The 66,873-nt window shown below is 43.4% G+C and overlaps 1 protein-coding gene and 3 non-coding genes across 4 annotated transcripts; all 4 read right to left on the bottom strand.

Moving 5' to 3' along the window:
- Positions 1–7,030: 7,030 nt before the first annotated feature.
- Positions 7,031–7,162, bottom strand: LOC126002506 (small nucleolar RNA SNORA61). Its single transcript, XR_007493197.1, has one exon. It is a non-coding gene; the product is annotated as a small nucleolar RNA SNORA61 (small nucleolar RNA).
- Positions 7,163–26,175: 19,013 nt separating this feature from the next.
- Positions 26,176–56,191, bottom strand: PSMA6 (proteasome 20S subunit alpha 6). Its single transcript, XM_049766827.1, has 7 exons — positions 56,003–56,191; positions 44,819–44,913; positions 39,563–39,644; positions 38,208–38,363; positions 33,728–33,906; positions 30,024–30,118; positions 26,176–26,403 (listed from the first exon to the last, which is right to left on the bottom strand). The coding sequence occupies exons 1-7, from the start codon at positions 56,076–56,078 to the stop codon at positions 26,346–26,348; spliced, it is 741 nt and encodes a 246-aa protein (XP_049622784.1). The 5' UTR covers positions 56,079–56,191; the 3' UTR covers positions 26,176–26,345.
- On the bottom strand, positions 28,103–28,285 carry LOC126002458 (small nucleolar RNA SNORA23). Its single transcript, XR_007493157.1, has one exon. It is a non-coding gene; the product is annotated as a small nucleolar RNA SNORA23 (small nucleolar RNA).
- On the bottom strand, positions 36,725–36,831 carry LOC126003010 (U6 spliceosomal RNA). Its single transcript, XR_007493557.1, has one exon. It is a non-coding gene; the product is annotated as a U6 spliceosomal RNA (small nuclear RNA).
- Positions 56,192–66,873: the final 10,682 nt, after the last annotated feature.

Consider the following 66,873-nt stretch of genomic DNA (forward strand, 5'->3'; position numbering starts at 1 on the left):
TTTTTTTATCCTTTTTATCTCCAATGACGGTGGAATGGATGCTCAATCTACAACAAGCTTTAAAGTGGAGACCAGTTGCACTAGCATTCTGGGGGTAACGGAGGGAGATATGGGATACATGCTGGGAAAAGGGGTGATGGGAGGACAGCACTGGTGGTGGGAATGCCCCTCATTCATTGTCATTATATACCATAAATGATGCAGTGAAAGATTTGTAATGCACTTTGGTCACAATAAAAATTAAAAAAAAAAGAAATAATCAGGATCCTGAAAAAAGAATAAAATTACGTGTTATTGCAAAAAAAATAACTTTTTTTAAGAAAAAAAGATTATTTTGTATACATTGAAATCTTGAACAAAAAAGGGGGGATTTGAAGAGGGAGAAGAAAGAAAAATGGAAGGAAGTGAGGGAGGCAAGTAAAAGAAGGGAAGGAGGAGAAAAGGAATGGAAGGGAAGAAAAAGGAAAGAAAGAGAGGCGGGAGAAAAACATGAGGCCATGGTCAATCCCCTCCACTGAAAAAAAAGACCAAATTAAAAAGAAAAGACACAATAAAGGGCTATGGCTCAAGGACAAATACAGCCTTTCTTGGTAAAGGGAGTATGTTGTCCCGTTGGCAAAGGGACTATTTACAAAGAGAGAAGTCACTGAAAACCTGCTTGGCCTTACAGTGAAGCCAGGGGAGGGAGTTTATCCAGATTCCTAGCACCTCTTTCTTCTTTATGATCTCTCAGTCTCTGGGAGAGAGGTGGTGGGAGAGAGGCCACCTGCACTGTGGCCTTCACAGTCATTACTCCTGGCCTGGGGCCCTCAGGCATGGAGATTCCTAACTCAGGGTGACCAATGTGGCCCTAGGGGCCACTGTGGAGATGAAAATTTAATTGGTGTTCAGCAAGCACATTGTGACTATTGTTTTTTATTTATTTTTTGTCATTTAATTCTTTAATTGTAGTTATAAAAAGAGGCAATAAAATTACCAAAATAATTAGGAAAAAAAATTAGCAAGTTTTGAAAGATTTAAAATAGGAGGACACTTTACAAAAGTTGTGGGACATCAAATTCTTAACTAGAAGTAGAAATGTAACATTACAGAGTATCTTGTATAATATAAGACAGATGGAGCTGGAGAGATAGCATAGTGGTAGGGTATTCGCCTTGCATGCGGCCAAACCAGGACGGTTTGATTCCCGGCATCCCATATGGTCCGCCAGCCTACCAGGGGTGATTTCTGAGTGCAGAGCCAGGAGTGACCCCTGAGCACTGCCAAGCATAGTCCAAAACCCAAAAAATTAATAAATAAATAAAGTTTAAAAATAAATAAGTAAAATATAAGGCAGAAACACAAAAGGGTTTGTGACAACTGATTTTTAGATTCATTCTCCTCTGCTATGTAAACCCTGGTTTCCCAGACTTCTACAAAGACAGTATGTGGTAATCAGTCTCTGCAGAGAGTTGAGATACACATGGGGTGAACATAAGACCAGTCACACACAATGGCCCTGATATGTCCCATGTCTTTGCTGCTCAGGAGGAGTGGGAATGCTGGGTCTTGGGAACAGGGAACAACGCACTACTAATGACTCACCCCACTCACCCACCCTGCAGTACACAATGCAAAAGAGAACATCACAATCGGGAATAGTTCTACTTACAGTATTGCTCTGAGTTTACCGGATCACTTACCACCTCTATAGAAAGTTGATTGTAATCTAAAGTATGGTCTATATGGAATCAACTGAATATGTCAGGTCTGGGAGACAGTTCAAATCTGGATCTTGCGATGAGGAAGACCCAAGTTTGATCCTGGCACTAGAGTCCTTTCAGCACAGCAACAAGGGGCTTATCTCCCCCCAATGGAAGTGTCACAAGTGTCAAAACTATTCATTTTGAAAGGCAAATTTATGGAAGATTATAGGAAACCTTATAAAAAATGTAAAGTCTCCCAGTAAAATTAATGTGTTTAATACATATATTTAAATACATATATTATATGTATTTAATCTATAATAAATACATATATTATATGTATTTAACCTATAATAAATATATAAATATATTTATATATTTATAAATAAATAATATTTATTTATAAATAAATAAATATATAAAATCTATAATAAATATATAAATACATATAAATAAATAAATACATATATTATATGTATTTAATCTATAATAAATATATAAATAGTATATAAGATAACATATTTATATTACTTATATTATTTTATATTTATTTTATATATTAAATATATAAATTATATTAAATTCTAATTTTTATTTATATATTATTAAATTGTATATTTATATGTTAAATATATTTTTATTTATTTTATTTATATTATTAAATCAAATAATATATATTATATAATAATATGTTGTGTTATATATAAATTAATACATTTATATTAAAATAAATAATAAATATAGACATATTTATTTTATATATATGGCCAGAAAGATAGTACAGATGTTAATTGCAGCAACAGACCCTAGTTTGAATCCCTGGCATTTTACTTGTCAAGCACCGCCAGGGGTCATTCCTGAGTACAGAGCTAGGAATAGCCACTGAGCACTGCTAATTTGTGGCTTAAAACTCTCCCTCCATCATAAAAACAAAAAATTTATACCCATGACATAATAGGCAGACATAATTAAGAAATAAACTAAAGAGGTAATTCTAGTGATTAACTCTACAATACAGGGATGTAGCTCAGTTCTTAAGTGTGTGAAGCCCTGGGTTCAAATCTAGACACACCATACATACCCACAAAAGTGATGAAAGTATAAAAGAATAATATATTTTCTTAGAATCAGGCATGTTGTTTAAATAATAGAATAAATATCCTCTAAAGATACCCATGACATTTTTCAAAGAAGTGGATCAAACACTCCTGAAATTCATTTGGAACAATAAAGACCCATGAATAGCTAAAGCAATCCTTGGGAAAAGGAATATGGGAGGTATTACTTTCCCCAATTTTAAACTGTATTACAAAGAAATAGTTATCAAAACAGCATGTTATGGAATAAAGACAGATCCTCAGATCAATGGAATAGACTTGAGTATTCAAAGAAAATTTCCCAGACATACAATCAACTAATCTTTGACAAAGGGACAAGAAAGCCAAAATGGAGCAAGGAAAGCCTCTTCAACAAATAGTGTTGGCACAACTGGTTAGCCACTTGCAAAAAAGCGAACTCAGATCCCTATCTAACACCAAGCACAAAGATCAAATCCAAATGGATTAAAGACCTAGATATCAGGACTGAAACCATAAGGTATATAGAACAACACATAGGAAAAACACTATATGACACTGAGACTAAAGACATCTTCAAGGAGGAAACAGTACTCTCCAGACAAGTGGAAACAGAGATAAACAAATGGACTATATTAAGCTGAGAAGCTTCTGCACCTCAAAGGAAATAGTGCCTAAGATACATAAGCCACCCACAGAATGGGAGAAGCTATTCACCCAATACTCATCAAACAAGGGTCTAATATCTAAGATATACTTAATAAGAAAAAAAAACATATAACCCTATCAAAAATTGGGGAGAAGAAATGAACAGACACTTCCTCAAAGAAGAAATACAAATGGCCAAAAGACACATAAAAAAATGCTCCACATCACTAATCATCAGGGAGATGCAAATCAAAACAACAATGAGGTACCATTTCAGACCACAGAGACTGGCACACATCACAAAGAACAAAAGTAATCAGTGATGGCGGGAATGTGGAGAGAAAGGAACTCTTATTCACTGTTGGTGGGAATGCTGTGTAGTCCAGCCTTTATGGAAAACAATAGGGAGATTCCTCAAAAAACTGGAAATTAAACTCCCATATGAGCCAGCTATATCACTCCTAGGGATATACCCTAGGAACACAAAAATACAATTCGAAAATCCCTTCTTCACACTGATATTCATTGCAGTGCTATTTACAATAGCCAGACTCTGGAAACAGCCAAGATGCCCTTCAACAGATGAATGGCTAAAAAAACCTGTGGTCCATGTACACAATGGAATATTATGCAGCTGTCAGAAGAGATGAAGTCATGAAATTTTTCTATATGTGGATGTACATGGAATCTAGTATGTTAAGTGAAGAGAGAGAGAGAGAAACACAGAATAGTCTCACTCATCTCTGGGTTTTAAGAAAAATTAAAGACATTACTGTGGGGCCGGAGAGATAGCATGGAGGTAAGGCATTTGCCTGTCATGCAGGAGGTCATCGGTTCGAATCCCGGTGCCCCATATGGTCCCCCGTGCCTGCCAGGAGCAATTTCTGAGCCTGGAGCCAGGAATAACCCCTGAGCACTGCCGAGTGTGACCCCCCCCAAAAAAAAAAAACAAAAAACAAAACAACAACAACAAAAAACGACATTACTGTAATAAGGCCCAGAGATAATAGAGTTAAGGACTGGAAGGGCTGGAAGGACCGGCTCACAATTTGAAGCTCACCACAAAGAGTAGTGAACTCTGTTAGGGTAATAACTACACTAACAACTAACATGACAATGTTAAAGAATGAGAGAAGTAGAATAATGCCTGTCGTGAATACATGCAGGGGTGTGGGAGGAGGGGGCATTAGTGGTGGAAATGTTGCACTGGTGATGGGGGGGGGTGTCCTGTTTATAACTGAAACCCAACTACAAACATGCTTGTAATTATGGTGCTTAAATAAAGATTTATGTTAAAAAATAAAATAATAGAGTAAATACACTGCATGTGCAAAGACCCAGGCCCCATCCCAGCACCACATTCACACATACCCTGGCACTGCCAGACCCGGCCCCACAACAACAAAAAACTATTTTTTAATATTAAAATGCTTTATTTAAGCACTGTGATTACAAAAGTGTTAATTGTTGGGTTTCATTCATACAATGTACACCATCCTTCACCAGTGCACCCTTCCCATCACCAATTTTCTTCCACCTCCACCTCCTACCTAGACGCCACCTTGCTCTGGCGCAGGCAATTTGCTTCTCTCTCTCATTCTCTCTCTTTATCTCTCTCTTTCCTTTTTTAATAACTTTTATTGTGACCAAAGTGAATTACAAATCTTTCACAAAAAACTAAATTTTTAAATAAAATTATAATTATATAATATTTTGTTTAGTGTTTATAATGTTATATGTTTATATGTAAATATATATTTATATAAATAAAGCTTTCTCTTAATGTATAGGGTGATTGTTATTGTCTCTGGGGGACAATAAGTACTCAGAATTGGGGCCAGCATGTGTAAGGCAAGCATTCTAAATACTTTACTAGCTCTCTAACACCTAATATTTTTTTTCCTGATTGTCATTATAACACCGTTACCAAATTGTTCATAATACAGTTATTTCAGGCATCAAATGTTCAAACAGCAGTCCTACCACCAGTGTAACCTTCCTTTCACCAATGTCCCCAATCTCCCACCAGCCACCATAGCTTGCATCCATGTAGGCACAAACAAATATACTTCATATTTTGTTACAACACAAAAGCAAATGGAGTTACCAAAACTTAAAGGTCAATTTGGAATGATTGTGTTATCTCTACATGGTGTTACTAAAGTCAATGTCTAAGGAGTTATTGGGCTGTGGTTGCAAATAGTTGAGCCTTTATGGTACTATTTAGGCTCACTAAGGTGAGTAATAAGCCTAAACTTCCCATAGTATTTCCTGTGATATTACTGGGCTAACACTACTATAAAATATTGAGGTGTTGCATGGCAACACTGTCCAGAAATTTTGGTGGCTTTTTAGATGGTGGCTTGTTTAACCTTTAATAAGGTGAAATATTAGAGCTGGGTCATTTCTGTTGGAGGATGTAGGGTATGGTGTTTGGTTGCTGCAGTTCATGCAGAAAGGAGAATCCCTCCCCTCTTTCTGAGAATGCCACAAAGGTATCATCTGGGACTGGCCTCACTGGCAAACTGGCAAGTATTGGTGGTCATTATTTTCTTTTTTCCCCTTATATCTTTTAAATTATGCTTTGAAGTTTTAAAATATATCATTTGACAAGTCTATCAACATTAAAATGTTTTGGCTTTTGGCCAGGCCCAGTTCTGGTTCTGTGCTCAGGCCTCATTCCTGGCAGTGCTCAAATGATCATATATGGTGCCAGGGATTGATTTCAGATCATCCACATGCAAAACCAATGCCTTACTTGCTGTACTATGTCTCTGGCCCTAAAATAATTTTTTTATCAATATGTATTTCAAGTCCCAGGGATGTATCTCAGTGGTCCAGCAGCTGGTCAGCAAGCAACAGGCCATGAGTGATCCTTGACATCTTAGCCCAATACACATCAAGTGCAATCCCAGAGACATCCCATTGGTGGTCCCTTGCACCACCAGGACAGATGTGTGTGCTCTGCAGGTACATAACATAGTATGTGTGAGATTTCAACCAGCCATGTGCTCGCCTGCCACAACAGCAAAGAAAGAGTAATCTTTTTTTTTTTTTTTTTTTTTTTTTTTTTGTGGTTTTTGGGTCACACCCGGCAGTGCTCAGGGGTTACTCCTGGCTCCATGCTCAGAAAGTGCTCCTGGCAGGCACGGGGGACCATATGGGACGCTGGGATTCGAACCGATGACCTCTTGCATGAAAGGCAAACGCCTTACCTCCATGCTATCTCTCCAGCCCCAGAAAGAGTAATCTTTTTAAAAATATTTAAAATGGGGAGCAACAGTATAGCAGTTATGGCATCTGCCTTGCACACTGCTGACCCAGATTAGTTCCTCTAATCCCAAATGGTCCCCTGAACACGGCTAGGAATCATCCTTGAGCATAAAGCCAGGAGTAATTCCTGAGCCCAACTGGCTATTGCAGCAAAAAGCTAAAAAAAATGTTTTAATATAAAAGTCTGAAGATACACATTAGCAATTGTCAGGGCATATGTTGAGGATAAACTCGTTTTCCTCCATCAAAGAAAAGGTATTTTATATCACTGTTAGACTCTCTTCAAAGTAAAATAAATGAATGAATGAATTCAGTGGTGAATGAAAGATTTGTTTTGGTTTCTCCACCCCTTATTTGAATCTAGCCCATGTATTCCATAGTAGGCTATGTGTCCTATAAGGCTAGCTTCAGCTTTACTAGCCTTTATTTTATGACCACCAAAACCAGTGTTTAGGTTGATGGGAAAGGGATCAGATAGGGGCCAGAGAGATAGCACAGCGCTAAGGTATTTGCCTTGAATGCAGAAGGATGGTGGTTCGAATCCCAGCATCCCATATGGTCTCCCCAAGCCTGCCAGGGGTGCTTTCTGAGTGTAGAGCCAGGAGTAGCCCCTGGGCGCTGCCGGGTGTGACCCAAAAACAAAAAACAAAAAGAAAGAAAGGGAACAGATGGTACATTTGAAGGACCAAAAGATCAGTGTAATGAGGCCTGGAGATGAAAAAAAATCTTGATATTTGTTTCTTGGGATCACACTTAGCAGAACTAAGGGTTCACTCCTAACTCTGTGCTCAGGGATCACACCTACTGAGGCTTGGGGGGCTATGCATGGTGCTAGGATCAAACCTGGGTCAGCTGTGCGCAAGGCAATCTCCCTGCCTACTTGCCTACTATCACTCTATCCCATATGAGAAAAGGCTTTTAAAAGATTTTTCTTTTTTTTTTTCTTCTAAAAGTTTTGAATTAAAAATGTTTATTAGGGGGAGGGTCTCTCAAGCTCAGGGGCTTTGGGGACACAGTGGCTAATGGTTCAATGCAGGAGCCATGCTGCTTGGTCACAGTGGTGTAGGGGCTATACAGGCAACCAGCAGTGCTGTGGGCCTCCAGGTTACATACTCAGGGAACCATCAAGTGCCAGGGATTAAGCCTGTGTCAGTATGTTAGAGGCATGTGACCTAACCACTGTACTACCTCTCAGCTCCCAGACAAGCTCTTGAAATCTCATACTATATTTCAGGATACGTAGAGGGAAACTTCTCAATGACCAGAGACCTATCTGCTATGAGGAAACCTGAGGGACAGAGCTAGTACTAGGAGTAGAAGGTTCTAGTTCACCTCTCCTTTGCTCTTTCCAGTCCTGCCTTGGATGCCAAAGCTCAAAGGGAACTAGAGAAGTAAGAAACTATACAGGATGTGACTGCCCCTCCTATTTGCATAAGGGAAGGCAAACTGCAAAGAGGTTAAAGGCCCACAGACCAGAAGCTTCGTGTGAGCTGACACTAGGCATTTAGAATCTTTATCAACAAACTTTTGGACCCAGGGCTGGAGCAATGACACAGCAGGTAGGACATTTGGGTTCATTCCCCAGCAGCCTGTATAGTCCCCAAGCACCACTAGGAGGAATTCCTAAGTGCAGAGCCAAAAGTAACTTCTGAGCACTGCCAGACATGGCCCCAAAACAAACAAACAAGCAAACAAATAAATAAAAGACACACACACACACACACACACACACACACACACACACACACACACGGGCCTAGTGCTCAACAAAACTTGCAGATTCAACAGGGTAATTTATGGTCCCTGTGAACCCCCACTGCTCCTCATACTCAGAGAAGTGGCAAGAAACAAGCCTCAGAGGAAGAAGACATTCTCTGGAGCTCAACGGCTATTTTATTATATTTTATTGTTTGTTTGGTTTGGTTTGGGGACCAGGGCCAGTGGTGCTTGATCCCTGAGCACAGTCAGGAGTAAGCCCTGGCTATCTTAAGTGAACCTGCCACATGACAGAGGGATTCTAGCATATTCCTGAAGGAGTACAGGACTTGTTCATAGGCACTAAGATATGCTGGCATTTCATTCATTCAACGCATAGTTATGACATGTCTGTTATGTGCTGTGTACTGGAATGTGTGGGGAGAACTAACAATAAACACAGAGAAAAGGTTCTGCTGACTAGTCTAGTCCTTGTATTCTACGGTACAGACACATGGTAAATAAAGACCTGAGATACCTGGAAACAATGAAGGGAGCAGTGAAAGAACTGAAGAGGGGACTATGAAATACTTGCAGGGGGTCTGCCAGAGATTCTAGCCAAGGTATTAACACCTGAAAGAGACAAGGAAGCAGCCCTGTAAGGAGCTACAGAGCATCACGGGCAGGGGCACAGGGCAAGGGTCTTGAGGTGGGCAGAAGCTTGGCCAAATGGGGCAGAGAATCTGGAAATGAGTTTGTAGTCCAGGAGATCTACAGAACTACTAGGGTCCAGCACTTGAATTCCCCTCACACACTGAGGACACTCGCTGGCCCAGAGTGTGAGGCTCTCTGGCTCCAAGGGGCTTGCCCTTGCAGGTTAGGTGGTGGGAAGGACAGTGACTGTGAGCCCCCAAAGGAGCAAGTCGAGGTGGGGGCTCCCCCTACTTCAGGATTTGGCAGTTCAGCCTCCAAAGGAGGTCAGTTCTCTGGCTGTGTGAGGAAAGAAACCGGCTACAAGAGTTTGCACCTGTGACCTTCTGCATGGTCACAAACAGAAGGTTGGCATTTCTCTAAGGAGGGCAGAGTACTTGGGGGGGCACAGGAGAAGATGGGTGACATGTGAGGCCTCTAGGGATTACAGGTCCTTGCCCTTAGTGACACGCTTGGGCCCCCACAGCATTCAGTCTTTCTACAGAGTTTTGGCAGAGCCTGAAATCTTAGTCTGGGGACAAAGACCGTGTATCTGTTTATGTCTATCCTGGATGTCGTCAAGGCGGGGAAGACGTGGGATGTACGTGGGGCAGCAGAGGACTACAAGTCCTGGGCAACAGGTTCCTCAAAAGCAAAACCACTTGAAACACATCATGTGGGACAGCTGAAGTCCTATGGCCAGCCCCCGACAGCCTCCAAGGCTCTGTTGTGGAAACCCCCGTCCGGGGCAGCAACTGCCATAGATGTCTAAAGGTGTCTGAGCTCAGGGCAGGGACGCCCGGTGTGGGAAGGTCCCCCTGGAGCACGGCCACCTCCGGCCCTCTGAGCCCAGCCCTGAGCTCTGCCCTATCCTCCTTGGCTCAGTTCCTGCCTCTGTTCTTGGCTCTTGCCTTTCCACTGGTGGAGTAAGGACAGGCTGAGGGGGAGGGTTGGCAGGCTGGTGTCGCCTCTAATTATCCTCAGCTGGCGGGGTTCTGCGGGGAGTTTCCCGCCCCCCTGCCTGTGGCCTTCTGTGTGGTAAACACTGCCGGGAGGTGTGGCTGCTGCCAGATAGAGCTGCCTAGGTTCTCTGGCTCCAACAGAAAACAGAATCCTGCGGTGTGGGCGAGTCCGGCCCCACTCTAGGGCCCGTCCTGCAAGGGTGCTCAGAGGGATCAAGGCAAGCATGCGCCATCTTTCCTTTTCCTGCAAAGCCAGGGACTTTCCTGGGGTCGGGACTGCTCAGGGCAGGTGCAGACAGAGGCATCAGTGGGATAGAAGCATTCAGGTAGATCAAGATGGCAGCTTGGCAATAAATTCTTGGGGTGCCATAAAGCCAAGATGTGATTTGAAGAAGCTACTCTGTCACTAAAGCAGCTAAAAGCATTAATACCAGACCCGCTTTATGGACACAAGAACTGAGGTCTGTAAAGATTGTAACTGGCACCACACAGGTTCAAAGAAGGCTGGGCCCCTGCCCTGGAGAGAAGTTCCTGCAGGAACAAAGGATTGTGACAAGGACATGAAGGTAAACACCAAAAGTTTCAAGTTCTTCTCTTTGACAATGCCATAGCAGTGGGCACTCACTGGAAGAAAACCTATAAAACCAAGTCTGCAAAAGCAAGAGGCAAGTTTCTCATCCTGAGAGATATGTACTCTCAACTCTCTCTCTCTCTCTTTCTCTTTCTCTCTCTCTCTTTCTCTCTCTCTCTCTCTCTCTCTCTCTCTCTCTCTCTCTCTTCCTCCTTCCCTCCCTCCTTCCCTTCCTCACTCTCTTTCCACTTTGTCTCCTCCTGAAATTCTTTTTTGAGGACAGAGCGATGAACCTGAATAGCCTGCATAAGATTTTGGACTTGATGGACTGAAGCAATATAGTACAGCAGGAGGGAGTTTGCTGTGGTGCATGTGGCCAACCTGCATTCAGTCCCCCGAGCCTGCCAGGAGTGATCCCTAATTGCAGAGCCAGGAGTAATCCCTAAGCACTGCTGAGTGTGACCCCAAAATAAAACAAAATAGAAAATATATTTAGGACTGACAATTCCTTGCTCCAACCCCACCCACTGCTGCCTGAGAAATCCGGTGGCGGGATTGTTCCCATGCTTGCAGAACAGAGAAGCTTTGGGGCAGCTTGATGGCAGCCTCAGGAGTCTGTTGAAATCTGTTGAGATGTTGGGGTGCAATAAAGCGAAGAGATCTGTGAGGTCTGTGCCTTGCAGGGGCTCCGAGCAGACTCTCCTCAGTCTTAGATTGCCCAGTCATTCCCCTTGTGTTCAGGTGGGATTAGAGGAAAATGGTGACTTTATCTCCCTTTACATAAGTCACTGGCAACAAACCCATCTGTTCTGGGCTGTGTTCTTTTGGACAGCGGGTCACCTCTGTCCCATAAAAAGGTCCTGTGCAGGCATGTACCCACAGTCTCCAGCAGGATCTGCGGCGCCTGCTCCTGTGGCTGGCCTTCTTCCTAAATGATGAGGTAGGTTCTCTGAGGGCAGCATCAGCGGGGTGAGGCTAGCAGGACTGCAGAGTAGCCAGAACTCCCGGACCCTGCTGTCCCCCTCCCCAGGCTATTGCCTTCCATATCCTTCCCTGCCTGTGCTGTATTTCTACCTCTGTGGCAAGGTCACACCGAGTGACTGAAATCCTGCTGATCAGAGAGAGGATGAGACTGAGGAGGCTGAGGGTGGGTGTCCATGTGAAGCCTGCACTGGATCTGAAAAATACGGATTGTGGGGCCAGAGAGAGAGAGAGACAGAGAGAGAGACAGAGAGAGAGACAGAGGGAGAGAGAGAGGGAGAGAGAGAGAGAGAGAGAGAGAGAGAGAGAGAGAGAGAGAGAGAGAGAGAGAGAGAGAGAGAGAGCGAGCTGCAGGGACTGAGTACAATCTTTCCACATGATGCCTGGCATCTCCAGAGAAATAAATCTCTGAGCATGGAACCAGGTATAGGCTTCAATCAAGAGAGAGATGGACCATGAGGGTCACAGTGAGGCCATAAGTATGTGATTTCACTGGGTTCCCAAGTAGTGCTCAGGGTAACAGGGACCACTCCAGGTGATATTCTGACAATTGAGTTCAGTGCTGAGGCCCAAATGATGAAGACCTGCTTGGGCCCTGCAGTGCCAGTGAGCTCCAGGGTCATATCAGGCAGTGCTTGGATCATGCAAGTGTCATACTAGCTATGCTGGGCGTGGGTGACGAGTTGACCCCCAGCATGTGCCCTAAGTCCTATACTAGTTTCTGGTCTCTGATGACACATATGTGACTCCTTCCCTTCATTAATCATAGGAAGAATTAGATTCACCACAAATAGTCTCAAGGCCCCCCTGACACTTATCATCAAGAACTCAGGCCTCAGCATCACCACTGGAGACCAAACACCGCACCCCACATTCGGCACAAAGTGCTTGCTCTTATGTGAGCAAGGCAGACCCAAACCCCAGGTCACACAGCAATGGCCAGTGACGTCCAGCAGCAGGCAGGAACACCAAAGCCCTGATGTGCCAAAGATATGGCTAAGCTGGTCTTGCTCCACTTCTAGATAAACAGAGAAGCCTCCCAAGCTTCAGCCAGAAGGAAAACAGGCCTCTGACCACAGAGTCAAATGAAGGAAAACCAACATCCCACATGCCTACTCTGGGCTGCCTTGATGGAGAGGCGTGGGGAGACTGTGGGCGATGGGCACCCCAGCATGATGGATATGCTGGATGGAGTGAGTGCACTGGCTTACAGGCCCCACAACCAGAGAGCTGAAACTGGCTCTGAAGGAAGAATCTACATGTGCAGGCTGGCAAGAGGAAGGCCAATATAGCTTTGAGATAATGAAGAGAGGGTGCCGTAGGAATTGGAGCACTGCAATAAAGTTCAATGAACACCCTAAGGGAAGACAGCCCCCTCTCTAGACACTTCCCCTCCCACAGTTTCTTCCTGAGACTGCCTGGTGCTTTCCCACGCTGTCATCCAACCAGAGCTCTGCAGGGTAGGTCTGGACAGGGTCTTGACACTGGAGGCCGGGAAGACTGGCTGCTTTTCCTGCAGAATGCAAAGGGACATTGCTGTCCACGAAGGACAGGCAGAAGACACTCAACTCAGGGCCAGGAAATCAGGTGAAGGCAAAGGCCCTTGATAAGTAGCTAAGGGTGGGGGGGGGCAGTATTCAGCAAGAAGACTTCATCCTTCTCTGTCCTGAGGCCCATTGTGGATCCATAAATGTTCAGATTTGGACTGAAGGGATAGTACTGTGGGTAAGGCACTTGCTTTGCATGTAGCCCACTGGGTTTGACCCCCAGTGTTCTTATGGTTCCCCTGACCCACTAGGAGTGATTCTTGAGTGCAGAGTAAGCTCTGAGCAGCATTGGTATGGTCCCAAAAGGAAGCAAACAAAAAACGCTCAGCTTAATAGGACTACAGGCAGTTCTGATGCAGGTAGCTGTGGATCCTGAAAAATGGATTCCATAACAGAGAGGTGACAGGGAGGCTTGGGACTGGGAGGCACGGCCACTCCAAAGACCTCAGAATATTTCTTTTTTATCTCTTTCTCCCCCTTCCCATTCCATACTGGCAGCAGATGTCAGAGGGTAACTTTTTGCTGGCATCCTGGCCTGTGCCCTCTGTGCTCTCACTGATAAATAAAGGTGGCAAGAGGTTCAAGAATCCTCCCATCCAGTTTTCTATCATGAGAAAAATAGCTTCACAAAGCAAATGTGAGTTTTGGGGTCCTCATGAGGACTCCTTGGGTCTAGGAATCTAAGACTGAAAGACATTTTGCACATAACCATGCTCTTGTGCTCTAGGTTCTCATGAGTTCTGAGTCATTTATTGTTTATGGACACTGATTCCAGAAGAAAAATCTAAAAGAAAGTTCACAGCTGCTATAAGACTGAAGGCACCGAGGCCATACCTCTCTGCTGCATCCAGAGCTGTGGGTCTTAGTAGTGGGAGCTGGAATGTAGAGGGAATGGGAGGCTCTGAGGAGGCCTTGGGTGGCCACTAGGACTCTCCTCCCTTTGGCCACCAGCTAGCTGGCCACAGTTCACAGAATTTTTTAGGGGCAGTTGGTTTTCTTGCACACAGTCTGCTCTAGCTAAGGATTTGGATTCAGTTGTGGTCTGCTACCTTCTAGATCCTGAACCAGCCCTAGAGTGACTTGGGGTACTAGTCTGTGAGGCCTCCCCTAGACCTTACTGGGCAGAGGAGGTCTGTGTTGGGACTTGCCAAATTGTACTGTATTTCAATCTCTTTTGTAGGAGGCAGAAATTTTGTTCTGATAATGCCTTCCCTTTCCAGACAGTCCAAGCTCTGTCTCATGCCCTCCATCTTACAAGAGCAACCACATAGAGAGGGAGAAGGGGTGGCTTTAATGTCCACATCACAGAGCTCTCTCTGGCCCCTCTTGTCTTCTGGCTGCTGAATTCTTCTGAGCCAACCATTCTGAATTAACTGGGCCCGATGAGCACCAACCAACATGAGGCAAGATAGGCTTTGAAATCAGAATGCAAAGTGACTTTGACTTTTTACTAGGTTTCCTGTGGTTCACATCTTAGTCTGATGTAGGCTCCATGTGCAATCAGGAAAGCTGCTTTACTACTAGATGTTCATCCTTACCTTTAAACCCAGGCCATTCCAGAAAGCTGGGACTGAACACTGTATGCCTTCATTCAGATGTGCTACATAAAGTGATAAAGTAAACACATGCGGGGCTGGAGAGATAGCATGGAGGTAAGGCGTTTGCCCTTCATGCAGGAGGTCATTGGTTCGAATCACGGCGCCCCATATGGTCCCCCGTGCCTGCCAGGAGCAATTTCTGAGCCTGGAGCTAGAAATAACCCCTGAGCACTGCCGGGTGTGACCCAAAAACCACAAAAAAAAAAAAAAAAGTAAACACATGGAAGTGAGGTTTTAGATAGACCGAGTGAGTGGTTATAGAAGAGAAGGGGGAAGGAAGAAATTGGGTCAAATGAGTGAGGATAAATTATATAATGGGGCTGGAGAGATAACATGGAGGTAAGGCATTTGCCTTTCATGCAGAAGGTTGGTGGTTTGAATCCCGGCATCCCATATGGTCCCCTGAGCCTGCCAGGAGCGACTTCTGAGCATAGAGCCAGGAGTAATCCCTGAGCGCTGCTGGGTGTGACCCAAAAACCAAAAATAAATAAATAAATTATGTTATATATTATACTCAACTTTTGGTGGCAAGCATATGTTCTATGAGTATATGCAGACATCCGTATAGAATTATGGACCCTGGACTCTAATGTTGTATATCAATGTTACTTCAATAAGGTAGGGGTAAGATATAAAACTCGAATATCTGAACCTTGTATGTTTTTAGGGAAATCTCTGAGTTCCTCCAGTCGTGGGTGCCCAGGTGCTCGGTGTTGTGGAGCAGGAACTTGGTGGACATGTAGTCATGCTGAACTACACAAGGTGACGTTTCTTTTCGTAGTAACTAACAACTCTGTGTGCTCAGGAAGACATCTCAAGATTCCCCCAGAACTCTTTTGAGTTACCCCCTACCATCTGTATCACCTTGGACAAGTCATTCAGTGCTCTAAGCCACAGACTCCTGTTTGTGAAATCAGCACTAAAAAAAAACATTCACCTCACAGGATTGCTATGGAGAGAGTCAAGAGAGGCATGTTGGCCTGGAGCTCCACCCCAGCAGATTGATACCCCTGCATGGCTCTTTGGTCATGAGCAAGAGGCCCTTGGTTTCTGTTTCTCCACTTGTCCATCCTTAGGCTGGAAGGCAACCCATGGCAGCAAAAGGAGGAAGCAAGCTGGGTTCACTATATCAGCCCCTCTGACTGGGTTGGTGGACTGTGGGGATGAGCCAATGTGGCATCACTGCACTCTGCCCTGGTAACTTCTCACCCCTGCCCATTGCTTCAGAACAAGGCCTGACCTATTCTGGGGCTCAACTGGGAAAGTTCCCTACAAGTTCCCATAGGAGCATAGGCCAGATGCTCCCTCTGAGGCATACTTACTCTGGGCACAGACTTCTTATATTGGGTCACTGTGGCTGGGGTGGGGTGGGGAGTTTAGGGTGGGGGTGGGTGCTGAACAGCAATATTACCTGGCTACCCAGATACCCACATCCATTGTGCTGTGACTGTGGGCCTTCTAGGTTTGTGTGATCCCTTCTGTTTGGGGCTGGCCCAGGGGTCCAGTGGAGATGGACAAGGGTAAGCAGAAACTAATGGTTCTTTGCTTCAAGAAGACTTTCAGGCAGTGAGAAGCCAGCAAAGCCAGAGGCAGGAGATTGGCCTGGGCTGGCACTCACAGATATCCATGCAACACCTTTGGCTTGCTATAGCACAGGGACTGATTTACAGTCATAAGGGCCATGTGGAGGCATCTCCATATACTGTGCCTCCTTCCAGCTCCAGTGACCCAGAGCCAGGAGGGCTCTGCAGCTTTGTGGCCAGCTTATGTGTAAACTTGTCCTTCTAAGTGGGTTGGACAAAAGCTAGGTGCAAACTGTCCTCATATATTAGACAGAAGGGCCCTCAGAGTGTTTGGGCGCTTGTATGGTCTTTTACTGGGTCGAGCTTGGTTCCCTTAGGTGCTAAGTAGAAGCAGAACACTCCCCCCTTCCCCCCTCCCCCCCCCCCCCCCCCGCACGTGGTAGGTGTGGTCTGTCCTTAACCTAACAGGTGGCAGGAGAGGAATATGCAAGTTGACCTCCTCCAGGTCTCCAGGAGACGGTGTGGGAGATGGAGAACACGGATGTATGTTGCCTGGGCAGCCTCATGAGCTCATTTGCATTATTTTGTGGCAACAAGCAAATCTCCTGGAGGGGATTTTTGGAAGAACAGGCACCGCCCAGAGGGAAAGCTGGAGGAACTGGAGGAAGCAGGAAGCAGGCCAAGACAGAGGCCTCCACGGGTGGCCTGGACAGGCTAGGGCCTTGGGCTGAGGCCTATTTCAAGCCTCGCTCCACCCTGCTAAGGTGTAGAGGGGAAACCAGACTGAGTCCAAACACTGCTTCTGTTTCCGTGTAAACCTGCTGAAAAGCTTGCCCAAGCCATGCCCCTGTCAGTGGCAGAGGATCTAAGGAAGTCCCAGCTGGCTTCAATGAGATGGAAAATTCCCAGTGGATGCCCACCCCTAAGGCTGCTGGTGGAGGCTCCAGCACCTTGTTCCACAGCTCTGCACTTCTTGGGGAGCCTATGCCTAGGATGTGGAGCTGAGCCAAAGCCCTAAATATCTGGGGAATTAGGGGAATGGGGAGAGCAAAGGATGGAAGGCTGCAGCCCAGATCTTTGAAGTCTGCATCCCTAGCCAAGACAGCACTGAGGGCTGTGAGATGCAAGGGATCCCTGGTCACTCATAGGAGCAGGCGCCAGAGAGGACAGGCTAGTCCACTTGGCTTTGTGGCTAGTTTTACCGCTGTGCAGAACAGAGGAAGCCCAACAACCCTGGGAAAGAGCAGGAGGGCTGAATAAGCAGAAAGTTTGGTGCTGACACAAGTTGGCTGCCTTTCAGTTCTCACCTGGGACCCCATCTGGCCACACCCCAGCTTCCGGCCAAGAAGACTGGGGGGAGGGGTCTGCGTCCTTCACTTCATTTACTCCACACTGGCCTTTGGAGGGAATTGTTTTTGGGTCACACCAGATGGTGCTGGAGGATGGCTATTTCCAGCTAGGTGCTTGGAGATCGATCCCAGCAGTGTCCTGGGGTACATGCAGCACCAGGAATGGAAGCACAAGGCCTCACTCTTGCAAGGTAATTGCTCTATTCTGAGCTGTGCTCACCTTCGCACTGGCCTTTGACTTTTCTCTTTGATTTTACATTAGGGTTCTGGCCTGACTAGGGGGTGGTGAACCTGTACTGGCCTGGGGTGGGAAGGCCCTTAGGAATGAGGAGAGGATAGACCTGTCTTCTACACTTACGATGGTCCAGAAGGCCCCAATGTGTGGCACTGCATGACCAGAAAAGCACTGTTGGGCTTGGGCAATATTGTATCCCCAAGAATCTAATTCTAAGGTCTGTTCCCCAAAGCCATCCTCCCCCATCCGCAGCACTGGGGAGTCCCTGTTTAAAAAAAAGTGGGGGGGGGCACATCCCTCCAAACAAGGGAGCACCTGCAGCACTTCCCACTTAGAAGAAACTGGGTAGCAACCTGCTTTACAGTAAGGTTTTTAGGAACACACAGAAATAAGAAGAAAAGTTTGTGCATTCCATAAGCCTACAATGATGTTACATTTAAATCATACTTTTTTGTTTTGTTTAGGCCATACCCAGCAGTGCTAAGGGGTTTCTCCTGGCTCTGCAGTCAAAAATTACTACTCATGGTGTGGCTCAGCAGACCATATGGAATGTTTAGGAGCAGTTCTGGGTTGGCTGTTTGTAAGGCGAGCATTCCAGCCCCTGGGTCACCTTTCAAACTCAGCTGCCAAAGCTTAAGGCTCCATCCTCCCTGGCCAAAGCAATATTAGCGGGCCTGGGTAGGACCACTCAGAGCATATGTGGCACTCCAAGTCCCAACCTAGGCCTGGCCACATGACAATATTCTTACTGCAGTTCAGTTCACTCCCTCACATTCGCCCACAAAGTCCTGGAATTGTAGGTGTTTTCCAATATCTGTCTCAGGAATAGGAGCTGAGGGTTTCATGTGCCCCCAGAAAGATAAGAGAGAATGAGTCGTCAGAAGCGTCCCCTAAACCCAAGGTTTGGAGCCCAACAACAGAGGGGTGTGTGTGTGTGTGTGTGTGTGTGTGTGTGTGTGTGTGTGTGTGTGTGTGTGACAGAGGAAGGCTGCCCACATCCATGGCTCCCATGGAGGAGAAAGAAAGCCTGGCAAAATAGGATGTCCCCACCCCAAGGTCCTAGCCTGCATCTCCCTGCTCCAGCTCTGTTGATAAACTACTTTGTTAGTTGACCTGTAGTTTTCCAGGTGACAAAGCACAGTCCGATTGCCAAATCTCACTTGCGTAAATCAGCTCTGGGAGGCCAGAGTCTTTCAACAAGGAATTTAAGACATCTGAAGCCATAGTAGAGCGGGTAGAGCACTTGCCTTTCACACATTCAATCCAGGTTCAATCCCCAACATCCCACATGGTCCCCTGAGCACTGCCAGGAATGATTCCTGAGCACAGTTTTAGGAGTAATATATGAGTATCACTGGGTGTGTTCCCCAAACAAACAAAAAACAAACAGAACAACACCAAGGAGATGAGAGAAGGTGGAGGAGCCTGGACATTCCCCAGGGGTTGACGTTCCCCAGGCCTCTAAGCTCAATGAAGCTGGAGAGGGGATAGCCTGCTGGAGGTCCCAGCTCTCCTCTGCCTTCTGCTCTCTAGAGAAGAAGACTACCAGGCAGGAGTTGATTCAAAGGGCAGGGACCCCTAGGGGGGAAAGTCGAGCTGTGGGCCTCATGAGCACGTCAGTGTAGGGGGACACAGAAAGGAGCCCTTCACAGGAGACACCATGATCAGACTGAAGCTAGACACTAGCCTCCAGCTGGCCCTGATGGTGAGGGAGGTCTGCTAACTGCAGGCTAACTGTTGCCAACTCCACTACTGGGGAGAAGGTTGTCTTAGACATGAAAGTATCAAGTATCAGGAGCCATGCTAGAAAAGAGCTTCACATTGGGGCCGGGCGGTGGCGCTAGAGGTAAGGTGCCTGCCTTGCCTGCGCTATCCTTGGACGGACCACGGTTCGATCCCCCGGCGTCCCATATGGTCCCCCAAGCCAGGAGCGACTTCTGAGCGCATAGCCAGGAGTAACCCCTGAGCGTCACCGGGTGTGGCCCAAAAACAAAAAAAAAAAACAAAAAAAAAAAAAAAAAGAAAAAGAAAAGAGCTTCACCATGCTCTGGTGAGAGTGAGGGTCCAGGGTCTGTCTCTACAGTACACCAAGGGCCTGGTGCATTTGCATTTTCAGATCATCTCATTGCCTAGAGCCTTGGATACTAGCTTTTCAAGAAGACTCTCAGAGAATTCTGCTGTTTCTGGCACTGCTGGAAGTTCCTTTTTTTTTTTTTTTTTTTTTTTTTGCAGATGGGACCTCTGACCTTAAGTCTGGCAGTTGGAAGCTGGTGCCTACTCTTACCTCAGTCCTCAGTGGATCCCCAGGCCTCTTGGAGCCTGGGTTAGGTGAATGACAGTACAATTGGGGTCTTAGTGCTGAAACAGACTTTGGAAGCTGTTGGCTTGGCCTTGTCTGTAGGCTCCTCCTCCCTCCCAACTTGGTCGTGTGTTCTGTCATTCTTGGAAGAGGAAGCCTCAGTTTCCCAATTAGGAGCTTTATTTTAGCTGTCTTCATTTCCACATCTTAAACATTCCTGCAAATTCCTTTCTGAGAATGGGAAGTTAACGATTTCCTGAGATCACAGATTCTTCCCCAGACCATAGATTCGCAGGAACTAAAATATAGTGGGTAATGCCTAGGCAAATGTCAAATAAATAACCTAAAAGGCCTTAACTTAGCCAGTTCACTCTGAAAAAACAAAACAAAACAAAAAACCCCATAGTCTCTACAACATTCTTGTCATTTAACAAGTAACACTAAGACCCAATTTTCCTATAAAAACTACACAAATTTGGCTATACTTAGTCCTGTACTAAGTTCCTCCCCAACTCTGAATCTGAGCATCTTTATCATTTAATATTTTTATCCTTGAAAATAATAAGGCCAGAACCATAGCACAGCGGGTAGCGTATCTGCCTTGCACACAGCCAACCAGGTTCCATTCCTCGGCATCCCATATGGTCTCCTGAGCCCCTCCAGGAGTAACTCCTGAGTGCAGAACCAGGAGTAACCACTGAGCTCTCTCTCCCTCCCTCCCTCCCTACAAACACCCTCATCTACCCACACCTCCCTCTTCTGTCCCCTCCTCCACTGGGTTTTTCAAAAACTGAAGAAAAAAAAAAAAACTGTGAGTACCTGCAGTGCTTCCTGCTTTAGGAGAAACTGCGTAATAGTCTGTTTTACAATGAGGCTTTCTAAAGAACACAGAGAAATAAAGGGAAGACTAAGACAAAGCAAGTCCCTCCAAGTAGTTTGAGCAGAAAAAGAGCCTACGTGGCAATTAGAATTGTGAGATCTTCTCACCAGTCACTTCTAGTCTCTAGGGTACCTCTTGCAGAAAGCATGTGAAAGAGGGGTACAGCGGCTGCGCATGCACTGGCTGCCCTCACACTCCTGCTGCTTCTACTGAGAAAACCCCCACCCAGCAAGTCTCAGTCACAAAGCCCACATTAAGCCTGAAGCAGCTGACAGTGACCCTGGAAGAGCTGATCTGTCCTAGATGCTACATTCTTAGCCCCTGGAGACACTGATCTTGCTCATCCCTGTGTTCTCAGACCCCAGAGCAGGTTCTATTTTGTAGCATGGGCTTAGAATAATTTCTGATAAAGAAAAATGGAGTTTTCCATTGACAGAGATGGTGCAAAATATGGTCCCTGTGCAATAGCGCCCCCTGGGTTCCTTTCTTCCCTCCTCAAGCACATTACTCAGACGGCCAATGAACACTGGCGAAGGTGTAACCTACACGTACGTAGGTCCTCCTGCAGCCTTGAGTCTCTATTGGGATAGATAAACTTCAAAGGAAATAGAAAAGGAAAGAACAGAGAAGGGGAGAGGGGAGGGGAGAAGAGAAGAGGAGAGAAGGGAAGGGACGGAGAAGAGGGGAGGAGAGGAGAAGAAGGGAAAGAAGGGGAAGAACAGAGGAGAGAAAAGGAGAGGAGAGGGGAGAAGAGGGGAGGGAATAGAAGTGGAGGGGAGAGGTGAGGCTGAGGAGGGAAGGGGAAAAGAGAGCAGAGGAAGAGGAGGGAAGGAGCGGGGAGGAGAGGAAGAGGAGAGGAGGAGAGAGAATAGGAGGGGAGAGGAGAGGAAGGGAGGGGAGGAGGGGAAGGAGAAGAGGGGAGGGAGAGAATAGGAGGGAGAAGGGAGGGAGAGGAAGAGAAGAGAGGAGGGCAGGAAGAGGATGGATGTGAGGGGAGAGGAGGGGGAGGAAAGAGATCACTAAGCTACCTTCCTTTTAGAAGTGATTATGACTTGAGTTTTATCCAACTAAAACTCAGCCCTGGGAGATGGCTCAATGGGCTACTTGGGAACCCTGGCTTCTTCTTTCATAAAAATTTTTTTTTTATGTTATTCAAAGTGACACATAGGACAATATGAAGTATTATATACTAATAATGGTATATACTACATTCTAAATGTTATAGTAGCATCATTTCTTTTTTTTGAATATTTTTTATTTAAACACCTTGATTACAAACATGATTGTGGTTGGGTTTCAGTCATATAAGATGACATCCCCCATCACCAGTGCAACAGTGCCACCACCAATGTCCCAAATATCCCTCCTCCCCGCCCCGCCCCCACTTGTACTCTAGACAGGCTTTCTATTTCCCTCACTCATGTATGGGTTTTAAGAAAAATGGAAGACATTTCTCAACAATTTTCAGAGACAAAAGAGAGGAGGGCTAGGCATTACAGCCCACCTCATGAACCTCACCACAAAGGGTGATGAGTTTAGTTAGAGAAATAACTACATTGCAAACTATCCTAAAATGGTTTCTTCTTTCACAAGTTTTAAAAATTTATTTGAACACCGAGGTTACAAGGTTGTTCATAATACAGTTGAGAGTTTTTTTTTCCCTCATAGTTATAAAGTTGTTCATGGTTGAAATTTCAGTAATACAATGTACAACACCTTTCACCAGTGCACTAACAATGCCCCCAGTTTCCCTCCCAGTCCATGGCAGGAAGCTTGCCACAAATAGTTAGGCAGTGCAGTTAGAGCAGAGAAGGGACCACTATGACAATGATAGTGAGGGAATGACCACTCTGGACAAGAATTGGATGCTGAAAAGAGATAATGTGATATGTATGATACCCCTTTAATGACAATACTGCAAACCACTGTGTCCAAAAGGAACCCTGGCTTCTATCCCTGACACCACATAGATCTCCCAAGCACTGCTGGGAATAGCCCTCAAGCACCACTGGGTATGATTCCCAAACAAACAAACAAACAAACATCAATCAAATTTAGAACTTTACTGCTAAAGCTTAAGAAATGTAGTCTGAGGGCCAGAGAGATAGTACAGGTGCTAAGGTCAGTCCTGCTCTTCATATTGTTGCCTGAATACTGCCGAAGTGATTCCTGAACTCAGAGCCAGAAGTAAGACCAGAGCTCATTTGGTTTGAGTTCATTGATCAGTTGAGCTCAAACCCAACTACTCCCCATTCCCTCCCCCAAATAAACCCAAATAAAGATAAACTGCCAACATTCTTATTACAATAGCTAAGATTTGGAAAACACCTAAATTCCTGATCAATAAACAAATGGATAAAGAAGCTGTGGTGTATATGTATAACAGAATATTATGCGATTGTAAGAAAAGAGGAAATTATGTAGTTTGCTGCAAATTGGAGGGTATCATGAGGGGCACAGTAATGCAAAGAGAGAAGGACAAGCACCAAATGATTTCACCCATCTGTGGCATATGGGGAAACAAAGGTATTGATAATATCATGTGGCAGGAAATCCTGGGCACTGGAGTACAAAATGAGACCATCAGCTTGGAGGATGCTGAGGAGGAGGTTGGCTGGAAGTGACTCAGGGGAATGGCTGGAGGGTCAGGTGGTGGTGATATGAGGGAACTGTGGACACCAAGAAATGAAACTAATATTATTAAACAGAAATGCCAGCACGGGCTAGAGAAGTTATGTATGCACCCATGTATGCACCCAACTCAGGTTCAGTCTCATCACCACGTCTCCTGGGCACCGCCAGGTGTAGGTAGTTCTGGAGGCCACCCAAGCACTGCTGGGGTAGCCCTGGTGGTCCCTGGTACTTCAGGGCCTGAGCACTGAACCACCAATCTACATTGATTAAGTATTCCGAAGAGGGGCCAGAGAGATAGCAGGTAAGGCATTTGCCTTTCATGCAGAAGGACGGTGGTTTGAATCCAGCATCCCATATGGTCCCCTGTGCCTGCCAGGGGCAAATTCTGAGCATAGAGCCAGGAGTGACCCCTGAGCGTTGCCAGGTGTGACCCAAAACAAAAAACAGAAGTATTCCAAAGAGTAATTCACAGTCCCCCTGAGCACCACGTGGGGGGACAATTAGTAAGTGCATTAATATTCACAGTGGTCTTTTTGCCTTTCCTATTGAGCTCCTGAAAATATGCCCATCAGACCCCAGAGGTAGCCATGCCCTAGAGATGCTGACAGCGGGTCCAGTTGATAACTGAAATGCTACTTACAGCCTCTATCCCTGGAAAACCCCAGTGAGGCCGGGCACTATGGGGATGTTAGTTGGGGCTCTCCCCAATTCATTCCCACTCTATTTTAGGAAACCAGGTCTTTCCTGTTCTGCTTCTCCTTTTCATCTGCACAGGGAGGCATAGTGCCTGCAGCATTGTATAAAACCTACACAACTGGTTCAAGGCTAATATTGGCTGGTCAGCCCCTGCAGTCAGGTTCTGAAATCTACATGGAGTATATTTTTTGTTTTGGTAGAGTTGTTTTTTCGTTTTGTTTTATTTTTTGAGTCATATCTTGTGGTTCTCGAAGATTGTGTCTGACTCTGAGCTCAGGGATCATTCCTAGTAAGGTACAGGGGACTAAATGTGGGCTTTGGGATCAAATTCAGGCTGACCAGTTCTAAAGCAAGAGTCTTAAGGGCTGTACTATCTCTCCAGGCCCTGAAAAACTTTTTTTTTTTTTTTTTTTTTTTGTCACACCCGGCAGTGCTCAGGGGTTCCTCCTGGCTCCATGCTCAGAAATCGCTCCTGGCAGGCACAGGGGACCATATGGTTATGGGATGCCGGGACTCGAACCATCGTCACACCTTACCTCCATGCTATCTCTCCGGCCCCGAAAAATACTTCTAATGCAGTCTTCTGTGCTGTGTGTGTGTGTGTGTGTGAGAGAGAGAGAGAGAGAGAGAGAGAGAGAGAGAGAGAGAGAGAGAGAGAGAGAGAGAGAGAGATTACAAGACCACTTGCCATATAGGTCAGTGGCACAATTCCTTCTCCCAGTCTTTCTCCTCAGTTCTTTCCCTTTGGATCTGGGAGTGGCTGGAGTTGCAGGAAGCTGGATCTGTCAGGGTCCTCTTGCGAGTTGACCCCAGGTGAGGGTACTACCTAAAACTGAGCTAAGAGAGGAAAAAATTCTTGCTACTTGTATTTTTGTGCCCTTCACTGCAGAAGTCAGGAATGAGGTCAGCAAAGGCATAGATGACCAGAACCTAAGGCTCTGGAATCAGTCATTTCCTGAAAACACAGGGGTCTTCCTGGACTAAGAGAAGTCACAGTAGAGACGCCTACATTCAGTGACTGCAACTTCGTCACCCCTCCTAAGACTCCTAACCAGCAACAAGTACCAGCTCTGGCTTCAGGAATGCTCATGAGACAATCAGGCCCAGAGTAATATCCTGGGGCCTCCAACTGGACAGCCCAATGCAGGAGCCTGGCTGTGGCCTTTGAGAAAGTCCCAGGGCAGTTGCGATGTGAATCACCACCCAGAACTGTTCATGCTGCTGCTTTCAAGTCTTTGATGTTCCATCATGATGGTGGACATGGGAAAGTGATCTCACAGAGAACCGAAACATTCTGGATGCTGTTCTGGCAGCTGCAGATGAGTAGGCAGGGTACTTGTGCTGAGTGGCAGTAGAGCAGCAATGGCTCAGCCCAGGAACATGTGCTCACTTCATACATGCACATAGTTTGGCCTCTAGCTTAAGGCTTGACAGATAAGAAGAGAGGAGCCCACACAAGGCATGCCAGTACACTTTCTCCCCAGCTAAAGGTGACAAAGGTGCTTACAAGACAGACAAACGTAACCATTCCTTTCTTTTGCTCTTCCTTTATTTTGGGTGGGGGGGGGGGGAGATGAGAGGATTGGGGCACACATCTGGAAGTGCTCAGAGATCATTCCTGGTAGGACTTGGGGGTTCATATGTGATGCTGGAGATAGAACCTGGGTTGACATGGACATGGCTAGTGCCCTGCCCACTGCACTATCTCTCCAGCACCATACTGGGTCTATTTGCTTATAAAAAGACAAATCTTAATCAGGTGTGAACAAAAATATCATGCTTTGGCAAAGGAAGTAGAGGCTTAAAATTATAGGTAAAAAAGACAAGAAGCAATTCTTTTCCAAAAGCACTGTTTTTATTTATACAGACTCCTAACCACATCACTGGTAGGAGGAAAGCGAGAAGTTCCCTCTTCAAACCAGAGGCCTCCATACTGTAGATCAGTTGTTACCAAACACAGAGGCACCAACTTGGTGTCTTAGAGTTGGCAAGTTAACTACAGATTAGTCTCTCTCTGCTAGAGCAACAAGATGAGCGTCAATCTCTGCTTCTGTAAGAATCCTAGAAGGCAAAGAGAAAAACTCACAACTCTGACTTTTAAAAAGCTTTTAAATGCACAAAATTTCAAATAGTAACAAACTATCCTATCTTCCACTTAGCCTCAATGATCAATATATAGTCAATCTGTAAAGTCAATCTGTATACCCACCACACCTTTACTATATTTTTAAAAGATATTACCATCATATCAACATCATATATATGTAAAAATATTTACCTATTTGCATAAAATCTAGACTTTTATTCAGAGCAAAATACCTTTAACTATGATATATAAATGACCTAAATTAAATAATGCTAAGCTACAATATGTTCTCTACTTTAGTTCCTATATCAAAATGTCTTTATATACTATGTAATGTCTTTCATCATCTGTGAAGGAATAGGGTACTCCTGTTTGAACATAATTTTCCCTAAACTATGCTCCCAAAGACATCAATTGCTTGGCAATTTGTAATGTGACCTGGTACTACTGGATTCCTACAATAAAATTTGTCAAAGTGACATGCTTTAGTGTGAACTTGGGCAATAATGGATTTGATGCTTATGAAATAATGTATCCTGGTTTGGTTTTTTTCTTTTTTTTTTTGTTTGTTTGTTTGTTTTTTGGTTACACCCAGTGATGCTCAGGAGTTACTCCTGGCTATGCACTCAGAAATTGCTCCTGGCTTGGAGTGCCATATGGGACACTGGGGATCGAACTGAGGTCCCTCCTGGGTCAGCCACGTGCAAGGCAAACACCTATTTCTTCAGCCCCATACTGGTTTTAAGTATTCTCACTATATGACAGAATTCATAAATTATTTGCAAGGGTTCTTTGAAGACAAGGGATAGAATCTAATTTCAAGGCAAGGTTTCTAGAGTCAATGCCATGGTTCCAAAGCAGTGGCCACTAATACAACCAAAAGATAATCTCCCACTCTCTGTAACTCTTTCCCCAAAGATCTCCCTGGCAGTGAGGTAGCCACTGAGAGCAAAGTGGAAAAGATAAACTCCCAGACTTCAAAAGGAACCATGATAAAGCAGCACAGAACCCCCTCAAAGGGCAATGAGTGAAGATTGTAATTCTGAGGACTAAATCAGTAATAGCCATCTAGATAATCTCTTTGAAAGACTTCAGCGGATGTTTAGGATGCTTAATGAGCTCAAAGAAACAATATAACAGAAGGCTAAAAAAGACATGATTTCTTTTTTTGGGGGGGGAGTACACCCAGAGGCACCTTAGAAATCACTCCCAGCAGGCTCCGAAGGCCATATGGGACCCCGGAAATCGAACCTGGGTCAGCTACGCATGAGGCAAATGCCCTACCTGCTGTGCTAACGCTCCTGCCCCCAAAGACAAGATTTCTAATAGAAGAGGTTAAAAAAATCCAACAACATTATAAATGCCTCAGGACAAAGATACCCCCAAATTACATGTCCTTTAAAGATTTACATTTTTCTTCCGCTGGAATATCACTGTTTAGAAAAAACAAAGGCACATTTTTGTTTTACTCTGTTCTCAGGAATCACAGGGGATGACATGGGAGGTGGGGATGCAAGGCAAGCACACTACTGGCTATACTATTTCTCTAGTCCCAAGGTATTCTTTTTCTATAGAAAAAAGTTAGAGCATACATTCAATTTTTTCCCCAAAATGTACTGATTTAACACAAATACTTTATATGAAACTTCCGTAGTATAGTGTCTCTATTTACAATATTGTGTGGGAATTTGGAGGCTGACCAGTGGTGGTATGTCTACAGAGACAACACTAGGCCAGTACTATGATCCCAACTTGATCTCTGGCTGCATGACGTTTGTGTGGATAGCAAGACCTGAATGCAAAACACAGCCAGACACTGCTATCAGACATAGATGAAAACCATGCACACATTACAGCAGCCATTTTTTTTAATCCTAAAATTCCTTAAATCTTTTTATGCTTCTATCACCTGCAGAAACAAAAGCAAACTAGGGTTAAAGCACAGCAACAAAAACTCTTCATGTATAAGTGGATCTATGTTAATTAAAATGCTATTCAGCAGTTCCATAAAAATATTTTTATTTCCCCCCACTCCCACCCCTCATCCAGCAATGTTAAGAATTTACTCCTGGCTCTGCGCTTCAGGAAGCACTTCTGGTGAGCTCAGGGGATCATATGGGATGCTGGGATGGAACCTGGGTCAGCTGTGCGCAAGGCAAGCACCTTTCTCACTGTGCTATCTTTCTGGTCCCACATCTGTGAATTTTAACTTAAGTATTTTTCACAATTAATTAGAGTATCTGGGTCCATGAAAGTAAATGAATATATATTCAAGACTCCATAAAAATGACACATTAGAGCTGTAGGCTGATTTGTGGGAGTTAGTCACTGAATTAAGAACACAGAAGCGGGGCTGGAGAGATAGCATGAAGGTAAGGTGTTTGCCTTGCATGCAGGAGGTCGGTGGTTCGAATCCTGGCATCCCATATGGTCCCCAGAGCCTGCCAGGAGTGATTTCTGAGCATAGAGCCAGGAGTAACTCCTGAGCGCTGCCGGGTGTGACCCAAAAACCAAAAACCAAAAACCAAAACAGAACACAGAAGCATTTACAACTCAATTAGCTGTGTCTAAAACTTGGGCTTTTCAAAGATCTCGGATAGGATCTGATGGCTATCAGTATTTTATAATGCACTTCAAAGTTCCACTTAAAATAGCTATTAAATATTACCAAAATTGTAACTGAAAACTATGATTTTTGGGAATAAATGTCTCCTTCTTTTTTTTTTTTTGGATTTTGGGCCACACCCGGCATTGCTAAGGGGTTACTCCTGGCTGTCTGCTCAGAAATAGCTCCTGGCAGGCATGGGGGACCATATGGGACACCAGGATTCGAACCAACCACCTTTGGTCCTGGATTGGCTGCTTGCAAGGCAAACGCCGCTGTGCTATCTCTCCGGGCCCAAATGTCTCCTTCTTAAATGAAAAGAATATATTAACATTTACTACTACTTCTTCTTTTTTTTTTGGGGGGGGGGGGTCACACCCAGTGGTGTTCAGGGGTTACTCCTTGCTCTGCACTCAGAAATCGACCCTAGCTAGCTTGGGGGACCATATGGAATGCCAGGAATTGAACCATCATCTCCTGGGTAGGCCGCGAGCAAGGCAAACGCCCTTCTGCTGTGCTATCTCTCTGGCCCTACATTTATTTCTTATACCAAGGTTACTTTGTGTTATCTGTTATTAAATATAAACTCTCTGAAGGAAAAAAAAAACAATTATATCTGACTTGATTAGCCAGTAAATTTTAAAACAATTCTCTCAGATGGTGAATTACCATTACCAAAGCCACCATCCCCCCCCCCCCCCCAAAATAAAACAGACCATTATAAAGTACCAACATTCTAGAAGGGAATTTCAGCAGGTTAAATTTTGAATACACAGGGGCTGGAGCAGTGATGCAGTGGTAAGTCTTGTACACGTCTGACCTAGAACAGACCATGGTCGACACCTGCCCCCATCCCATATTGTCCCCCAAGCCAGGAGCGATTTCTGAGCGCATAGCCAGGAGTCATCCCTGTCACTGGGTGTGGCTCAAAAACAAAACAAAACAAAACAAAACAAAACAAAAATTTGAATAGATAGCAATGTAACTCACCTGAATTTAGGATTTTCAACTGTAACTACTCCAACTTCTATTTCTGAAGGTTTGAAATCAATTGATAAAACAGTAGAAAGGCAAGTAATTGCAGTCTGAAAAAGAAAATAAAAACGGAACAGTATTCTTCACGGATTCCGAGATTTTCCCATACTAAGATAATACTAATCACAAATTCATGATTTGATGTTCATTTCTGCTCTGTTAACTATGTTATTGATTGCTTAGTTATGATATACCTGTTAATGACAAGAAATATTTATTTCTACCAAGCTGGGTCATAGGTTAAACATTTATACACTATCTACTGGGCACTGTGCTCAGCACTTCAGTTAAGATGAAGAAAAATATGATTAAATATGTTCCTTCAGAAAATATTAGTAACAATTTAAGAATGTTTTAAATGATGCTGGAGAGGTATCACAGTGGTATAGGGCCTTTGCCTTCCTTGCAGCCAACCCGGTACAGACCCAGGTTCAATTCCTGGCACCCCATGGTCATCCAAGCCTACCAGGAGCAATTTCTGAGCGCAGAGCCAGGAATAACCCTGAGAGCTGCTTGGTATGGATGGACCAAAATAAAAAAAACAACAAAGAATGTTTTAAATGGTTGTGTATCTATTATCATTATGTAATTATGAATGAAATTATGGGGGGGGGGTATAAAGAAGACACAATGTCTCCTGAAAAAAAAAATAACTTTGCCTCTGTTTAGTATAAGTCAACTAAAATAATAAAGGGGCTGGAAACAATAGCACAGTGGGTAGGGCATTTGTCTTGTACTCAGCTGAACTAAGTTCCATCCCTAGCATCCCATATGGTCCCTCAAGCCTGTCAGGAACAATTTCTGAGAACAGAGCCAGGAGTAACTCAACTCTTGAGTGCTGTCAGTAATGGTCCAAACCATCCCCCAATTTTTTTTTTGGGGGGTGGTGAATCGGGGTTACTTCTGGCTCTGTGCTCAGAAATCACTCTTGGCAGGCACAGGGGACCATATGGGATGCTGGGATTCGAACCACAGTCCGTCCTGGATCGGTTGCATGCAAGACAAACGCCCTACTGCTATGCTATCTCTCTGCACCCCCCCATTATTATTATTGTTTTAAATTTTAGTTTATTAGATGTGAGCATGCATAAGTATATCACATATTTTTATACATAGATATACAAAAATTCATAAAAGTTGTGAGACTATTAGAGCATGAACAGGAGATCATCTAAGATCAAATCTAGGCATTGACACCTGTAAGTCATCCTTCTGCGCTACAAATTGAACCACTTCTTCCACCTCTTCCTTTCTTTTCTCATCTTTTTTCTTCTCTTTTTCTTCTTCCTCTTTCTCCTCCTCCTCCTCTTTCTTCTTCCTCTTCTTCCCCTTCTTCATCCTCTTCCTGGGTCTCTGGAACTCCAATGATTCCTATGTTGTTTCTGTTGAATTTATCAAAGACTTCTATTTTTATCTGTCCACATTCTTTGAGTAGTTTATCCATTGTCTGATCTTTTGTTTTAAGCTGTATGAGTTGTTCTGCATCTCATCCTCTGGCTTACTGACCCCGTCCTCAGGTGCTGCTCTGTTGGAGAGGCTTTCCATTGAGGTTTTCATTTCATCTACCAAGTTTTTCAGACCTGTTATTTCAGTATGAAGTTTTCTGATTTCTATCTTCATATCCTCTTGATTCTTATTTGTGTTCCATTCAACTTGATCTATGCTTTCTTTGAGCTCCAGGAACATTCTCCATATTCTCTAAACACCTTATCTGAGAGGATATCTAACTGGTTGGTACTTTTCGGGTAGTCATCAGAGCTGCTATCTTCGTTCTCTATACATGGGGTTGTCCTGCATTGTTTCCCCCATTGCCACGCAAGTTATGTGGTTTTTACTATGTGCTGTGATGGAATTCACGAGTTAGAAGATGCGCATGTCGCAGAGCAGCTGCGCTCCTCTGGCTCCACCTGTATTGGGTGGGGACAACTTTCTGGGTTTGGGCCCTAGAGAGATTATGTTTGATGGTGTCTTCTTAGCTGCCTCACAAAAAAAGCAGGCAGGGAGCAAGGCAGCAGTCCTGTATAATGGTCTCATGTGGGGCCAGAGAGATAGCACAGCGGCATTTGCCTTGCAAGCAGCCAACCTAGGACCTAAGGTGGTTGGTTCGTGTCCCATATGGTCCCCCGTACCTCCTGCCAGGAGCTATTTCTGAGCAGATAGCCAGGAGTAACCCCTGAGCACTGCCGGGTGTGGCCCAAAAACCAAAAAAGAAAAAAAAAAGGTCTCATGTGCCAAACACATGGCAGAAAATCAGCCCCCATGTTTATTGGGTAGTGACAGCTTACCGTGCGTGTTTGGGCCCTGGAGAGATTTAAGGTGTCTTCTTGGCTGCCTCACGCAGAAAAGTCCTCCCAGATTATTAATACAGTATATTTTTTGTTTTTGAGTCACACCCAGCAGCATTCCTGGCTCTATGCTCATAAATCACACCTGGTAGGCTTGGGGGACCATATGGGACGCCGGGATTCAAACCGCCATCCTTCTGCATGCAAGGCAAATGCTTTACCTCCATGCTATCTCTGGCCCCAGAAGTACATTAATTTTTAGAACTGCTTTTTTCTTAGACACTCATCTAAATATATGTACCCATATTTAATACATTTTTCCCCCCCTTCTAAATATATTTTAAAACATTTCTTGGCAACTAGGGATATGGTTTGCTGGTACAGTATTCTAGGTTTAATTCCCTATACTTCAAAATTAAGTAGATATATTTCTTGGCAGTAGAGACTTCTTTGATCTATGAAGTTACTAAACATCTGTATAAAGTTTTTTAAAAACTTGCGAATCAAATGAACAATCCCATAAAGAACCCTGTTCAAGTTAGCTGTACTTTTTCCACCTGATCAAATTTCTCTGCTGAATCATCCTTCATGTATAATTTTTTATTTGGAAAATATTTACTTCCTTGAGAATTTCTGAGGCTGTTTTTTCCTTATGATCATTAGAGCAATATGACTTGACCTAACCTTTTACTTTTACTTCCAGGAAGATTAATCTAGATTTGAGTCACAACTATGCCTTGGCCTAGCACTAGTTCCTAGGCTTTTATTATTTTTGCATTTCATATATTTTGGTGAAAGTCATTTTGAATATATTTTTAAATTATATAGAGAACTAAGTGAATAAAAACAGTCCTCATTTTGTGCCCACAAAAGTTGAATGATATAGTTTAATTCTTAAACCAACAAATGTATCTTGTTATATAACCCAGAAAAAGCCCTCATCACTTGTCAGTTTGGCAAAGATTCCCCACTCCCAGTTTTTAGGCCACACCCAGCAGTGTCCAGGCTTGCTCCTGGCTCTGTAGTTAAAGGTCATTCCTGAGGACCGAGCAATAGCACTATGGGCCTTGCACGTGGCCAACTCAGGACAGATCCCGGTTTCATTCCCCGAATTCTATATGGTCCCCCTTCCTCCCCCGAGCCTGCCAGAAGCAATTTCTGAGCACAGAGCCAGGAGTAACCGATGAGCAAGGCTGTGTATGACCCCAAAACCAAAACAAACAAAACCCCCAAACAAAAAAAGGTCAGTCCTGTCAGTGCTTGGGGGCTGAAACCAAGTCAGTCACATTCAAGGCAAGCGGTGTCTCTCTCTCTCTCTCTCTCTCTCTCTCTCCCCCTCCCTCCCTCTCTCTCCCTCCCTCCCGGCTAACTTACTTCCACTGTCTGTTCAAATGTCCAATCAAATTTCTTCTTTACTTTTTTTTCAAGGAAGCTGGTTGACTCCGTTTGTTTCACTCCTGCTGCTGTGGCTTTAAACCCACAATAGTAACCTGCAGGATCACACTTGTACACCTGAGGGCCTTGCTCTTCATCTATACCAATTAAGATCATACCTAAAAGAAAAGGAAGACCTTAATTAAAGGTAGATCTATATACAAAATTTTCCTCTAGTTGTTGTGAGGATACAGCTGTTGCAAGTAAGAAGTAAAAATTCCATTTCAGAACTTTTTTCAAATTTAAATTATCACAAATGCAGTTTTCTTTCTTTTTTACTGGACACTGGTAGGGATAAGATTGATATCTAGACAAGTTTCCTCAAGCCAGTGCCATATTCTGTCAAACAATTCTTTTTTCTTGGGGGGGGGGGGGAGGATCACACCTAGTAGTTCTGAGGTCCTAAGTCCTGAGAACTTACTCCTGGCTAAGTGTTCAGCAATCACTCTTGGTGGAGGGACATATGGGATTAAGGTGTCCTGGGGATCAAAGCCAGGTTGGTACGTGCAAAGAAAGAGCTTGCCTGCTATAGAATCTCTCTGTACCCTCAACTAATCTTCTAAACCTTGTTAATGCCCAAAGTATGTTCTTGTGAATATTGATCCCTCAATGAAGATATTATACTTCTTACTTCTTTTAGAATATTTACAACTGGGGCCGGCGAGGTGGCGCTTGAGGTAAGGTATCTGCCTTGCAAGCCCTAGCCAAGGAAAGATCGCCACCTCGGTTCGATCCCCCCAAGCCAGGGGCAATTTCTGAGCCCTTAGCCAGGAGTAACCCCTGAGCATCAGATGGGTGTGGCCCAAAAAACCAAAAAACCAAAAAAAAAAAAAAAAAATATTTACAAAATATTTACAACTATATATAAAATGTCCTAAAACATTCTTTTATTTTTTTTTTAAATTTTTGGGCCACACCTGGTGACACTCAGGGGTTACTCCTTGCTATGCACTAAGAAATTGTTCCTGGCTTGGGGACCATATGGGATGCCAGGGGATCAAACCTGTGGTCCATCCTGAGTCAGCCGCGTGCAAGGCAAACACCCTACTGCTACATCATCGCCCAGGCCCCACATTGTTCTATCTAACTCAGCATCATTTAAAAACTTTTTTGTTTTTGTTTTTTTAGGGCCACACCCAATAGTGCTTAGGGCTTATTCCTGGCTCTATCCTTTGGGATCACTCCTGCTGGATCGTGAAATCCCTATGTGGTTCTGTAGCATCCAAGCCAACTATTTTAAGCCTGTACTAGTTCTTTGACCCCAAGAATTCAAGCTTTTGAAGGATGCAATCAAAATTTGATTTTAGGATGATAATTTTTTTCGGCCACACCCATTTGACGCTCAGGGGTTACTCCTGGCTAAACACTCAGAAATTGCCCCTGGCTTAGGGGGACCATATGGGATGCCGGATCGAACCGTGGTCCTTCCTTGGCTAGTGCTTGCAAGGCAGACACCTTACCTCTAGTGCCACCTCACCAGCCCCTAGGATGATAATTTATACAGTGATGTGGAAGAGCAGGAGAGTGAGAATAAAGAGTCAGGCAAATGAGACAGAAAAAGAAACAATTAAGTAAAAGAAAACATCTAGGAAAACAGCATTCTGAGATAAAAGTTTAAAATCTTGGGGGGGGGCACGAAGAGATAGAATGGAGGTAAGGCATTTGCCTTGCATGCAAAAGGTTGGTGGTTCGAATCCTGGCATCCCATATGGTCCCGAGTCTGCAAGGAGCGATTTCTGAGCATAGAGCCAGGAGTAACCCCTGAGTGCTACTAGGTGTGACCCAAAAACCAAATGTGTGTGTGTGTGTGTGTGTGTGTGTGTGTGTGTGTGTGTGTGTGTGTGTGTGATTTCTGAGCATAGAGCCAGGAGTAACCCCTGAGTGCTACTAGGTGTGACCCAAAAACCAAATGTGTGTGTGTGTGTGTGTGTGTGTGTGTGTGTGATTTCTGAGCATAGAGCCAGGAGTAACCCCTGAGTGCTACTAGGTGTGACCCAAAAACCAAATGTGTGTGTGTGTGTGTGTGTGTGTGTGTGTGTGTGTGTGTGTGTGTGTGTGTGTGTGTGTGTGTTGGACAGGGGCCACAGGGAGAACATTTACCTTGCATGCAGCCAATTCCCCAGCATCCCATCTGGTTCCCCAAGCCTGCCAAGAGTAATTTCTAAGAGCAGTTTCAGGGTAATCCCTGAATGCTGATGGGTGTGGCCACAAAACAAACAAACAAAAAACCTATTAGACAAGTAGCTAGTGATATCAAGTATCACTTGATACTTGAAAAAACCTATTAGACAAGTAGCTAGTGCAGCAGGTAAGGTGCTGGTCTTGCACATGGTTTGATTCGCAGCTTCTCACATGGTTCCCTGGTCCCCACCAAGAGAAATTCCTGAATGTAAGCCAGGAATAACCATTGAGGATCATCTGGGCTGGCCCAAAACCAAAAACACCCCAAAATCAAACAACTTTATTAGACACATGGGCTAGAGATAGTATAATGGATAAGGTGCTTGCTTTGCAATATGGCCTACCTGGATATCCTTGATACCATATGGTCCTATAAGCACAGTCAGGAGTGAACTGAGCACAAAACCAGGAGTAAGTTCTGAGCATAGCCCAGCCAGGTCTGGGCCAAAAACAAAAACAAAAAGCTAAATTAACAACAAGGGGGCAGATACAGAAAGCAGAAATCTATGATAAAAATAATTGTTCTTTTTCTAACTTTCAAACTTGAAGCAGCTCGCAGGGGCATGGAAAAAGAAATTAGGTTAAAAATTAGGTTTGGATGACTGCTATGCAGGTAATAAATAGTCTCAGGTAGAGCTGAAATTATGGAAGAGAGAGGGCCAAAAAAAAATATTTGAGGTACAAGCAGAACAGGATGAACTAAAAAAAATAAGAGTCATTGAAGAACTCTAAAGAGAAGTAATTTTTTTTTTTTTTAAAAATATGGAACGCTTCACGAATTTGCGTGTCATCCTTGCGCAGGGGCCATGCTAATCTTCTCTGTATCGTTCCAATTTTAGTATATGTGCTGCCGAAGCGAGCACAAGAGAAGTAATTTTTAAGTGAGAAATCAATACATGAGCAACATTATCAGAAATAAGCATGTACTGTGTTCAATTTTGCATGCTCACCTAAATCTAAAATTATATAAAAATCTCATTAAAACTTTACATAGGGGCTGGCGAGGTGGCGCTAGAGGTAAGGTGTCTGCCTTGCAAGCGCTAGCCAAGAAAGGACCATGGTTCAATCCCCCTGCATCCCATATGGTCCCCCCAAGCCAGGGGCAATTTCTGAGCACTTAGGCAGGAGTAACCCCTGAACATCAAATGGGTGTAGCTCGAAAAAAAATTTACATAGAAATTCACTTAAAAAACTTTAAAAATATGGTGTACGTGTAGGTATGTGTGTGTGCGATGTGCGCACGTGTAAAGATAAAGGTACATCAGGTAGGACCGGAGAGATAGCATGGAGGTAAAGCATTTGCCTTGCATGCAGAAGGACAGGTTTGAATCCCAGCTGGCATCTCATATGGTCCCCCGAGCCTGCCAGAAGTGATTTCTAAGCGTAGAGCCAGGAGTAACCCTTGAGCACTGCTGGGTGTGACCCCAAAACCAATAAATAAATAATAAATAAATAAATAAATAAATAAATAAATAAATAAATAAATAAATAAATGTACATCAGGTAGGGTATTTCCTTGCATGTGGCCAACCCAGGTTTAATCCCCAGCATCCCATATGGTCCCCTGCACTCCTCCAGAAGTTATTCCTGAGTGCAAACCAGGAGTAAGCCCAGTGCACGACCAATTACAGAGGCCAGAACAACGAAACAGTGGGCAGGATATTTGCTCTGCACACATGCATACAGTTCCAGAACATCACCAGGAGTGATTCCTAAGCACAGAGCTAGGAGGAAGCCTTAAGCACCCCTGGGTATGGCTCAAAATACTAGAAAAGGGAAAAATTTTTTAAAAATATATAAATCGCTGGCATGTGTGTGACTGATTCTTTTGGGTGGTCAAAGAAATAAGTTTCAATGTTAATTGAAATTTATACCCAATTCAGGTCTATCCACAGGATCAGTACTTTGGAATTTTAGTAGAATCCCAAATTTTAAAAAGCCTAGCATAATAAGTTGAAACTTTCAAATACAGAAATACTTAAGAAAATGTCTTCATACAATATAAAGTGTGAGAATAATGCCAACTACCATAAAACTTCAGGCTTATTAACTTATAAAGATTTTCTCACCTTATTCAATTTTCAAGCTCCTTAAGCTCTCAATGTTACTGTAATCACTTCCCTTCCCTTACACATGTTCTTGTAAAACATACTGCCCTCACACACAATACTACCCCATTTCATTAGTGATTTGCTGAGAAATTTTACTGTAAGTGATTTAAGGATATTAGCATACTTACAGCAGCCAAGAGGCCTCATTTCAGCATTCTGTGTGTACACCTGAGAAATGTCAGCAATTCTTTTACACAGCATGTCCACAGGAATCTCGTAGCCATACTTGTACTTCCAGTTGGCTGCCTCATAACGTGCCCTCTGCACTTGGGATCTGCTGTCAGCTTTAGGCACAAAAAAAGCAAGAGTTTACTTCTTTAAGAAGGAAGTCTGAACCTAAAGACACTTTTTCCACTATGTATCAATGCATGCATCTCTGCACTCAGAAATCACTCCTGGAAGGCTCAGGGACCATATGGGAAGCGAAGCTGGGAGTCTGTCCTGGGTCGGCCACGTGCAAGGCAAATGCCTTACCACTGTGCTATCTTTCCAGCTCCTGTAATGCCCTTTTATAGAAAGCTATTTATCAACTATCACCAGTACTTTAAGTAAACCATAAACTCCATAGGAGCAGAAGAGATAGGAGAGACAACACAGGGATAAAGTATTGTCCCCTTGCAAGGCATGAACCTGGTTAAATCTCAGCATACAATCCTCAAGCACCAACAGGAATGGTCTACAAGCACAAAACTAAGAACAGACCCCAGATATTGCAGGATGTAGCTCAACCTCATGTCTGCTCCCCACACCCTCTTAAAAAGTAAAACTAAAAAAACTAAAAACAAAACGATCCCTAATGAAAAATTTTTTTTTTATTTTGGGTCATACCTGGTGCTGCTTAGGGCTTATTCCTAGCTCTGCAAATGTGGTGCTAAGGATAGAACCCAGATATGCCCCATACAGGACAAGAACCCTTCGTGCTGTAAATTCTGCCCTCCAAAGAACAAATTTTTAGTTTTCTTTCTCCCTCTCTCCCCATATATGGAGAGAGGAGAACTTTTGAACCACATCAGGAGTATGTCTTGGCTGCTCATAGTGGTACCCAGGCAACCATGCACTACTAGCAGGCAGAGTCCTGGGTTACCACACTCCAATTCCTCTGAGTTATCTCCCTGGCCTGAGAATATATCATTATTTTATAGACTTGAAATTCTGACTTTAGAAACTGGAAACTGGAAACTCATAAATTAATCTACATCTGACACATGTCATTAGTACCAGGTTTGAGACAGTAACTTTCATTCCTGCAGACTACTACTACACCTGAAAACAAAAGCACTTATGTATGGGATCAGCCTCATTTCCTCAACAAAAGATAAAGATCCAACTGTATTTATGATTTCAAAACATTTCTTAGTAGCTTTGAGGAGACTATGGAAGACAGCAATTACACTCATTTTCCTTGAATGGTGTTTCAGAATGAATACAAAATGCAAATGTGACTTGAAGAAAATTACAAATCTAAACAGACATCAGCTGATACCTGTCATTCCTGTCATCACACAGCCAATGTTTTCAGTTATCTTGAATAAGTGTGTCACTGTGCTGGAATCCAGTAACTTGTCCTGATAAAGCAAACCAAGGTAATTAGAAGAAGAAAGCCATAGGCCTCCTGTAGTTATAAAAATATTATAAATTGTAATATTTCTGTTACATTATGGATATATGCATTATACATATTTTAAGTGTTTAGAAAAACGACAACTACTATTCATGCTTTTGGTATACAAAGTTATTTCGCCCTACCACAGCCAAAGTGCCACGAATCTTCTAATCCACTTCCCTATCCTTACTCCACTCCCCAACTCAGCTTGGGAATTGCACCTCTGTTGAAGTTCAAGGGTTTCTTTTCATTCTTAATTGTTTATTTCTTTTTTTTTTTTTTAAATATACCACATGTCTTTTTCTTGATTTTGTCTAACAGCATACCCTTTTGTTTCATCCAAGTTGTAGCAAGAGGTAGAGTTCATCTTTTCATATAGCTGAGTAGTATTCCATTGTATGCATAGACCATAATTTATCCAATCATCTGACATTAGATGTCTGGGTGATTCCATCTTGGCTATTGTTGAGTTTGATTTGCTAAAATTCTGTTGAGGATCTTTGCCTTTATGTTGATTAAACATATTGTTTTGCAATTTTATTTTTTAGCAATGCTGCTGTCTGCTTTGGCTCTTAGGATAACATTAGCCTGATAGAGGCTAACAAATTGCTTCTCCAGCTTCCTCAAAGAATTTGAGCAATATTCTCTTTTCAAGTTTGAAAAAGCTTCCTAGTAAACTTGTCTATGAGACCAGAAAGATGTTTCAAAGGATTTGACCACATGCTTTTCATGTAGAAGTTTGGGGTTCAACCAGACATGTATGGCACTTGAGCACCAACTGCAGTGATCACAAAGCACCAAGCCAGGGATGGTTTGCACATACATCTCAGTATCCTGACATTTTTATTTTGGGGGAGATTTTTGAGTACTGTTATAATTTCCTTACTACTATATGGTATATTCAGGCTTTCTATTATCTCCTGATGCAGTCTTAGGAAGGATCCATGATTCTAAAAATTTGTTAAATCTTCCCCCCCACTCCCCATGTTAAGTATTTTCTTAAGGTTCTTTTATTTAGTGACATGAAGACACATACAGTAAATAGTCTTATATGTTCTGTATTCAATTCTTTGGGGTGGGGGAGGAAGCTCACAAGTGGTGGTCAGGCAGTCTGGGAGACCCTCTTGGTAATTTTTGGCTAGCTAAGCTACTGGCTGACTTTAGGACATAAGGATGTAATACATAGATTTGGTCTGTGCAATTACAGAGACAACAAAGGGCCATCTAGATGGTAATCAGTAGCTCTCAGGGAAAATTCTGGCAATCCTTGAGGGCCATGTGATGCTGAGGATACTGCACAAGGCTGACTCTTGTTTATGACCCTGGCATGACATAGGGTCCCTTAACACCACCAATGATCACTCCCTATACAGAGCCAGAATAAGTCTGAAAAAAAAAAAAAATCCAACAGACTGAACAGAGCCAGGAAGATTCCTAACAGACCCAAGTCATTCAAGTTCATTCTTAAGGCCAGAGACAATACATTTGCCTTACACATGGCCATCCCAGGTTTGATTCCTGGCATTCATATGACACTCCCCACCCCCAATCACTGCCAGGAGTGATCCCTGAGTGTAAAGCCAGAAACTGATCCTGAGCATCTCCAGGTATGGCCCTAAAACAAATATCAAGTTCATTCTGAGAGTACCCTTTACTACTTTTTTTTCACATTTAATATGTATGGTTTTTTTTTGGGGGGGGGGGTGGTGGTGGTGAGGGGCCACACTCAGCAGTGTTCAGGGATCAGTGCTGGCAGTTCTTAGAGGACAATATGTGGGGAACATATGTGGTGTCAAGGACTGAACTCAGATTGTCTGCATGCAAGGCTCAAGCACCCTATCTGCTGTAACCCATGGATTTTTTTGGTTACTGTTCTCCTTCCCACCCCTTCACACTTTTTTTGTTTTTAGGGACTTCGGGCTACATTCAATGTTGTTTGAGACCTCCAGTGTAGAAAAGCATGTATTCCAAAAATTTGAACCCTCTTTCCAGCCTCATTCATGTTTTTTCCTACTTCTGAGTGGTTTTCTTGCCTGAAGAGATGATTTAGAGGTCATGAATGTCTTTAGCTGTTACTTGTCTAAAGTCCTTTTTTCTTTCAAATCTGAGTAATAATCTGGCAGACAGAAGTATGGTTGGGGCTTTTTTATATTTATATTATATATATTATATCTATATTATACCAGGGGTTCTCAAATTTTTTAAACGGAGCCAGTTCACTGTCCCTCAGACCATTGGCAGGGCCAGACTATAGTCTAAAAAAAAAAACTATGAACAAATTCCTATGTACACTGTACCTATTTTATTTTGAAGTAAAATAAAAAATAACAAACAGGAACAAATACAATATTTAAAGTGAAGAACAAGTAAAATTAAATCAACAAACTTACTAGTATTTTTTTTTTTTTTTGATTTTTGGGTTATACCCAGCATCGCTCAGGGGTTACTCCTGGCTCTGCGCTCAGAAATCACTCCTGGCAGGCTCAAGGGACCATATGGGATGCCAGGAATTGAACTGGAGTCTGTCCTGTATTGGCCGCATGCAAGGCAAACACCCTACCGTTGTGCTATCTCTCAGGCCCACTTACTAGCATTTCAATGGGAACTATGGGCCTGCTTTTGGAAGGCTGTAGTTTGAAGACCTCTGCCTGAGACTGAGAGGAGGAGTTGAAAGAGAGAGAGAAGGAGGGGAGTAGGAGAGTACTGCGCACATCCCATAAATGTACACTGCAGGCCAGAATGAGTCAGCTGCTAAGTTGATAAATGTCCTTGGCAGGCTGCATATGGCCAGTGGGCTGTAGTTTGAGAACCTCTGTATTTTAACATTCCCCTTTTGTCTGTTGAATTATTTGATAGAGATACTTGAGACAGTTCACAGGGATAAATTCATACTTTTGCGTGTGCAAGGTTGGGTTCAACATAGTCCAATGTAAGCACCAAGAGCATGTACTCCCAAATTAAAAAAAAAAAATCATTACTAGGGGCTGGAGAGGTGGCGCTAGAGGTAAGGCATGCCTAGGGAGGTTGCAGTTCACTCCCCCCGAGTCCCATATGGTCCCCCCAAGCCAGGGGCAATTTCTGAGCACATAGCCAGGAGTAACCCCTGAGCATCAAATATGAGCCTTTGTTTTTCTTTTCTGAGACTGTATTTCTTGTCATTTTGATTACAATATGTCTTGGGCTTAGAACATTCTGGGATTTGTGGATCAAATTAAATCTCTCTTCTCAGATTGGGTAAATCTCAGCTGTTTCTCCCCCTTTGTGCTACTTCTATCTCTGTGATGATAACATTGCTCCTCTTAGTGCCAGTCCATAAATTTTTATGTTGAATTTTAAAAATTATTTTCTTTTTGGAAAAAACAATTATTTTCTTTTTAGATTCTTTACTTTTTCTCTGATTCCAGTTCTGCTTTTTCCATTCTTCTGCTGAGACCCACTATTTTGAGTGTGTGTTTATGTTTTAAAAAAGCTCAGGCACTATGCACTTCGTTTCTTTCATATTTTTCTTGAGTTTGCTGATTGTCTCTCTCACTCATTTGCTGTAACTGTTATTTGGAAATTTTCCTCAAGAAATTTAGAAAGTTTCAGTGGGTTTGAAAATCTTACTGGGCATTAGTCCCCATTAGCTGATGATGATAAATCTCTCCATTTCTTCATTATGTCTGGTGTTATGTGAAGGTGTGAGGTGGAGAGCTGAGCATAGTCTGGCCTGAAAAATAACCAATGGCTCAAGCTTACTAAACTGAGTCAATGTCTGTAGTTCTGCAACTGTGTAGATGTGGGGGCCCACTAGGCATATGTGACTGCTGCATGTGACACATACCAGTCACAAGGCTACTGGAATCTGCGGTCACAAGCTCATTGTATCAGCTATTTTCCTAAGGTCACGGAAGGCAAGTATTAAAGCATCTATAACCCAAGAAGCCTTGTTATAAATTATGGTATTTGCATATGCCAGTACCTAGCAGTCTACATTCAAGCTAGCCTAAATAATGATCCCACACGGGCCCGAAGAGATAGCACAGCGGTGTTTGCCTTGCAAGCAGCCGATCCAGGACCTAAGGTGGTTGGGTTCGAATCCCGGTGTCCCATATGGTCCCCCATGCCTGCCAGGAGCTATTTCTGAGCAGACAGCCAGGAGTAACCCCTGAGCACCACCGGGTGTGGCTCAAAAACCAAAAATAAAATAAAATAAAATAATAATGATCCCACCCAAGTTTGACCAGGCATGGACTCCAACCAAATGTTCGATGTGGCAGAGAGGAAGGTGGCTGACAGTTTTGCCTTTGTTCATACACAGTCTCCTTTCTGACTCTAGGTTTTTTTTATCCACTACCTACAACCAGTCAGAAGCAGGAGACCTGTTCCCCTCTTAGTGAAGGCACATCTTACTCTGCCAACTACAGTTCCATTCTTCAGTTTAATATGGTGACATGTGCCCTCAGGCACTTCCTACTTTAAAAGGCTGTTGAAGTTTGCAACTATTTAGCGCCAAGTTCAGTTTTTAAAAGCGTAGGAGCTAATTCCAGGCTTGCCATTCAGTTTCTCAGGTCAAAGTTTTATGTCTTCATTCTCCACTTTACCCCCTCTCCCCCATCATTAAAGCTGCACTTTTTAGCTCTGAAATCAAACAGCTCTGTATTCAAAAACACAAATCTCCTTCACAGGACAGTGACTGGGGTTCTCTGGTAGACTTACTAGAAGGCTGCACCTGGGAGAACATGCTCAATTCAGGTGAGATGATCTCTTTGTATAGCAGCTACAGAACCACTCTCAGATCCTTCTCTTCTCAGCCATCTCAACCCTGTCTTTAAACTACATTTTAAAAAGTAGGAAGGAGACTCAATTTTCCTTTACTAGATGTCAAGTTTCCAGAGATCAAGACCCTATAAATCCCCAAAATTTGTTTCAAGGTCCCTGAATATAAAAAGACCAAATCCCACTGTATTGATAATCATAGTAGTGTTTCATATAGCAATTTGTTGTAATGAACTGAATTGTTTATAGCTGCTTCATAACTCTGGAATGATGTAGTCAACAGAATATTAATAGGTTACACTATAATAGAGCTCTGTATAAACTCATAAAAATATTGAATTATATTCAGTAATTACTGGTTAATGAGCAAGTACTTACAGGTACTTTCTTCTGTGTAACAATTACTGCACAATCTTTCCCTCTGACAGCTACTGATGTAAGGCCACCCTGGTTAATAGCCTTAAAAGCATATTCTGTAAAATAGGACATTTTTAAAAAAGTGATTGTATTATCATAGATCTGTACAATATGTTATAAAACAAGCAGTCATTATAAAGAGTAAGATAGAACCATAGCACCTAATAAGGAATGCTGTCAAGACAAGCAAAGTTGAAATAATAACAATAACAAATCAGTTAAACCAACTCCATTTCCTTCCACTTTCATTTTTTACTTTGTTGTTGTTGGAGGAAAGGGAGCGAGTCCCTTCCAAGCTGTGTTCAGGAGGTGTGGGGCTCCATTGGTAATTCTCAGCCAACTGGGTCAGTGTGTTCAATACAAGGGCCCTAGGATAGGTGCTATTTGGGTCCTGCAGTGCCAGGAATCCCAGGTACCCCGGCCCTGCAAGTAGTCTCCACGGCTGCACTTGATGATGCTTGAATGACCATGTGGTGACAAAAATTAAACTAGGGTCATGTACATGGTAGGCATGAGCCCTAACTGCCACACTATCTGCCAGCCTGCCTACTTTCATTTTAATCAGGCTCAAATAAGATATTTCTAATTGGGGCCAGAGTGACAGCACAGTGGTAGAGTGTTTGCCTTGCACGTGGCTGACCCAGGATGGACCTCAGTTCAATCCCTAGTGTCCCAAATGGTCCCCCAAGCCAGGAGCGATATCTGAGCGCATAGCCAGCAGTAACCCCTGAGTGTCACCGGTTGTGGGCACCCCCCAAAAAAAAAGTTTGCTTTGTGGGCATTATGTCTACTAAGTCTGGTTTGCCCAGATCAAATTTAATTGTTTTAATTTTTCTCAAGATTTACCACATGCCAGCCTTTGACTAAAACCTAATTTGATCACATACTGTCTTATATCATATACTGTGGTTTAATGACTTCATACTGATATTTTTTCTATTAAGTTTTCCTTGATTTTCATGATTTTCAGTTTTCATCTTTCACATTACCTTCATGATTCTTGAGACTGTCTATAACCAGCACCAGCCCAGGCTGTTCTAATCATTCCCAGGTTAAAGACTCCCCAGATGAAAACAGTATGGCAACAGGGGCCAGAGAAAATTCAAAAGGCTAGACCCTAAATTTCATCCCAGGCATTGTCAAGCCTCCTAAGCTCCTGAGCAAAACAGAAGCACATACTGGTTGAAGAACTGAACTATCAGGCCCACACAGCTGGGTTCAGTGTCATTGGGAATAGCCCCAGGTAGACCCTGATATTGCTTGTGAGGCCCTCCGGGAAAAAAGGTTCACAAAGTGGTAGCATAAAAATGTACCTGTCTTTGCAGACTGTGATTAGATGAAATTAGCCCTATTATATATTTCTGTAATAAATTTAATATCACATATTTTAAAATTAAGAAACAAATATAAGCTCATTGGGTGCAAGAGATAATATGTGTGTATGTGTGTGGATAAGAGTGTGTAGGGTGTTTACCCTGGCACCCACATAAACCAGGTTCCATACCTGGCACAACATACTGAGCCCTGTCAGGACTGATCCCTTCATTCAGAGCCAAGACTAAGATCCGAATCTTACACTGAGTTTGACCATACAGCAAGGTATGGCCCCAAACAAAACTATATGTACTCATGTAGAAACTTCATTTGAAAGAAAAAAGCATAGCTATACTCATTACTGACATTTTGACATACAATACTAACTTCAAGCATTACTTTGTGTACTGGCTCTGAGTCCTGTTTCCTGCTCCAAGTTACTGGTGCTGCAGATCACCTGATACAAATGCTACCAATTATGCCAGTGAATTTCCTTTACTAAGAATTGCAATAAAAAAATCTATGTTCAATATTTATAAATTATTATACTCTTAAGCTAAAATATTAAAGTAAAAACATTTAATGGGCCAGAGTGACAGCACAGCAGTAGGGCATTTGCTCTGTACGTGGCAACCCAGGACAGACCAGGATTCGATTCCTGGCATCCCATATGGTCCCCAGAGCCTGCCAGGGGCAATTTCTAATCAAAGAGGCAAGAGTAACCTCTGAGCACTGCCAACATAGCCCAAAAAACAACCCCCCCCCCAAAAAAAAAAAACCCAAACATTTAAGAATCACTTCAAGGTGGGGCCAGAGTGATAGCACAGTTGGTAGAGCATGTGCCTTGCATGCGGCCTACCTGCATGGCAACCCATGGTCTCCTGAGCCCACCAATAGTGATTCCTGTCTGCAGATCACGTAACCCCTGAGCACTGCCAGGTGTGGCCCCAAAACCAAAAACAAACAAACAAAAAACACCTCAAGGAAGCATCAAATCTAGCTTTGACTTAAATGATAATAAACTTGGAAAAAAAAAGATCTTGGGGCTGGAGCAGTGGCGCAAGCGGTAGGGCATTTGCCTTGCACACACTGACCTAGGATAGACCGTGGTTCAATCCCCTTGTATCCCATATGGGCCCCCAAGCCAGGAGTAATTTCTGAGCACATAGCCAGGAGTAACCCCTGAGTGTCACCAGGTGTGATCCAAAAACCGATCCCCCCCAAAATAAGATCTTATTTATTTAATTTTAGAAGGCCACACCCAGCAGTGTGTGTAAGCAGGGCTTACTCCTGTCTCTGTGCTCAGGGATCACTCTTGGAAGTGCTCAAGGGAACATACACAGTGCCAGGGATTGAACCTTGGTTGCCTGTATGCAAAGGAAGTGTTTTACCCATTTACCATACAATCTCTCCAGCCCCCACAATACTTAACTTTTACCATTCCATTATACCACAAATAACTTGTTTCAAATTGTGCTTGTTATTTTTTTCTCATATGGCCAATCTGCCCTCCTCCAGAAACAAAACTATACAAATGACTACTCAAAGGTATTAGAAAATAAACAAAAGTATATGCAGATACCATAGTTCTATGGAAATCAATACTTGCAAGAAGATGGTCAATATGTTGGGGTAAATCTCCCATTTTCAGTCGATATTCTGAATGTAAGATATAGTCAATAAATTCCCATTTTAAAAGGGCAGGGGACCAAAGTGATAGCATGGTAGACAGGGCATTTGCTTGGCTGACCAGGGTTCAATCCTTGGTATTCACTATGGTATCCTTAGCACCATGAGGAGTGGCGCCCTCCCCCCCAAATAAAAATTAAAAAGGGCTGATCTGGCCCGGGGAGATAGCGCACAGCGGTGTTTGCCTTGCAAGCAGCCGATCCAGGACCAAAGGTGGTTGGTTCGAATCCCGGTGTCCCATATGGTCCCCGTGCCTGCCAGGAGCTATTTCTGAGCAGATAGCCAGGAGTAACCCCTGAGCACCGCTCTGTGTGACCCAAAAACTAAAAAAAAAAAAAAAAAAAAAAAAAAAAAGGGCTGATCTATAATAAAAAGCTTACCCTTGAGGGGTAGGATAGGGTATGGTAGAGATACATTCTTATGGAGGGTGTCGTGCTGAAAGACTATATATTATGTATTATCATTAACAGTGCTACAAAAATAAAATAAAAAAAAAAAAGCTCAGATCTTGGCCAGGGATATAGTACAGGAAATAAGTGCTTGCCTTGTATTCTGCCAATCTCAATTTTTGAACCACAAATGGTCTCCCTGACCACCACCTACTTCTTAACTTTTTGTTTTTGTTTTTGGGTCACACCCGGCAGCGCTCAGGGGTTACTCCTGGCTCTATGCTCAGAAATCGCTCCTGGTAGACTCGGGGGACCATATGGGATGCCAGGATTGAACCAACCGACCTTCTGCATGCAAGGCAACACCTTACCTCCATGCTATCTCTCCAGCCCTTTAACTTCATTTTTTTAAGCAACAATCTGAGATACCACTCTTGATTCTTTACCACCTCTCATCTCAGAACATTCATATCTAGGATTTACTTTCAAATGCTCTAGAGGCTGGTGATATCACAGTAGATAGGGCATTTGCCTTACATGCAGTCAAACTGGGTTTGATCCCCAGCATCTGAAAAAATACTCAAAACACCACCAAGAATTCTGAGTACAGATCCAGGAGTAGTCCTGGGTATCATTGGATGTGGCCCAAAGGCCAAAATAAACTTAATTAAATAATTTAATTATTATTTAATTAAATAAATATAGGAAATATAGGGGTTAAGGCACTTGCCTTGCACATGGCCAACTCAATTCTATCCCTAGCACTGCATAATCTCCCAGCACCATTGGGAGGGATCCCTGAGCATGGAGCAGGTAGCAGTTCCTGAACAAAACCAGTTCTGCCCCCCATCCCTGCAAAAATAAGAAACAAAAACAACTAAAACTCCAGGGGCTAGTACAATAGTAAACTAGATGGAATAGGGTGCTTGCCCTACATGCAGCCAACCCAGGTTGATTTTATATATCACAGATGGTCCCCAAGCTCTGTCAGGAGTGATCCCTGATCCTACAGCCAGCAGTTGGTCTTGATCACTGCTGGGTGTGGCCCCAAAATAAAATGAACAAAAATCTCTAGTAATGGATCTGATGTCTCTTGCATGTAGATCACCTCAATTCTATCCCAGCACCACATGGTCCCCAAAGCATCTCTGGATAAATCTTGAGCACTACTGATGAGAATTTATGATGCAACAGGGCTTGAGCAGAATCATATTCTCAGTTCCCAGTAATGAGCCCCAGAATCACTGAGTGGGGTCTCTGCATCTCCTGAGCATCACTTGGAGCCTATACTCCCAATAAAGAAACAATATTTAACAAAGCATTAATATAAAGGAGAAAGCAGAATCGATAAAATACAACTGATGAAACTAGGTATGGGTAGGCGACACTTAAAGTACTATTGTATCTACTTTTGCCTGTTTCAAGTTTTGCATAATAAAATAAAAAATAAACTGAGGACTGACCCCTAAACCCAGTCTCTCCTCTCTCTCCTCTCCTCTCCCTCTCCCCCCTCCTCCCCTCCCCTTCCTCCTCCCCTCTCCTCCCTCCCCCCTCCTCCCCTCTCCCCCTCTCCCTCCCTCCCTCCCTCCCCACACCCAGCAGCACTCAAGGGTTACTCCTGGCTCTATGCTCAGAAATCGCTCCTGGCAGGCTCAGGGGACCATATGGGATGCTGGGACTTGAACCACTGACCTTCTGCATGCAAGGCAAATGCCTTACCTCCATGCCATCACTCCTGGCCCCCAAAACCTCAAACTTCTAACATGTGTTCTACTAAGTTACATTTCCTTTTTCTTTTGAAAATTTTAATTTGTATTGCAGTTCATGTAATATAGTTACTATAGTTGTAACATTTGTTTTTGATGTACAAAGCTAGTGCACTTTCACCATCACCAAAATGCCCAAGATCCTCCACAACTGTCCTTCATTTAATCTCTCTTCCCTCCCTCCCTCCTGTCCCTGCAACGCTTGGTTATCTAAGATCTGTGATTCAAGGCTAAGAGTGAGCTTGTTGCCCTTTGCTAACTGTTTTGTTTCTCTTTATACCACAGATGAATGAGTTGCAAAAAAAAAAAAAAAAATTCATCACACAGATGAATGTGTGGCACTTCCTATTTCTTCCTTGTTTTTGTTTTTTGGGTCACACTGGCAATGCTGTAATGCAAGCCATCATTATAATCTGGCAATGCTAGGCTCTGTGCTCAGAAATCACTCCTGGCAGGCTTGGGGGACCATATGGGATGCTGGGGATTGATCCTGGGTCTGTCCTGGGTTGGCCGAATGCAAGGCAAACACCCTACCACTGTGCTATTGCTCAGGATCCTATTTCTTTCTTTTTTTGGGAGATGTTTGGGCCATACTTGACTGTGGCCAGGGCACACTCTTAGCTTTGTGCTCAAAGTGGTAAAAGGAGTTACTCCTGATTGTGACAATATGGGACATGGGGGATTGAATCAGAGTCCACTCTATGCTGTGTACTATCCCTCCTGCCCTGGAACTTCCTTTTTCTTAAGTGGGAGAAACATAAATCTCAATTCCTCCCACTCCTTAAACTGTCACAAATTCAAGGTAAAAATTATACTAGTAAACACTAATCAGTTTGCTTCTTCTCCTCTAGCTTCCTCCAATACTGGCCCAAACTTTCTGGATATTATTTGTGTAAGCTAGGAAAAAAATGGGACGGAACATAAAAGTTAATGGGGAAATGTTTAGAAAAATCATAAAACAACAGAGTTGTTCACAGTATGAGCAATTTAGTGTGACATTAGCATAGCGGGGACCCAGGATTGGCTCCTGGGCTGAATTCTTCACTATTATACTGGATATTTCAGCTTTGCAAGACTTCACACATACAAGTGACCTTTGCAACACCCTTCAATAATTCTGTTTAAAAAGCTGTACTGTAGGGGCCAGAGAGATAGCATGGAAGTAGGGTATTTGCCTTGTATGCAGAAGGACGGTGGTTTGAATTTCGACACCCCATATAGTCCCCCAAGCCTGCCAGGAGTGATTTCTGAGTGTAGAGCCAGGAGTGACCCCTGAACACTGTCAAGTGTGACCCAAAAACCAAAACCAAAACAAAGAAACAAACAAAAAAAAAAGCTGTACTGTAGAAGCCAAAGAGATAGCACAGAGGAAGGGCGTTTGCCTTGCATGCAGAAGAACAATGGTTCAAATCCCGCATCCCATATGGTCCCCTGAGCCTGCCAGGAATGATTTTTGAGCATAGAACCAGGAGTAACCCCTGAGTGCTGACGACTGTGACCCAAAAACCAAAAACTGGAGAAAGAGAAGGAGGAGGAAGGAAGGAAGGAAGGAAGGAAGGAAGGAGGAGGAGGAGGAGGAGGAGGAAGAAGAAGAAGAAGAAGAAGAAGAAGAAGAAGAAGAAGAAGAAGAAGAAGAAGAAGAAGAAGAAGAAGAAGAAGAAGAAGAAGAAGAAAAGGAGGAGGAGGAAGAGGAAAAGAAGAAGAAGGAGAAGAAGGAGAAGAAGGAGAAGAAGAAGAAGAAGAAGAAGAAGAAGAAGAAGAAGAAGAAGAAGAAGAAGAAGAAGAAGAAGAAGAAGAAGAAGAAGAAGAAGAAGAAGAAGAAGAAGAAGAAGCAGCAGCTATACTGTAAAAGGAGCTGGAGCAATAATACTACAGTGGGTAAAGTGCTTGCCTTCTACATGGGTCAAGCTGAGTTCAATCCTCAGTACCCCATATAGTCATACAGTCTTTCAAGACCTCCAGGAGTGATCCCTGAGTGCAAATCCAGGAGTTAGCCCTGAGCATCCCATACTGTGCTCTCAAAAGTAGGGGGCTGTGAAGGGCAGAAGACAAATAGGGACTGTCAGTGGTCCTCAAACTATGGCTCGCAGGCCACATATTGTATCTGTTTTGTTTCTTCATTGCAAAATAAGATATATGCAGTGTGCATAAGAATTCGTTCCTAAGTTTTGTTTTTACTATAGTCAGACCCTCCAATGGTCTGAGGGACAGTGAACTGGCCCCCTGTTTAAAAAGTTTGAGGACCCCTGGTACAGATGGTCCAAAGAGAAAGACGGGGTTAAGACACTTGCTTTGGGCCCGGAGAGGTAGCACAGCAGTGTTTGCCTGTGCCTGCCAGGAGCTATTTCTGAGCAGACAGCCAGGAGTAACCCCTGAGCACTGCCGGGTGTGACCCAAAAACCCCAACCCCCCCCCCCCAAAAAAAGACACTTGCTTTGCATCTTGCTGATTTTGGTTATAATCTTCAATATCACAAGTATAGAGACAGGAAGAGCCCGTGAGTATCACTGGATATGACCCCAAGCCCTCAAATACAATAATTTTTAATCATTTCTAGAATACAAAAATTACTAATTATATTTCTCCTAACTCACTGAAAGCAAACTACCCAAAGATTATAATGATGGCTTGCATTACAGCATTAAATAGTCACTCATCTATTTAAATAGTCATTCCCTTCAGCTCATACAACCATGTTGTGCCATGGACAAAACCCGAGTCACCTGCATGCAAGGCAAGCAACTTAATTCCTTTTCTCCAATCCCTTTCCATTGTCATCTAGTCTTTTTTTAATCACTTTCCACTATCAAGATTAAGAAATAGAATCACTCTATCATTTTATATGCTTTCTCTTTGAAGGTTCTAAAATTTTGGTTTTTGGGCCACACCCGGCAGTGCTCAGGGGTTACTCCTGGCTGTCTGCTCAGAAATAGCTCCTGGCAGGCACGGGGGACCATATGGGACACCGGGATTCGAACCAACCACCTTTGGTCCTGAATCGGCTGTTTGCAAGGCAAACGCCGCTTACGCTGCTGTGCTATCTCTCTGGGCCCTGAAGGTTCTAAAATTTTTAAGTAATAAAAAGAGTTTAATACTAGTAGAATTACATATACTTCATTAGAGAATCAAGTATGGATAGAAAAAGAAAATATTCTATGTTTACAAAGCTACTTTTCCAGTAAAAAAATTAAGTCAAGGTGCCGGAGAGACAGCATGAAGGTAAGGCGTTTGCATGCAGAAGGTCAATGGTTCGAATCCCAGCATCTGACATGGTCCCCTGAGGCTGCCAGGAGCAATACCTGAGTGCTGCCAGATGTGACCCAGAAACCAAAAAAAAAAAAATTTAGTCAAGAATGAAACTAAAGGAGCGGTAGATCGTTTTTGCCTTGCAAGCGGTGGACCTGGGACTAACCCAGGTTCGATCCCCAGCATCCCATATGGTCCCTGAGCCTGCCAGGAACAATTTCTGAGCACAGAGCCAGGAGTAACCCTTGAGCGATGCTGGGTGGGTATGGCCCCTAAAAAAAAAAAAAAAAAAAAAAAAAGAATGAAGCTAGAGTTTAATAACATATAATTAATGCTCATATAATACTCAACAAAACCTTATTTAATTCCTTACTAACTAGTAAGAGAGAAATTATTGGCTAAATTACACAAAAAGAAACTAAGGCTAAAGTTGTCACAGTGCAATTGTGATAAGGGATCACAGCACAATTGTAGCGGTGGTGCTTGCTGGTACTGGCACGACAGTTGTGGTTTTCTACTTAACACTGGTGCCTGTGGGAAATCACACTTTAGTTACAGTGATTGCACATGTATTCTTAGGGGTTGCATTGTCCAGAAATGTATGTCATTAATTGCAGATTGTGTGGTGTTCAACAACAGCCACCTTTAGTTACAAAGCTCACATACAACTAGCTGTATGCTGCAAATCATACCCTCTTCCACACTGGAACCGGCAACAGGGCCACAGGGAACTCACTTGGGATACTGGACAGCACATGAAATTGACTCATGATTTCTTTCTTAAAAGGCAGGTACTTTTCAGCTACTGAACCATCTTAGGGGGCCAGAGACTCTTTTTAAACACTTCTTTCTTTCAACCTTTTATTATTCTCTCAGGGAATAAAGTAATTTTCAATATCCCCTTGCAAATATTCTTAAAAGGCTACCTACCTTGTCTGCTGAGCACTAAGGAGTGCTCACAAGAAAACAGGAAGGGTTGACATTTAATCAATTTGGGAAAAGCACTGATGATATATCTGTATGGGGGTAGGATGTTGGAATGGTCAACTACATTGGGGAGTGCAATCAAGTATAAGATACAAGCAACATGAAAGTGAAACTTTAATTAAATCAAAGTTGTAAGAGTTGTTTTGGCTGGCTCCTAAGGAACTGAGCAAAACTCTTGAATCCAAGCAAGGCTTAAGGCCGGAAGTCTTCATTACTATACAGTACTGCTTGCTCATAATAACAATTCTTTCACTTTCATTTTCAATGCTCTGAAGAGCACAGGGATCTAAGTTAAAAATCACTGATCAGACATTTAAGTCGTTTACAAATGTAAATTCTATTCCAAATGGGGGTGGGAGAGAGTACAGGATTACCACACTTGCCTTGCACACAGATGACCCCAGTTCCATCTCCCAATACCATTTAGTCTGACAGACTTAACCTGAACCACACACACCACACCACACACCCCCCCCCACAAACGACACTATTCAGTCTTTCTACTGTCCAAATCTGAGAAGCTCTAAAGACTATGCTTTATGGCTGGATTTTGCGATAAAACAGAGAAAACCAAAGTGCAGATTTAAGTGGGGCTTTCCCTAGCCACATATAAACACCCAAACAGATCAAAGTAGTAATCTATTAATGTTTCTTACATCAGGACATACAACTCTTTTTTTTCCCAAGTAGAAAGGGTTACTGAATGCTTTGTGTTACATTTATAAAGTAGGTGGCTATATTGCGGACACATTTACCTTCAACTTTGTAGCTAAAACGTAACAGGTGAAAATCTCATTTACAGATCTCTCCCCCCAGTGATTTTTCAACCACAGATGTTTTTACTGTCCTCACTAAGACACAGAGGTGTCTTACTTTAAAAAAAAAGTAAACCTTGGGGGACAGATACAAACCAAGGTTTCTATACTCCTAAATTCCTTACGGTCAAGGCTCCAAGTTATAATCATAACTCTAACAAGACGCTACAGCTATACAACACAGTATGTGGTTACCCTGAAGCATTGAAGCTCCGGCTTATTTCATTTCCACGTAAGCTGCTCTTCGGTAAGCAGCTAAGAAAATAAGCCTGACAGATGCAGGTTTTGTAGAACTCTGGGCGCGCTTACAGCCCTGGGCTGCTATTTTCCAAAGTAGCTCCCCAATGGACAGCGCGACTAAAATGAGTCGTGGTAATCAGGCACTTGTCGTTTTGCAAACCTCCCCGCTAAATGGGTGGGAACCCCGTCTAAGAAACCAGGAGCCATCCCCGCATCCAGCCAGCAGGGCAGGATGGACACCGAACGCTCTCGACTTCGGCACGTGTGGATGGAACAACGGGGAAGACGAAGTGCCCAGTGCAAACGCGAAATGGGGGAAAGGGGTACTTTATTTGGAAGGCTCAAGAGCGAATCGATGACTTTTCGGGCGAACACAGTCGTCGGGCCCAGGCGAACGCCAGCAGAAAGAGTGAAGGGGCTCAGGCCAAGGCGAGACGGCACCGACGACGATCCCATTCTCCACTCCATTGTGTTCGGGGGGGGGGGGGCGCGCTCCAGCCTTGCACAGACCCGGCCTGCCTCCGGACGCCGCTGGGCCTGACACCCCGAACTCAACTGGGCCCTCGGCTCCTCTCTCGTCCCCGCTCCAGCCACTCTTCATTCAGCCCCAGGCTGGACACGGGCCGCGACCGCCCGCTCCACGCCACACCATGACAGAGCAAATCGAGGAAGACTTACAGGCGATCCGGAATCACTCACCTACTTGGTAGAGCCTGCCCTCGGGTGAAAAGATTGTAATGTGACGGTCAAAACCGGCACTGGACCCACGCGACATGTCGGCGTCCTCCTCCGAGCACAGAACCTGGGCCCCGGAGCTCCTGCAGCAGGCGAGCAAGCCCCTTCCGGAAGTGGACGATTACTTCCGGGGCACGGCACGACTTTTTCCGCTCCTGCGCAGTTGACGCTGGGCGTGGGCGTCAGTCCGTCGAGAGTGGAGAGAGGGGCAGACTAAGGCCTCGTCTTGAGAGGCGTGGGCGGGCCGGGCTGGGCTTCTCAGTGCGCTTGCGCAGACCTCTCCCACTCCCTCCCACCTCCCTCGCTGCGTGGGAATTCTGGGTAGCACTCTTCTTCCGAGTTAGTTGAGCATGTGATGCTGACTGTCAGACTACCAGTAGGCGACAATTTCAGTGCTCAGGTCTTTGGGGCGCCTTGTAGAGCTTGAGGTTTGCCCTTTCTTTTGAACCTCACTTATTTTTTTTTTAAATGCAACTGCTTTCTTTTCTTCTGTCTGGAGAATTGTGGAGAAACCGCTGCCGATGCATTTTTTAGGCCCTGAAGGATTTCAGGGGGCCCCTGGAAAGAGCAGAGTGTTCTTTTCGGACCTCAGCCGGTGGTTTTGTCTTGAAGGGACACTGCGGCTGAAATGTGGGTGCGATAGATAGAAGCACTTTGAGGTGAAGCAGCCTTGATTGATAAAGAACAAGAACAAAAGGGTTCTGAAAACTGGGCTGTGGCAGGCTGGCACTACTTGGAGGGAGAAGGATTCCAATCCGGAGAGGAAGGCTAGCGGGGCACGAAGATAAAATTGTTTTTGAAAGTTAATAAATTATTTGGATAAATAAATAGCACAGCGGCAGGGCGTTTGTTTGCCTTGCAGGCGGCCGACCCAGGAGGGGCCCAGTTTGATTCCCGTCTTCCCTTATGGTCCTCCAGCCTGCCGGGGGTGGAGGGGACGATTTCTGAGTGCAGAACCGAGAGTAACCCCTGAGCACCGCTGGGTGTGGCCCCAAAAGCAGTCAATCATCAATAAATAAAGTTTTTTTTTTTTAAAAAATTACCAATTGATAAATTATTTTGACATTACCTCCGGCACACATGATGAATTTATAATTCTACCCACCTCCACTCAATAAAGTAAATTTGTGCAACAGGAAGGCCGGAGATACAAGTTTCTGGTACTTTAATACCTGCTTTAAGAAATCCTTTAATGTATTTTAAAGAGGTAAAGCAACTTACCTCTTTCAAGTGAACTTGTCTTACATTTAAAAAGAAAAAGAATTTCAAGAACTTCATGAGTCTCTCGAGGAAGTATCGAGTATCTCAAATGTTACTTTAAGAAGTTAGTGAGGAGAGATAGCACAGCGGTGTTTGCCTTGCAAGCAGAAGATCCAGGACCTAAGGTGGTTGGTTCGAATCCCGGTGTCCCATATGGTCCCCCGTGCCTGCCAGGAGCTATTTCTGAGCAGACAGCCAGGAGTAACCCCTGAGCACCGCCGGGTGTGGCCCAAAAACCAAAAAAATAAAGAAGTTAGTGAGATAATTTTTAAAATATCACTATTTAAAAACGAGCTTGAACTGGAAGGCTCAACAGATTGAAGGGTATCCTTTGCATGCCCAGGGGTCAGACCTGGGCACCTCACAGCCCCTTGGAGCATTGAGTTGGGAATCGGCCCTGATCATTGCCCTGTATGTCACCCCACCCAAAACTAAAAAAAAAAACCCAAAAACAAAAACAAAAAAAAAAAAACACCTTAACCTTTATTGGCCCACAAAAGAAAATCCAAAACTGAAACACGATTAAGAAAATAATAAATGTAGACTTTATCTCTGGCATACGAGGTACTTTCCAGATCTGGCTAAATCCTAAGTGAACTGATAACAGTTGCCCCACGCTTCTGATTCAGGTGTCTAATCTCAGAAATCACCCCGCCACCTTGCCAAGCTGAGCCAGCCTGGTGCACCGAACCGCAATTCCTATGGTTTGTCTAGTAGCTGCAGATAAAAGAGATCTCTTTAAGGAGGGGAACTCATATTCCCATCGCCTCATCAGCGCACTCGGTGCTATGTCTTCCACACATAGGTCTTTAGACTGCCCTTATTTGGAGCTGAATAAAAAGCGGTTTTAGCCTCGTTTTCAAAATATTACAAGCACTGCTCTGAGGATCACTGATTACTCCTCCTGACCCTAATCCTGTAAGGACCACCTCATTTCCTTCTTCTAAAAAGCCCAAATCAGACCTTTGCTTTTGCTTTAATATGCCTAATGCATATAATGATTGTTGTTAGCTTAAGTCAAATGAAATGACCAGTTTACAGGACAAAAAGTGGTTACATGATTTAACTTTATTATTATTATTATTATCAATATTTTGGTTTTTGGGTCACACCCGGCAGCGCTCAGGGGTTACTCCTGGCTCTCTGCTCAGAAATCGCTCCTGGCAGGCTCGGGGGACCATATGGGATGGCGGGATTCAAATCAAATGAAAGGCAAACGCCTTACCTCCATGCTATATATCCGGCCCCTACATGATTTAACTTTAAAGAGCTTCAATCAAAGAAGGCACACCTTTGATGGTATCTTCCTTCACCCCTGCTGAAGACCTTTATAGCTTGTTTTCTAAAAGTTCAATGAATGAGTGTTAAATTAAACTGGTTACTGTAGAAAGAAAAAATTTTTTTTGCTATTTTGTTTTGTTTTGGCACCACATCTGGTGATGTGCAGGGTTACTCCTGGCTCTTTATTCAGGAGTCACTCCTGGCCATCAGGGAACCATATAGGGAATGCCAAGAATCGAACCTGGGGTGGCAGTGCACAAAGCAAGTGCCTTACCTGCTGTACTATCACTCTGATCTCCCCCCCACCATAAGTTTTTCCATCTTGAAAGTTTTCATAGTTTTATATCCTTTCTTTTCCAGACACACATGAGTAACTGAAGCATCTCTGGATATTGAGTATAGTGTAGTCAAGAGATGGTTCAGATTATGCACACTAGGAATTCTAATTCATCTCCTCTTGAGGTTGCATGTAAAGTGGTTCCTGAAAGAAGCAAAGAACTATGATTTTATATCTAACTATAATTCCTGGAAGAAAGTGACCTTATTTGCAATGCAAACACAAACTGAAAATGAATGAGAATATCAGCATCCTTGAGGACTATGGACACAAGTTTTTCCCCTCATTATATCCTCAATATAAATGGTATGGAAGCATGCAATAAGCACTTGGGTTACTTATTGGTTAGTCTCTCACTGTTTGGGTTTTCTGGGTTTTTTTTTTCCACCCTTTATTTGAACAAATGGGTGTATAAGCATGCAACTAAATCTCAAAACCTAAAAGATCAGAAGTTTTATATTAGAATTGTGGATTTTTTTTATATAGGCAAATGAATTCCTTTGGTAAATCTTTCATAAAGGCAGGTCCCTTGCCAAGTCCATTGCAAAGGGAAAACCCCCTGAAGATGCCTTCATGAATATGTGTCACTGTGTGCCCAGGAGAGGCTAAATGCCTCACCCATGGACTTCCCCTGTGTGGGGAGCTTTCACTCAAGTCATGAGGACCAAATACTCCTGAAGCTTTAACAGAATTCTATAGGGCAGACTCACAAGGTCTCTGTGGAAAGTTTGATCTTTCTGTGGGACACTTAAGTAAGATGTTTTGAAATGACTTTCTGGTTAAGAAAAAAAAATTTTTTACAGATGACATGTCCTCAAGAGTTCTGGAAAATCTCCTGGGGGCTTTCATTTGGCAAGGCCAAAATTCTCCTTCGAGGTAGAAGCAGGGGTTACCTACAAGGCAAAGGTGAAAAGTGGCAGGTAGATTCCCAGTGACTGAAGTCATGATGTCTGTATCTATATATAGATAGAGACAAGATACAGATATGATGACTGAATCAGATGGGGTTGAAGGAAAGATAAGAATTTAGCCCTTAGCTGGAGGCACTCTGCTGGTTTTTTCAGTGAGCCAAGAAATAGTAAAATCAAGCTTATCTGTTTTCCTGTGATAATAACAGGTGTTGATACACAATGCCTTGAGAATTGGCCATAAACAAGGGTAAGCAGAGTATATTAGGAAAGTTAGGACTGTTTGACTCAGAAGTCATATATGACTTGACCAAACCTAGGTCATAGCAATGGAAACAGAGGGAAGTGGAGGTCTACCTAGCTCTTTAACCAGATTATGGCCAGCCAGATAACTTCTTTAGAGAACTAAGACTTTGTATCTTTTCTTTTCCATCTTTCTCAGACCAATCTCAGTTTCAGTTAATCCCGGGCCCCATAGTTGTGGTTGGCCACCTACAAATTCTCATTCTTGCTGTCTTGGGAAAGAAGAAGGATGATTTTTCTATGTTTCTGTTCTGTAAAATAGACAAAGGGTAGAGACAAACGGGATACCAAATGTGGAATGGAATATGGTCTCTATAAATCCTATGAGGCCCTAGATTATGTTTCACTGATACCATTTAAGTCTCTTAGCTGACCACTTTCCATAAAGAAACAACTGAGATTTCACATATCTATATGAAAATATATAGTTTAGTTTATATCTAGTTTAGGTTTCTTACCTTCTGATACCAAGAGTAGATGCAAGCAATGCAGTCTGTCAACAATGATCCTTAATCCTTTTAAGGAGCGGTCCTTCCTATCTGTGTAAAATTTTGTGCCTGAATACTGCCAGCCATCCTTAATAATGATAATGCTATCATTTGATGTGGCAGGAAATTAACTTTCATCAGTTCAGCCAAAAAAATTTAACTAAAACTATCCAGGAACCTTTTATAGAGAGAAAATCCTTTTTTTTTTTTGGTTTTTGGGCCACACCCAGCAGTGCCCAGGGGTTACTCCTGGCTGTCTGCTCAGAAATAGCTCCTGGCAGGCACGGGGGACCATATGGGACACCGGGATTTGAACCAACCACCTTTGGTCCTGGATTGGCTGCTTGCAAGGCAAATGCCACTGTGCTATCTCTCCGGGCCCTATTTAAAATGATTTTAAGCTGTAACAGTCTTAGTCGTATCCCCTTACAAGTTGTTATGGTGCTCTTTTTCCCTCCAAACTCCTTCTGAAACAGACCTAGAGCCAAACTTTTTTCTTATGTAAGCCTAAAGAATACTGAGATGTTTCATGGATCTCCCAAGAATATAAAAAGGAGCAATGGAAGACCCCAGCTGGTTTGGATTTAACCGTTGAAGTTTTTAACATACAACTTAATCTTTACTCATGGTAATACCAGAAGCACTTCAGAGCTTGAGAGAACAGAAAATATTCCAGTGAAAAATAAGATGGGAAAGAATCTTGAACTTGCTCAGGTTCTGCCATGAGTGTCAGAAGCATTGAAATTTTCTCTGTGTGGTGACAGGGATAGAACTCAGACCTGATGCACATAATGCTTTGCCATTGAGCTACAGCCCTGGTCTGGAAGCATTGGGTTTAAATCTGAGTCTTGCCACAGATTACCAAGGAACAATTTTAGTTTCTCTTTTTCTCAAATAGTACCCATTTTAAAGGTGATTAACAATAAAAAAAAATGTAAACCACATAGTAAAAACAAGTCTACTTGAACTCAGCTCTCTGTGAAAAGAGGTGGCATTGATAAGATTAGATCATTGTTCTTTTGCTTTGATCTACCACCCTTGTAGAAGGAAACCAACTACTGCTCCAACATGGACAGCATTCTGCTGTTGGTTTAGAAATGAAACTGAGCCTTTGTTCATTATTTGGAAAGCAACCACCTCTTACTGACCCTTATCCCAGACTTAAAATTTCCCCAACTATGGATTGGAACTGTAAACTGTCTTGGTGTTCCACTATATCCTGGAGTCTTCATGGAGGTTATCTAGCTTTATATCACTCCCATCCCTGCACCCCTGTCACACTAGCCCACTAATTCTGTAAGAAAAGGAACATGTAAAGTTGGCCCAGGACCAAGAATGGAGCTAGAGGAGGGAACTGAGGGAGTACAGGAAATAGGGTATTTGCATTACACTTGGCCAACCCTGGTTCCATCTCCAGCACTACCTAACACTCCCCCAAGCACAATCAGGAGTATCCCCTGAAAGTACAACTCAGTTGTATGCACTGAACAAAGCTTACTCTGCCTCTCCCCAGAAAAAACAAACAACAGGGGCCGGGCGGTGGCGCTAAAGGTAAGGTGCCTGCCTTGCCTGCGCTAGCCTCGGACGGACCGCGGTTCGATCCCCCGGCGTCCCATATGGTCCCCCAAGCCAGGAGCGACTTCTGAGCGCATAGCCAGGAGTAACCCCTGAGCGTCACCGGGTGTGGCCCAAAAACCAAAAAAAGAAAAAAAAAAAAAAAGAAAAAACAAACAACAAACAAAATAAAAAACAGAAGAACTGAGGGGAAATAAGACTTACCTAGAGATAGTTCCTCTTCCTTGAGGTTTCCTAATTGGCATCCTCTAATTCCCATTTTCTTACCACAAACTTGAGTCATCCCTGATGCTCAGACTGAGCCAGTTTCTCAGGATAATGGGAGAGAAAATGTATGAGGTAGTTGGTTATTACAACCAGCATTTCATTCATTAGGAACAAGCTGAGAATCCAGTTATTGATGGTAATGCAATGTAAACAAGAGAGTGTTCCAATTTTATTTTCTACTTGTTTTGAAATTATCTTCTTTGACTTTCCCAAACTTTACCCTGGGAGCACTGCATCCAGTGTAGCAAAACAATTACAAGATTCAAAAATCAACAGATGTAAAGTATTTCCAGAATTTAAAAACTTTCTGACATTTATAGGAACATAGCAGATATTTTTCTTATTATAACAGCATCATGTACTCAGATGTTTAATAATATAAACTGACCTACAGTTCTTTCAAGATGTTAGTATTTTGATGGTATAAGTATAGAAGGTGACATTTATAAATGAAGAGAATTCATTCAAAAGAAGTGGACATCAGAAAGATATTTTCATACAAATTCTCCAAACTAATTCAACATTCAATTATTGAGACCTATGGGCAAGGTAGTACGTCTATCTGCTTTGGGGAACAGATAAAGAAGATGGAGTTCCCCTACAGAGTTCTGTGATGAAGATTAAATTAAAAATCATGAATAAAATCTACACCAACTCAAAGCAACTTGCTATATATACGGAAGAGTTCAACAAAGCACTGCAGATGGGAAATTACCTTTGTCACAGGGACTATAAGCAACCTGTTGGAACAGATATCTCAGCTCAACTTGGAAGAACAAGAACTCTGACAGGTGTATTAGTTGTATAGAACATTGTGGGTGGCACCATGATGCAAGATAGGTTGGGAGGGAGTGGCATGAGCAGAAATCAAAAGGAAAAGGGGCTGGGAGATGGCTCAGAGGGCTGGAGTGTACGCTTTGCCCCAGTTCAATGTCCAGCATCCCATGTCCCCCTGTTAGGAGCAGCCACTGGACACTGGTGGGGGTTGTTCCTAAGCACCACCAAAAAAAAAAAAATAGACAATGGGACAGTAGAGTGCATAGGGCAGTTGACTTGAGTGCAGCTGACCTAGGTTTGATCCCAGGTACAATAAATGGTTTCCTGAACCCCATCAGGAGTGATCCCAGCACTCAGCTAGAAGTAAGAAAAACAACCCATTTAAACTTTTGGGGTTAACTTAAACTAATATGCATGTGCATGGAAATGTAAAAAAGTACTTTGCCTTCAATGTTTAAGGAGTTACATAAGTTTTATGTCTTTAGATTGCTTTGTGTGCTGCTAAGAAATATTATGTACTACAATCTTGGGACTTGAGGGACAAAGTAATTGTACATGGGTTCTGTTTTCTTTCTCTTTTTTTTGGGGGGGGGGCGGGTTTGGGCCACACCCGGCGGTGCTCAGGGATTACTCCTGGCTGTCTGCTCAGAAATAGCTCCTGGCAGGCACAGGGGACCATATGGGACACCGGGATTCGAACCAACCACCTTAGGTCCTAGATCGGCTGCTTGCAAGGCAAACGCCGCTGTGCTATCTCTCCAGGCCCTGTTTTATTTTTCTTAATGTTCTTTGGCTGAAAGTTCAAAGTTAAGATATATCAGCAATGGAACTACTGAGAATTCTGTTTATGGGTGATTGTCATTCCACTGTAACTTTACCTTGTCCTCTTTCTTTGCATCTTTGTTCTCATAATTAAAAATAAAAAATAAAAAAAAATAAAAAAATGGGGGGGGATTGGGGCTGGAGAGATAGCATGGAGGTAGGGTATTTGCTTTGCATGCAGAAGGATGGTGGTTCAAATCCCAGCATTCCATATGGTCCCCCAGGGCCTGCCAGGACCAATTTCTGAGCACAGAGCCAGGAGTAACCCCTGAGCTTTGCTGGTGTGACCAAAAGAAAAAAGAAAAAAAAAAAAAAGCAACAACCAAAAAAGGGGAGGATTGGCCAGTGTTAGCTCAGCAGATAGGGTATTTGCCTTGTATGCAGTCAGCCCAGGTTCCAACCCTGCCATCTCAAGTCCCCCAAGCCTGCAAGGAGCAAATTTTTTGTTGTTGTTTCTTTGGGTCATACCTAGTGATGCTCAGGGGTTACTCCAGGCTATGTGCTCAGAAATTGCTCTGGCTTGGGGGACCATATGGGACCCTGGGGATCAAACCAAGGTCTGTCCTAGATCAGCATGCAAGGCAAATTCCCTACCACTGTGCTATTGCTCCCTCAAGGAGCAATTTTTTTTTTTTTTTTGGTTTTTGGGTCACACCCGGTGGTGCTCAGGGGTTACTCCTGGCTGTCTGCTCAGAAATAGCTCCTGGCGGACACGGGGGACCATGTGGGACACCGGGATTTGAACCAATCACCTTTGGTCCTGGATAGGCTGCTTGCAAGGCAAATGCCACTCTGCTATCTCTCCGGGCCCTCAAGGAGCAATTTCTGAGTACAGAGCCAGGAGTAACCCCTGAGCGCCACTGGGTGTGGTCCCACAACCAAATAAATAAATAACATAAAATAAAAAGGGGGTGGAGGGTCTCTGCTCAGGAGAGCTGAAGCTATTCAATGCAGTGAGATGTTGTTTAAGCTTAGCATTGCTGCAGTTCATCTTGACTGGTGCTGGGCTTGAGCCCCAGGTCTGTACTCTGTAAGACATGTCTTTGGGCTATCTCCCCTGCCCCTAATTGTGTCTAATTTATGGCATTTTGAAATACTCCCTAAGTGTATAATTTGTTGGCAATATTTGATTTGATGGGTGCTTCCAGCTACTATAAATTCACAAGCAACTTTACACAACTCACTTTCAATCTTGAAATTAAAATAAACAGAAAAACTATTTTCTAGTCACTGATGGTAGCTGAGAAAAATGGTCCTACCAGTATTTTCTGAAGAGTATTTTTCTGAAGAACATGCTTATCACGTAGATGTTACTGAGAAAATCATAATAATGTGTTAGGAATTTGAGTATCTCATGAAGGAATGTTGGTAGCTTCTGACAAGAAATTTGATAGTGATTGTGACCATATTAAGATGACTACCTCAGCCATGTCTTTCGCGTCATTTCAAATCTGTCCCAAGGGCCGGAATGGGTGCTTGCCTAGCATGTGGCTGAGCAAATTTGATTCCAGCATCCCATGCTCCTCAAAGCAGAGCCTGGAAGTAATCCTTGAGTACTACAGGATGTGGCCCCAAACAAAAAATTTTAATTTGGCTCAGGAAGCAAATACTTGAAAAATTAGAACTTAAAATTCTAATATGCTAGAGACATAAATTCTTTATTTTTTTTTATAATTATTATTGTTCGAGAGCCACACTCAGCAGTACTCAGTGCTACTGCTGACTTTATGCTTGCAGATCATGTTCATAAGGTACTGGTATCAGACTTGGTCCTCCCCCATGCAAAGCATGCTTGCTTTTCACCTACTGAACTTTCTCTTCCACCCCCATAAATTCAGGTGAGATATATACTGTTTTAGCTGGGCTAGAGCATTATTAGTTATCAAGTTTAGTTCACATTAAATTGTGGGAGGTGGTCTACACCTAGATATGTTCAGGGCTTACTCCTAACGCTGTGCTCATGAATCACTTCTGGCAGAGTTCTGAGGAACAATATGTGATGCCAGGGATCAAGCTCAGGTGGGCCAGGTGTAAAATAAAAATCTACGAGTGGTGAGACCGCCCCACATGCTGTGGATATTTTATTATACAGCCAGTTACACTGTAAGCACTTTAACTCCTGTACTATCTCTCAGGTACACATAAGTATTTAAAACACCATTCTTGTGTTTTCTATGACTACTTCAGAACAGAGTATGTCAGTGTCCTGAGAGCTAACCACAGAATTCCTGACAAAATTCTGGGTTCTTTTGGCTCTCAGGGACAGAGAAATATCCTGTCCTGGGGGAAAAAACCTTATTGCATTTACTCATCAGTGTTCTTGGATTCTGTATTTTTTTTTATCCTATGGTTTTTTGTTTTTTTTTTTTAGGACTTCCTCAAAGTGATCTCTAGCCAGCACTCCCTTTGCTTAGATAAAGCAGACATTGGCTAGAACAAGGCAGTGAAAAGACCATCTTCTTCATTCTTCCTTATCCTCCCATTTACTCACTTTTGCCTTTATTTTTTTTTTTGCAAATAAAATTTTATCAGTTTATCACGGTCTACAATAATAGAAGTTTCTCCTCCCACCTCCTGTAAAGCTGTGGGACTGTACCTTCTTTCCAACCACACCAACCTTCCCATGTAATTCCCCTGGACTGTTGCCAGATGTGCCAGATATAGAAAATAAAAATAGTGTGGATTTTAAAAGTAGTGGACCGGCTGAAAAAATAATTCAAAGAGCTGAGAGCAGGCTTGGGGTATAGGAGGTCCTAGTTTGCACAATCCCTGGAGCACTAACTGAATGACACCCTGAGCATGGAGTTGGTAGTAGCC

Source organism: Suncus etruscus, chromosome 2 (genome assembly GCF_024139225.1).
Source record: "Suncus etruscus isolate mSunEtr1 chromosome 2, mSunEtr1.pri.cur, whole genome shotgun sequence".
Taxonomy (NCBI): domain Eukaryota; kingdom Metazoa; phylum Chordata; class Mammalia; order Eulipotyphla; family Soricidae; genus Suncus; species Suncus etruscus.

Excerpts from the sequence above, each read along its gene's own strand:
- PSMA6 (XM_049766827.1), bottom strand. The coding sequence starts at position 56,078 with ATGTCGCGTGGGTCCAGTGCCGGTTTTGACCGTCACATTACAATCTTT. Across the intron at positions 44,914-56,002 it reads GGGCAGGCTCTACCAAGTAG|AATATGCTTTTAAGGCTATT; the intron begins GTGAGTGATTCC and ends CCTATTTTACAG. Across the intron at positions 33,907-38,207 it reads AATGAGGCCTCTTGGCTGCT|GTATGATCTTAATTGGTATA; the intron begins GTAAGTATGCTA and ends CTTTTCTTTTAG.